Source organism: Perna viridis, chromosome 7 (genome assembly GCF_037379345.1).
Source record: "Perna viridis isolate PV_CMFRI_1.1 ecotype Kerala chromosome 7, ASM3737934v1, whole genome shotgun sequence".
NCBI lineage: Eukaryota > Metazoa > Mollusca > Bivalvia > Mytilida > Mytilidae > Perna > Perna viridis.
In genome coordinates, this window is record NC_142451.1 from 14,998,502 (window position 1) to 15,070,590 (window position 72,089).

Consider the following 72,089-nt stretch of genomic DNA (forward strand, 5'->3'; position numbering starts at 1 on the left):
ATATTGTTCGCAGCATAAACAAATAACAAAAAAAAGAATAAAATTAGTACTAAATAACAATTAAATAAACCACTCAATGCAAAATTCTTATATGGCGATTCGGTTAAGAGTTTACCTGTCCTCACACACTTTTTAAACAATCCCTTTCAGTAGTTACTTCAACTCTTTGTATATCTTATAGGCAATGCTAAGCAGTAAGGGTGATTAGCAGTACCCCATAAAAACTAGGTATTTGCCTGTACTTCTACATTATCTCTTAAAGAAATATATTTAAGGAATGAAAAACAAAACCAAAACAAAAAACAAAAAAAAACCCAAGCACATGCTTCAAAGGTATTGTGGTTCGATGATCGTAGAAAGGCTTATCGAGGTTCTTGAGAAAGGTAAAATGGCATATAGTACCCATCAACAAACATCAACAGCATAAAAATAAATATGTTACCAAAATGCACTTGGAGAGCCACTATTAAATTCAGTTTGGCCGTGTTACTTAACTAACCCCTTTTTTTACAAGCAGAAAGATCCATGTCGTATTGTATTGCACACTCACAAACTATTTTGATCGGTATGACTCAGTCATTTAAAACACATTGCTTTAGATATACTTTTTTAACAGGGGCAAATCAATTTCACATCAGTATCAACGATTTCAAAGCTGATCTAATTTCTTATTCAATTGCACAGCTTCAAGTTCAAAAGGATAAATATTTTAGAAGCGTGGCGCTACGATCAGAAACGCAATATTAAAGCATAAAATTGACCGGCGCCGATAACAAACGTCACACACAGAGGATCTTAAGTAAACGGATCAAAAATCCATTTGAGGACAGAATTTTATTGGTGGGCGTTACAATGCGTATATATCCACAAACACGACCCACCAGGGATACTATCCATCATATTTTGTTGATAGTTACAATTCAAAGCATATTAAAATGTAATATTTCATGAAGATTTTTCCACTAAGGTCTTCATTTTTTTTTTTTTTTTTTTGGTTTAACAATTTGAAAGGAATCTAACATATCTTACATTGGTATACCAAATACAAATATATATTTATTGATCTAAGGATATACGTTTTTATCAATGGTATTGATTTTTTTATCCAAGCTTTGGGGAAATACTGATTTTGACTTAAACTAATGTTGTTGTCGTGGTCACTAATTTTTGTCTGTGCAAAATGATTGCAAACTGCCATTGACTAAACGTAATTATCTTACTACATATAAGAATAATCAAAAGAATCATGATTCGCGTAGTAATCAAAATAATGGTTTCCAAGGATGAAGACTAGACTAGAAAAAATACACACACGCACACACCAAGAACATGAAACAGCCGAAATAACACGTACATAGAAACCCGGACTCCACTTAACTCCAAGGGTATGGAACAGGTTCACCAGTAAGGTAGGCATCCTCTGCTCAATAGAAACCTATCCATTCGCCATGGTAATGTTTTATTTTAATTTCAAATAATATTTCAAAATTGAGTTACTCTTAAATAACTGCGTACTAACCACGTTTTTGACGTTAGAGACATAATAGACATTTTTTATTGTTGTTTATACTTTTGTAAGTCTAATTATCTTATGTGTAAAGAAAGGCATGAATATGTCATTAAAATAATTTTGTAGTTAGTCGAATTGGAGGATGTTATTTTAAGGAGGTAGGCCTAGGGTAAGGGACATGACTCTTGAAATGAGTGTTATGTTTGTATCATATTCAATTTCACCAAAGCCTATTAAGCTTTCATTTGGAGCAGAATGAAATCAATCCATGTTACTTTGATGCTTACATGAGGTTGATGTCAAATGCAGAATACAAACGTTCCTATGATATGTAAGATTTGTGTCCCTTACCTTAGGTCTACCTCCTTAAGTCCTATGTTTTCTTTGTTTTTTACGGTAGTTGTTGTATGTCTTGTTTTCGATTTTGCTTTTGATTCCTGTTAGAATCACCGATTTGTGATGTCTCTTTGACATTTTTAATTAATTATGGATTATTTAATCCTTCTTTAAAATAAACCATATCCTACAAGGTTGTTCCAAATATATTAATTGCCTTTTCGTGTCACTTTTTTCTTCTCATTTTAGAAATGGGATACAGAAAGCTGAAAGATAACAAAGACAAAAGTCTCGCATCCATATAACTTCAACAATGCTTCCTGTTGTTGATAAAGTAGTTAACAAGTCTGCATCAATTAAACAATGTCTTCTGAATAGATAATTTTTTCCAACAAGCACTGTGACGGAGAGGTATCTCAAACATACAACAGTTATCAATTTCATCAGGCTATAAACAAAACGTAAGACCAAGCAATAATTCAAATGTCGTAGCATTGAACAGTAGAAATAAATATCTAGACCAGACAATCAAAAACCCGTCCAACAGGGATACTAATGTGTCATCGGAATACGCATCATGAATAAATCAAACGCGCTCTAATCACGACTTGGACAGGAGGTTATAGGTCAGGCTCGAACGAGAGTGTAATATCAGTCAGATGAGTAGAGGTTACTGCTGTTCGTCCGATAAGTCAGACGATGTACGAGATGTTCCGAAATGCGACGAGATTGAGGTTTCAGACTTGGTGTCACATTTGAATTCTAGGATGAAAGTGTCTTTGGTAAGACGTCTCATAATGGCAAAAACAAATAGAACCAAATCAATTCCAGAAAGGATTACTACTCTCCTTTGAAATTCGACAAAAAAAAAAAACAGAGAAGAAGTACAAATAGTTCAAAATAGGCAAAAATTTATTTTTAAGTCCTTTGAATCCACAAAATTATATGTATACGGCATGCAACCAAAAAGTTTCCATTTGACATATACTTGAAGCTGACAATGCTTCATTACCTTAGTTTCGGAATGCCTTGGCCGTTGGTATGACAGCATAACTTTGCCTGACTGTGTCTCAATATGTCGCAGCTTTTTGTATTGCTTAATAAACAGTTGCTCGGTTTTTATACTTCTGAAATTTGTTCAAAGCCTAATTATAATGCTGATTTTTTGTATCATTTTTGGATTATCAAATTTTCATTCTTTCGTCTATTCTTTAGTTTGTTGATATCTCGATATCTTTCTCTATTCAACAATAATAAGGTTTTGAGTTCGTGGTTTGACCGTTTCGCAATAATCACGAACATGTGTAGGACAAGACCAATAGTTCTTCAGAAGTATATTATGTATTGGATGAGGTATATTATATTGTTATGTGTTTTAACCCGCAAGTTATCATTAATGACAAGACGGTTTTTTTTTATACAATACTTAGTATTTTACAATAACAAGTATCCTGAAGATAATAAAAATGTATATAAACTTTTATTTGTATTGATCTTCTAATCAATACATATTGTCGCTGTTCTCTTTTAAATTACTGTAAGAAAATTCAATACACATATACTACATGCCATATATTTAAAAATAACACATTGTTATATTTTAAATAAAGTTGCAGTATACAGTTTTGAAAATGGTGAAAGTCGAAAACTACTTTGAATGAGGTCAGTGTTTTGTTCTAATGTCAGTTAATTTATTATCAGCAGCAACATTTTGAAAATGTGTTTATACACATCCTGAAAATGCTGGAAAAAAGTTCAATGCTACAATTGTTAATATTTCGAGACTTGTTATGGCTAAACCTTTTAGGCAAGTATTTTGATATTACGCCAAGCAAATTGAAACTTTAGATTAGACAAGAAGACAATCAAAGCCATGCTTAATCGGACCAGTTTTTGTCGTTTTATTTTCATTTGCCGTAAAACTGCAACCAACTGACGAACAAAATGTTAAGATATTTAAGTACACAACTACCCTTACGTCCCTTAACAAGTTAAGGGTATTCGACTACGATTCGATGCAAGTGTTTGTAATAAAGCAAATCAGAAAAAAAATTCAAATTATAATATTCTAGTTTCACCAATTTGGAATGATCTGTGGAAAAGAAAAATCCTGAAAGTAAAAAACAAACTTTACAAACAATTCTGCTTAGTATTTAAATTAATACACAAGAATCGTTCACGCCGGAGTGCAACTTGTATAATTGGTCAAAGGCGAAGAATCATTGACATTTGTAACTCAACAAAATGAACTGCTTTTACATTGTAATGCAATCATTAAAATCACTAAGGTACAAAATGATCAAGTGAAAAGGGTCAAAATCGTATTATTATTTGTATTATTTTTTTATGTTTAGAAATGTTGTACGCACAGTCTAGATGGTTTTAATGGGTTTTTATTCAACACATTTCAAAAAGTTTGCCAGATATTTATGTGAGACTTCCAGTTCATCTTGAAATTAGAAAGTGCATAGAACCTTTACCAACTTACTGACTCGATTTGTTTAGTACCCAGTTACCCACTTCTAATGCTACTGTCATTATAATACGTTGTTATAATTCTCTATGAACAATAACTCATAAAACCAGGCAACAATAGCTTTTCAATGTTTTTCAATGAGCACAAAGCGGAAAATTCTCATTAAGACCAATATACTCGACATTACGTTCAATTGCATTACACCGTAATAATAACTCAAGCCAGGGGTTTTATTGTCCGTTTTGAAATTGTGTACTCTCTACTTTAATTATAAATCTTGGCAGGTTTAAGCTACGAAGTCATAAAAATAAATTTCAAGTTATCATTCAGTTTTCATTGACCAAGAAACGGAAATTTATTTCATTTCATTGCTTTGAGGAAAAACATTATTGGAGCTCTTCGCTGAAGTGAGCAATTTTTATCTCTAAATTTATGTACTGACATTTACGACTCGATCTGCATATAAATATGTCGCTTTTATTGTAAGTTTTTTTTCACCATTGCAATGAGGAGGAGGGACTTCCGCTTATCAGGCAATGGGCGGATAGTTCCATATCGTTAGAAAGACATATAAATGTCACTTCAGACTGCTGCCTAAAATTTACAATCATTAGGATCAAATAGAAATGGAGGAAAGCAAACATGTATTAATCTAAATCCAAAATGCAAACAAAAGAACTAAAAAGTATTTTGATACAAATATCTGTTACCTTACATGCAGGTTAGAGCGGTAGCTTTTTTTTGCAACAAAGTAGAAGGGTAAAACAATTTTCTTTTCTATTACTGAATGTATTACCGTTTCCTGCCTTTCTTCTATGAATAATTCTAGTAATATCGGTCAAACGCCATCACAGTTACGAATTTTGTCTATTTGTTTTCATGAAATGTATATATAGTATTTTTAACCATGTATACCCTGTATAAACGAGACGATGAGTTTTATATGATTATAAAATAAGGTTTTGTAATAACAGCTATATCAACATGATTAGAAAACTTGTATATATATTCATTAGTCATTATTTCTAAACTGTTATAACGATTTGTGTCCCCATAAGATGTGAAGTTCTTGCTACGTTTATATTTACTCTTAAGTAATATTTGCAGAGTAATCAAGGGAACCAAGGTTCTAGTGGAAATCAAAATCAAGGGACAAAGACCAGACACGGAAAACAGACATACACAACAAAGAACATTAAGTAACTAAAATCATACATACAAAGTAACAAAAGCAAATGAACTCGGACTCCACTAAAAACTGGGAGCATGGACCAGGGGCTCCGGTAGGGTAAGCGTCATTTGCTTTTCTAGAAACACCCGCCTAGTTGCTCATAAAAAAAGTCAAATCCGGGGTAGACGAAAGAGGAAAAGAATACTATGACACGATGAACAAATCAGTTTTGTGCATATAAGGAATGATTGTAATGTCTGTCTAATTTCATCAGATTTCCTGTCTGTTTAAGAAGCAGTCTTTAATAGGTGATTCATACATGTTAAAACCCACAGAATTCACTTTTAATTCTTATCCAGCAACTGTTACAAACTCCGTAACAAGTCTTAGTTACAGACAAACTATCGGTTCATTAACATATAACATATGTAGACTAAAAAGCATCCTTTGTTCGGTGGGTTTTTCTACCCCATGAATCACCTTTGCCATTAACAGTGTCTAAATGTTATTTGGATTGGTCCCTTAAACACACATTAAGCATACTACAGTCATTTCTGATACTTGTTAATACTTTTCTTAACATTCGACTCTCCAGTGAGTAACTGGATGATGTTACAGAGCAAGAGTAGTATTTAAGGTATGACTGTTTATGAAATTTAAACCTCAATCACGTGGTGCACACAAAATAACCTGCTACGCATTAAAATGTGCATCTCGGGCATTGAGATTATTTCAGATAGACAAAAAAATATAAAAGTCATTCCTTATGATTAAATTTAATTATCAGAAATCATCCAGTAAATCATTTAAAAGGTTTGATGACGTCACAGTCATTACAAAACCAGGTCTATAAGATGGAAGAATTTTTTTATCCAAACAGAATTCGTTTTAGTTCTGAAATTAAATTATTTTTATATACTTCAGACAAGTATTGAAAATACTATGTGAATTTGAAAATCCTCTGTAATATCACGCTAAGTATATTAGATTTTTTTAAAGCAAATTTGTATTGTAATATATTGATATAAACCTCGATAGATGAATTTCCTGAACCGGTACCATATATCAGTTAACATAAACTATTTATTTACAATTATTGGATATTATTGACCACAAAGTATACATCACAGTTAGTGTTAATATCAATTGTTTTATCTATTACTAAGGAAACAATAAAGGAATATCTTTCTAAAACATGTTTGTTCTTTTCAGTGGCTATTGATGTCATAGAAACATCCCAGTTCTAAGTTACTGCTATACAGCAGTATTAATATATGTAAGCAAACAATCCGAATTATGAGCAATTATTCCACATGGTACGTTTGTGTGGCGGCTATTGAAATTTTCATTCCGCTGGTTTGTTTATTTAGGTATAGTTTTTGTGTTTCTTTCGTTTTTTTTTAAATTTTGTTTTAATATGTGTGTTTGTTGTTGCAGTGTCATTGGTCTTTGGTGAATCTTTGTCATTTAACTCGACAGGGGTTGCTTTTATGACGAACAAGATGACATTATCTGAGGTCAATTGTGAATTTATAGCAAATTATGAAAGCTTAAGTTCTAAAGAGTGCCATTTTTTTTTATAGTAACGATAGTTCTAATAATACTCAAAACACAATTCCATGATTGCCCCAAAGGAACTGTTTTTCTGTTTTTCACTTATTACATATTATTTCATTCAGTAGGTAAAAAAAAATCCGCTGCTTGTTTTAGAGACCATTTTCGTGAATGATCGTGAATCAGAGATAAGGACCGAAAATGTCATTATACGCTCCCGAAAGGAGAGTAAATGGTTGTATTATAAACTGGGTTCAGTATATGTATGGCCAGAAAAACCATCAATATCCGGTTTGCGCATGTAAAAAATAGGAGCTTAAAAACAGCATCAGTGCAGCTTCATTCTCGTATACTTGGTAAATGTAATTGGTAATCATTCCAGTCTAGGAAATAGAAGCTAGCTTCGATGATTAAATACAAACGAAATCTTAGGTTTTTCCAAGATAGGGCTGGTAAAAACATGGCAACGTATTGTTTACGAAAATGACGTTATCGGCTTATCGATACTGGACATTTCCACCTAAAGACATTCCGGACCATAACATCCCACAGTTCCTTACCAAAGCCAGACATTTTGGTTCATACATATTCCAAACCATGACAATAAGAGAATGCGTAAGGACATTAAAAACCGTATATCATAACAAATGTTATCATTTTGGAAATTAATACTAACAGGATTATAATTAAAGGATTTATGTGTTTCTTCGGCGTTTAAAGTTCGTCATTTTACTGTTTGTATAATGAAAAGTTTATTATTAGAGTATCTGGAAGAATTGTCATTCAGTAGAAAAAAGGGGTATACAGGCTGATTACATGTTACTCTACAAATGGGATAATGATTGAGATAAAACCAGAAATACATTTTTACGGTATATTTCCTCTTGAATACTCAGATTTATGAAACATTCTACATCCTTTAATCCAGGTTCCATATTTCTCCGTAAGCACATGTAAACTGACGCATAAAAACAATTATTTGATTCTGTATATAACCGACCAGGGTTTGAATATATTCATTAAAAAACAGCTATGAAAACTGCATTATATTAGCTTCTTCCACAATATCATTGGTTTATCTGATATCATCAAGCGACGCGTATCCACACACTACTTATAAAGCAAAATTCACCGCTTGTGCACTTACATTCATACTGCTTTACTTCAATAAACAGGCTGACGATTCAAACATTTTTCCGACGCTTTTTATCCTTTAACTTTAGGGACGCTCTTCTATGGAAACGCAAGTCACCTGATCGCAATTCTGTTTCCCGATCGGCCAAATACTGATAACTGGGTGGCGTTCGAAAAAACTGTATCGAACCCATGTGCTATTTTTCTTGAATGAAATGTAGAAACTTATTAGTAAAAAGAACAAAATTTTACTGCGTCAGCTATCTTTTTTTTAAAGATAGTACTTGTTTTCTATATGACGAGTACCTGTTATAAATCGAGAAGATGACGAAGCTATGAAAACTAAACAAATCCTCGAACAACACATGCACATAGGAGCGTGAAGGAAATACATGACATGGGAAACTAAAGTAATTTTGTGACCTACCTTGCCACCAATATTTGGAGGCACAGACTGCTGGATACAGATGAAGCGTGTCCTTGTTTGTTGTTATTGTTTTTATTTAACGAATTGCTCATTCTATGTTATGTCTAGGCTTTATACGGACTGTTAGTAGATGGCTTATACAGTGTTAATATAATTTACAGCTATGTAAATGATAATTAGGCTAACTCGGAAAATAAATACCAAACGGAGAGATCGGAAAAAAATGTTTGACTGAAATGAGAAATGAAACAGTCAGCCATGCCAATATTTTTTTTAAATTTATATAAAGTACACTTCATTGTCAAAAAGATCAGATGAAGTGAAAAACAAACAAACAAAAAATTTAAAAAAATAAAACCAAAAATATTCTTATGTAAATTCTTATCCTTTTCAATTGCAGTATCATAATCGTCAACAATTATTTTACTTGACTTATTATCTTAAGATTTATAACAATGGCGCTGTGTCATATTTTTCTACCAACAGTTCAAAAGGGAAGCAACTCCATTTTATTCATGACGTCTGGTAAGCCAAACGTAAATTTCTGTTGATATTATCATTGTCGAAATAAATAAGATAATTTAGTCGACAATATTTAATCATTCGCTAATTTTAACATAAAGAATATGGTTGTGTATATTCAAATAAATTTATTCCCTTTTTTATATTCATTTATATGTTGTATCTAATATAAATTAGATTTTGCATTATTTATCATATTAGTTATGTGTCTTTTTTTCTATGTAATATCTAATCAATGTAACGAAAGAGAAGCATTCTTTATTTATCAAGTTCAGAATTATAATAAATAGCGAATAATATATGTAATTTATATTTATAATTTATAATTATAATTAAAACAAATACCGTTACTATTATGTATGACTACACAATTATTTTCTGATTGTCGAGTGGACAAAGCTATTTATCAAAATGCTTGTTTATCCAGAAAAGAATTTGGACAACGGAGTGCGCTCCTGGTATTAGTTAATGCGTAAATGTTCTACTATTACGAGGGGACATTATCATTAATTATCGGCCATTAATTTCACCCCTAAGAACACGTGAGTTGTCGATTGCGCAAGTTATGGGTTTCAGACCAATCCCCGGAAAGAGGACTCTACAATTATAAAGAATACATAAATTCTTATCACAAACAAGAACTGACACAAGGATTTGTAAAAGGGGAGGTGTGCTCGATTGTTTAGAGGACATTAAACTTACACCTTAGGAGTTTTGTAATGTCATCAAAGACTAGAAACTAAAACATGTAAATTGTTTAGGAAAGATGATAAAACACCGATATCTGATATAAAACAGGCGAAAATCTCACCAAAAGCCTTTTTCCCCTTTTGTGGACGTGTCATTTTATTTTGTCCTTTTATCGCAAATATGCAGTAGAGCTTTGTTATTTCGAAGCTTATCACTGTTGGGCGATAGTCAGAAAAAAATTCTCTTTTGACTTCTGTTTCTTTTTTTTCAATTCACTTATATATCTATTTTTGTATACAAAAATGTATTAAATTTGGTCTTAATACAATGCTATGGTAATAAGAAATATATAATTCTATAATGCTGGCGTTTTGAGAATACTGAATTTAATATTTCTTATCGCCTCACAATTTGGTTTTTTTTTTCTGCTTATATTTCTTTTATATCACACAATTACATGCACCAAGTCTAAACATTAACTATAAAACATGTTTACAAAAAACCTATAGTATATTCATACTACCAAAAATGATACGATTGTTCAATAACAATGAGCATGCAATTAATATGAACATTAGTGATGCTCACATTATTTTTTTCTATAATTAACGTGTGTTATTGCTGTACAGTATTTATCTTGTGAAAAACTCCCGAGGTTACTAAGGGTTAAACACAAGGTCACAGAACTGAAAATTAGGCCATAATATTGTTAGGAGGTTACTTAGTAAAAACAAATTTATCTAATTTGACTTGAATATCCTTTAGAAGTTCTCTCTCTCCTGCTGAATTTCTATAGGCAAACAATTTTTATGTTTAATATTCATAAAAGTAATATGTTTGATGGTATCTATGTTTTTTGAACCAGGTGCGAAATACCGATACGCTTAGACGCCTCTGTGATTTCATTTTCTTTAAACTTCAGTGTTCACTCAAACGTATAAAAGCTGAAAATAAAAATGACACTAAATATTTCGTTACATGCGATAAATTTTGATTTATGAATTAAACTTTTGTCTTTTCAAGTTTTTTGAAATGCGAGTTCTGAAACATGGCTTCTTTATTTAAAGATAAAATACGACTATTTTAACGAAAACATTATGATGTGTGGGAGAAGTCTTAAACTTTGACTAAAAAGAATATAAATCTGAAGAAAATAAAAGTTGGATTTCTCGACATTACTTTCCATCAGATACGAAAGATTGAATTTTTATCGCACTGTAAACAAATCGCTAGGTAGTGTAAATTGGTTCATGATTTACGGGTCTTTCCAGTCCGATGTTCGTTCCGGGTTTTATATCATCACAAGAAATAAATGGGATATTTCATACAATCAGAGCTTTGATCATACCGAAGGAAGTGCTGGAATACAGATGAAAGAAATATTGTGTGAGATAATGTCATCAAGAGAAAAAAATCTATATCAACTTCCAGGGCCCTATGCAAATATATTTTTATCACGGGTTTGATTTGTGCGACTCCAGATGACCGGCACGAATTGTTATGTTAACGGCTTAATTAAATAGACAAATTACTGCAGATGGAAATTGGGTGTGTATTTAACGAAAATGCGAAAAAAAATTCATGATTTTTTTTAAAGATTAAAACTGTGATAAGATATGTTTCGTGATGGTATCTTTGATGATTTCTTATATAATGAAATTTTGTTAATGGACGAATAGTTATAGTCGAAATCCTGACATAAATAAGACGGATCAAAACGTGATAACATGGTATTTTGGAATTTGGGTCGAAATTTCTTCGACGCAGCATTCTAAAACGTATCATAGTGGTTCTCTCAGCTGTTATTAAAAACAATAACAGTTAACTCTCTTTTTGATTAGGTTATTATATATCATCGAGGTATAAATAATTTCAAGCTAAGTTCACAATTTGCTATCAGCAGCTGTTTTCTTTCTTTCCTTCTGAAAACATTCGAAACATCTTAGAGATAAATTCTACGCTTTTCAGTTGAATCAAAGAATAAATTGAAATAATTCAATAACGTTGCTTCTGACGCAAATTATTACATCTTATGTAATGGACACAAATTGAATGTTCAAGCTGAAAAAAAGATATGTAAGAAATTATCACATAACTAAATAATTTATCAGTTATCATAGCGAATGATTGATGGATATTTCGTTTTTCCAGGTGTACAGAAATAAAGCTGTTCACTTGGTCTTTTACCATAACAGCTGCTTTGTAAAGCCTCTAGGCACTTAACTTACCCAATTATATTTTAAAATAATTTCGTAAGATCACAAAATATCATTCATCTTAACAACATCTTTTGAAATTTAAGAAATTCTATAGAAATAAGTACTGAGAGGGCAATCTTGGTCGTGTACTGAATTAACCCCCGGTCCAAATGACCATAGAATATTTTTTTTAATCATCTGTTTGTCATTATGATCCAAATTACAATTTGGTGTCATGTAGGATAAAAAAACGAAGTTATGTTTGTTCAACTTACAGGGAGTCTGAAAATAATACACAAAAAGATCCATTTGTTAATGATAACTTCACCAATGCAACATGTCATTAATACATATTCTAATAGTAAACAAGTAAAATTAAGTTGCAGAAAAATAAATGTTAAAATAATTTACTTAGTCAACACAAAACTTGAATTTTAAAAGTTTTTCTCTAAAAGTTCAATTTTATCGGGCACATTTTTAAATCTGCTCCGGCATGGACACTCAAATGTCTATGATACACTCTCGAATTCACTAAATACAGACAGCCTTCTGTTTCAAATATTAATAATACCTTAAATATAACAATGAATTCCTATTGTATTTCAGAAAATACCCCCCTAATTTTCTTGTCTCATACTATAGTTGATTCACATCATTAAATATCTAAATAAGTGTAAAATACACAACTATCTTGTAATGATAAATTATATGTTTTCTGGAATTTTATGTTGACAAGAATGTGTCTTAAACAAGATAGTTTGTAGTAATTAAAACCACAGGTGAAACTTGTAAATATTTATTATCGCCTGTCATCCCATTATTGAAAGTGTTAAATTGTTACATATAAATTATGAAAAAACAAGGTCGTATTTAAATAAAAATTAAATCCTGGTCTATTACATTGCTTGTCAGGTTTAACGTTCCTATAATTCAAGTTAACTCTCTTTCCTATTGACTACGTTATTAAACGGACATAAAATCAAGCAATATTTTGCTGAAATAGCTAGATAAAAATGCTATAAACGCGCTTTTACAACCGTATAGTCAATAACTCAATTTGTTTAGAGGGTTATACTTAGCAAGTAGCAGCACGAGTAAATTTATGTGAAACAATAACATTTTCATTATCTGTATTGTCTCCCTTTCGGCGAATATAAAGATTATAGCGATTAATATAAATAGCTGATTTACAAATGCAAATTAGCATAAACATATGTAAAAAGTCGGTGATAATATGAATGAAAATTGACGACAAAATATTCCCCAGACACATTATTGCTGTAAAATGTCTTAATGTAAATTTTATAGGCCATATAGAGTGTTATTCACATTGCTTAATGTCCAAGTCGCGAGAACGGCCGTAGCTAGTGCTGGGTGCTTTACGAGTGTTTGGTGAGTATATCTAACGAAATATTTTGGTAAAATTAATTTGTAGGTTTATCCTTTGACATGTTGTAGTAAATGGGAAACCTAAGCTACTAGGTGAGTTTTGATTTGCAACTTAAAAAAAACCGTAATTTTGTGTTTCTCAATTTTAGTGATTGTTGTTTTAGTTTCTGATGAATTGTCGTGTTTGTCACTTGACACGACCTGAAACCTTCTCCCTTTCAGGAGTTAGGATCTATGGCATGCGATATTTGCTAACTTTTTTCCTTGATTGAAATGACTTATTATATCATGGAACGCATATATTTATTATAATATGAGAAATGTACAATAGTCAATATATTCCACTGTCTTAAAATTTATGCTATTTTTCATACTTGATTTTCGAATTACTAGTCACTGCAATATTTAGAATAATGCCGAATTCTTTTAATATATTTTAAAACATTTTTATATCTATAAAGTATTTATATATCATGAATTTAGTGAAGTGCTACTGACATTCATTTTGGGCCTTGTATGGTTTTGCATTTTAAACACAATTGTATGACTTTGCATATTTAATGTTTTCATTGGTCCACGTGTCCTTTTCGTACTAAATACAATTTTAGTTTCAAAAGGGGGCAATATATTTATCATTCTTATGTTTATTTTATCATTGATGCATATATTGACATTAATTTGGGGCAACGTTCTAAAAGGGAAACTCCTTAATATTATACTGTTGTCAATGTGCTCAAAGACTGAACCAAACTAATGAATCCTCGAGGTAAAGATCAGCGCCAGCACTTCAATTGTTGTAATAAAAGTTATGCGTAATAACAAACTGAAGCATTTTCATTAATTTTATTTCTATTCTCTAAACATATTAGTTATAATAAGCAACAGCCTTCGCCGAGAATAATCTCTGTCAAGGTGTTAAATTGTTGTTTTATTCAAACCTAAAATATGTGGTAACCTAAGGGTCAATGTTGCATCATAGAAAGATATGTGGGTACATGGGATTTTTTCAACTTATTCGTCTATAATGTCGGTTTCAACTGGACACTCAGAATAAAAGAATAATATTATTTTTCATAAAAGCGGTATTGTTTTGAATACATTTTAAAGATTGTATTATTTTTATTAAATTGAGTTAATCACAGCATTGTATACAACTATGTCAAGACCTAAACAACCACTAAGATATATATAAATATTCATTAATCATGCAAGTGGGGCCATTAAAGGTTTTAAACTTTTGATTGTAAATGTTTCAAATTTAAATGAGTTATAATTATCCTCTTTACGTTACAAAACACATTATCAAGAAAATTAATGAGTAGAAAAAAAAATGTGATAGATTAACATTTTATTAAGAGATGGACTGATGTCTAACATAATATAAAAATCACATTTTCTATTCAAGCCACTGATTATAAAACATTAAACAAGTGTTCTAGTCTAACCTGTGAATATTTGGTAATTTGTTAACAATCAATATCAATTAGTATAAGAGTAATTATATAACGGTTCGGAACATTTATAAAATGCAGTTTAAAGATAAAAACAAAATAAAAATATATTTGTTGAAGACAAAAACAAAATTAAAAACGTGATTGAAACAAAAAGTAGAACAATTTAAAATAACAAACTTTTGTAATTAAGTAATATATATTTTATTTATTTCATTCGAGATTTTAAAATTTTGCTTCTCTTGATTTCATATATTCCCATAAACTCAGAATAAATTTCTATATGCACTAATCATTTTGTTTTTGTTTTTTTTTCAACTTCTTACTTTCTTTCTCGTCTGTCTTACTAGTGTGAATTACCATCACCATAAAAAAATCTTTGATTTCCTATTTAGTAAGGTTCAAATAATCGTTGAAAAACAACCATAATGTCAATCTTATTCAAAATATATATATAAATATTTTTTGAGTATTCTTTAAACTTAAATTTTACAGAAATCTCCTTAGAGATATAGAAAATTCTTTTTCTAATTTTCAAACAACTGACAAGGTGATGCTGACTTATCTACATGGATAATTAGATACAAGAGAAATTGACGATGTAATGTAATATAAATATTAATAACACCTACCTCTGTGCATATAGCAAATCGTACAATAAGTTTGGTTACAATGGAACACTTTAGTCTAAGAATGATTCATCTTGAAGACAGAGACTTCTTTAAGGTCAATTGGGTTCAAGTAACGTTTTATTTACCTTATTTTACTCGGAATAATCCAACAGTGAACATTAGATTTGAATATTCAAACAGTACAAAATAAATCATCGTCTACGTTTTATCGTTATATAAAAGGTTACTTATTATTGAATTTAATGTAGTAATATACAATTCATACATTTTAGAACATAATGATGATACAATACCAGTTTTTTTAATGATATTATTATACTAAAATGTAAATAGAGGTTAACGTTGCATAGGGGAATCCTGTTTGTGGTATGACGGTGTTATAAAAATATCTGCTGTTGTGTTTTCTGAAGTAAGTCGCACCCAAAAGTGACCATTAGAAGTTTTTTTAAATATGTTTTAGTATGAAGGAAATGACTCACTTTATTTCTAGTTTTATAGTCAGATAGATAAGTTACTAATTATTCAAATAAATGTATACAGCACGTACTAAAGTGAACATGATAATGGTACACTTTTTTTTAAATATATAACTAAAACGTGAAGGAAATTAACGTTGTATAGGAAAGTCCTGTTTGGGAGACCCTGGTGATTAAAAAAATCACTACTGTTGTAATTTCAAAAGTAGTTTGCATCAAAAATATGAGCAAATTCAAACGAGGAAGAAGCTATAAAAACGAAAAAAAAAATACCTAGAAACAATTGAGTCAATAAGGGTTTACCCTGGCTTAATGTTTCTCCCTGTGTAGGTGTTTTAAGAGCTCGTTTATTAAATTCGTTAAAGCTTAATGTACAAACTTTAAAATATATCCGCCATACAAAGTCAAAACCCAGCATGAAAATATGATGCAATAGGTGACATTTAAAAAAATAAATATTAAATTGTGTACATGATATGATCTAATTCGTTATTGAAAACGAAATCTGCATGTATTTAAAAAAGATAAAGTAATTCTAATTGTTTCGTTTGCTTTAAATAATATATTAACAATTGTGCAATCTAATAAAAAAAATAATCAGATAAACCAGTGGGAGAAAAATCAAGGAAATCATGATCCGAGCAGAAATCAAAAGAATATCTCCCAATCCAAAAATATATAATGTAGACAGGGAAAATAGACACACACCAGAAAGAACATTGCATAACAAAACATAAAACAAGTACAAAAACAAAAGTAAATGAGCAAACCAGACTCCACTAAAACCAATGAGCATACATAGGAAAAAGAATGGACATGTTATCAAATGAAGGGTAAAAACAAATACAAACGTCTACAATAACTATGATGGCAGAGTTCTTAGTTTAATGATCAAGATGGTTATATACCATGAATCCCATGTAAAGAACGCTTGCAAATAACAATCAACAAGTCACATTTTAGGATTTATATCTTCCTTTATATTTGAATCTAATGCTGCTGATGAGAGGCTACTTATTAAAACACGTGTACATCATATCGAAATGTGCACTATATATGACTTGTATTTATGTATTTGTGAATCCTGTGATTTGTTGTGATACATGTCTCTCTAGACGATAGTTCCAATCTGTTTCGTCAATAAAAAGGTTAAATTAACTAAGAATTTAAGGATATGTATTTATCTTTATTTATTTATTTATTCAAGTCTTAAAAATAACATTGCCTATAAGCACTTGTAGAATGACAGAACGAAACGGAACAATTAATTGATTATCTGTGTAAACTTTAAAAAAAAAAATCGATGTCAGTAACAACTACATGTAGAATTGTAGTCATTAAAGTTATCACACTAAAGAGGCTTGAAATACAAAAAATAATAATACAAAATAATATGTTAAAATATTAACCGTTTAAAAATATCAAACTTGATATACTTCTATGGTGCAGTTTGAAAAAAGTAGCTACCAAATAAAAACGTAAAGGAACGTTCAGTTTTAAATATGTAACTAGTTTTTATTTTTACTTCGTAATTATGACAGTTCAAATTATATGCACTAGTGATGGTTTTCTAATTCAGTTCATAATATCATATAATTTAGCCTCATATAAGACACAGTTATCGTTAATTGTTTTTCTTCGGTCAAGCTTAATCAATAGTTCAAATAAGGTCTTGTGCTGGCATGTCAAAAACATGACAAAAACTGATAGTAGTCCCATGTTTATTGAAAAATTGATTTGTTTTGTTTCTAAGATTTGTGTTTTTACATTGAACTCTGAATCCTTTGAATTTGGATTTATCGAGTATTTCGTGTATATTTTTGTCTGCATGTGCCTTGGGTGTTGGTCTCTTACTAACTATAGCAACATCATTCACACATATCCAAAGTTAGGCTCCTCTTTAATTAATCTTTCTTTTTCTTTACGTTTAGTATATTGTGCTATGTCAATTTCACTTAATTGTTCTAGGGGCCAATCTAAGGCTCCGGGTGTTTTCGTCGTTTTTTTTAATGGTCTTTTCACTTCCGGTTGCTGTTTTACAGACTGATAGAATTGTTGTCTATTTTGTCTGCATTACATAGTTAATACAATATTTCCACCTAATTGCTTTTCATATGCTATTGTTTACCATGCAGTTTACAATTATTTTTTTATCACCATATTAGTACAGACGCTCAATACATGTTGTCTTTGGCATGCATTTATTTCCTTCTTAGTATCTTGATTGATCTGGACATACATTTGTTCTCTCTCATCGAAGTACATTGTTTTTTTTATCTTTTCTTCATTAAAGTGCATATGTATTTTAACCTGTCTTTAACGTTTAATTAAAATACATTATCAAAAAATATCAGTAAAACTTTGCTTCCATCTAAGTACAAAGAACATTGTGTTCATTGGAATAGTTCCGTAAGTTCGATGATATACATTGTACCTGAGGAGACATGTCATGTATCAGAACGTCCGAGCGTTCTAGAATCTCAGAAATCATTATTATTATTTATAGTTGATTGTGCTAAACATAATAATTTTTATATCCTTGAAATTGGTAACCGCGCTTTTCAGTATTTAGTCTCGTATACTCCCATAAGACGCTGATGGTAAATAGAAATCAGAGATAGTGACAAGTCGAAAGGGTCGCCATTATATTATTAGATGGGAATATTTAAATCCCCTTTATAAATTTTGAACATTCATTTTATTCAACTAATAAATCGTCTATTGTTTTGTTGTAGAATAAAGAGTTTAAAGTACCCTGAACCCAATTTAATAACAAAACTGTAAAATGCAAATAACTCATTGAAACACGTGTACATCATATCGAAATTTACAATATTCATATGATTCGTATTGATTTTTACAATTAGGTATGTCTATTTATACAACAAGTATACTAAATGCTTACCCAATTTTTGTGTTTTAAACTCTGCTTTATCTATTAACAGATATGGGATACTAGATCCAGTATTCAAATAGTTTACTCATTTATTATCTTAAAAGTCAACCTATTGTCCAACTTGCTACCCAAGAATTTCTTAATTGATGTTAGCATGACAGGATGGTGCTTTCAGACAAGCAAGCAGTCACAATAGCTTGAAAACACCTAAAATAGAACCAGGACTCAATTAATTAAAGTTACGCAATACAGTATGTTACAACTTCTCCTCTACTTTTCGTAAAAAAAGTGATATGGCTTAATGTTTTCTTACTGTTTCTTGCATGTACGTAGAAAAAGTTCTTTGATGTCCTTCATGATAATAATTGGTGATATGCATCAGGCAAGTTCAGCAAAATATGGTAATAAAACAATTTATCTTACTCTAAAAGGTCTAGTATTGACATAGCTGACTTTGGACCAAACATTGATGATATATATTATTAACGACATTTGCAATATCAAAATGAATATAACCGTATGACAGGACTATATTATTATTACGTGGGCTGGTCATACTTAACCTTTGGCATTGCCTCAGGCCGTTATGGCGAGCCGAGGACCTATAATCCAGGCAATATGAAAACCAATACGTAATGATACCTTAATTATTTAACTACATGATTTAATTATTATTTTATGAAATCTAAACTGCCTAAGTCATTTTGGAAGAAGAAAATGCACACTTTATAAGACTACCTTAACATGACCTATACTTTTTTGTCTTTAAATTGGGAGTTAAGTTCCAATATCGTCTTTCTTTTCTTTTACTTCATTCGCCTTAGTTCTAAACTGACACATCCAAATAATTCTTCTAGAAAATTCGGGTGTTTACATTTCCACAAATCTTCTGCAACTCTTTAATAATTTGTTTTATGTAAAGCCCTTATACATGTATATCCTAACTTTTCAAATTACGTTGAAGTCACGTCAAACCCGGCCAATATTGAAAACATCCATCTTGGCTTAAGTTTTTGATATTGGTCAGGTTGACGCTTTTATATCATAAGGCCAGTTCAGGTTGTATTAAATACAATTCTATAGAGTTAGTTAATTGACTAACCAGTCCAATACGTCATATTGGCCACGTCAAAATGACGTATTGGACGAGTAAAAGTCGTATTTGACGGATAAATCCCATATTGGAGGCTAAATCCCATATTGGACAGCTGAATCCCGTATTGGCGTACTTTTGTATTTTATATGGTATTGGTAGTTTTATCATATCTAGGATAATATTCGAACGTTAGTCAATAATATAGTATTATTTCGGAAGGTTTTCCATATTGGCTTAGTTATTGCATGGTCCGAGGCTAGTCACATTAGACGTAGGCGTACATTAGGCGTAGCCGAAGTCCAATATTGCTAACAGAGGACCAATAACTCAGCCAATATGGAAAACCTTACGCAATTATACCTCTACTTACTAACTAGTCCAAAATGTAATATTGGCCTGATTTTAATCCATACTGTCCTATGCAAGTATGACGAATTGGACTAGTTAGTCAGTATAATTGCGTATTGTACAATAAGGCCAATATGGAAAACCGTACGCAATAATACTATAGTATTGAATGATGTTCAAACTCTTGTTTAATTTAATTAAAAAAACATTCGTAATAGTCAAAATTTATAGAAGTACAATGCAACATCAAACATGGAGCTCGAGAAGTGCATGGACACTTCTTTCTTTTTTCTGCTACCTCCTTTTCGGTGTATTGCTAAATATAAGAGTTGACCGAGTACTATGAAAAAGCCAGGAAGCACTGCTGTCAAGGGACAATTTGTCTTAATTGCTCTGTACTGTAAGCCGCCATCAAAATAAACAAACATCTACCGAGATAGACAAGCCGTCTTGTTCATACTGGCGTGCCATTATGTTTGAGTAAGCTGTGAAAATTATTGATGTTGTTAGTTTTTTATTCCAAGTCAAATGTACTGTGAACTGATTACATGAAATTTAACAACAGAAGACTGCCTTCCGTTTGATATAGGAAACTTTAATATCCCAATGTATCACTTCTGTCGAGAAAACAGTAGGTGTAAAATCCGAGGTCTTTATTCTCTCGGAATCTAATTGAGCGGAAATCACGGTGATGCTAGCGATACTTATAATCGTTTTTCCATATAACTGTACTGGCATGTCCTCGTGGTTTGACTGTTTGTATTAGATGATATACTGTACAGTAAACGGGTAATACCATTCATACCCTTGTTTTTGTTTGTTCGGATGTTTAAAAAATAATAATTAAGTTGTTTTAGTGTAAAGTCCATAAACAGACTGTTTTCTTCGAGTTATGCGATATTTTTCTTAGCACTTAAAAATAAAGAAAATGGAGCTAGAAAAAATTTGCATTGTAAAGCTTGAAGAATACTCATCACTGTAAATCGGCTATGTCTGAATAACGATGCCTATATTTGTATGATACCCAGTATACTTCTATCAGTCCATCAATGGTTCTAATAGAAGTTCAAAAAAAGTCTAAAATGAATGCCTGAGAAGTGACTTGACTTTTTGTTGAATTGCCTACTTTTCAATATCAAAGCAAAGCTTGTAGATATGAAGATGTCAAAAATGGTATAACTGGTAGTGATGAAAAGGATTCTGCTAGTAACGTGATCAGGCGTACAACTATAAAAACCTCATGCAGTTATTCTCGATGGTCCAATAACGAAAGTTGGACCCACTTCATTATGACCTATACAAATTTGAGAGAGTGTCATTTTTATATGTTGTCGTTTGATACATGAGACTATGTATGTATTCAACAACACTGGTTTATTTCTTAAGATTGTGAAATTATTTAATACTATTGGTTACAACCCTTTACAGTGGAAAAGGGTTTCGCGACTATTGATTTAAAAATAACAATTGCAGAAATCCGTTTCAAACTTGAAGGATGCAATGTCGACAATATTTCAGTGGAACATTCTTACACTTGAACATGCATAAGTTTTATACACCATGTAAATAGTGTACAGTTCTCCATGTAAATAAGAGATTTTTTTTGGAAGTATTTACCGTGCACGCAGACTAAAGTATTTTTAGTCGATTGAACGACTATGAAAAATAAAGATAGTGTTTTACTTTGTGTGTGACATTAATTTTTTATTTCGTACTGATAAAACTTTTATCTGTAGATTGTATATCAGTTTGTGTCTTGCCATTTTTGTATTTTTTACTGTATTAAGATTTTTCTGATAATTTATATATATTTTCGCGGACACGGCTATTTGTCACCTGTTCAGGTATTTGTCCAAGAACAATATGACAAGTAGCCTACTAGGGAATAAATATTCACATTCAAACGCATTTTAAAATATTATAAACAAATTAAGAGCTACTAATATCTTTAACCGCGTGGTACACAGATTTTGTTAATGTGTGTTTGGCATTGATTGTTTGTTATCTTATTTCGTAAACATCTACTGTGTGATATCCCGACATTGAATAAAGTCATAATTTATATTCATCATTTTTTATGAAACCTCACATTTACATCAAATATTGAATAAATTTTCCTTTTCTTACCAAGAGTTATCCCCTCCTATTACGATCTTTCTAGTTGTCATGGTTTAATATGGGAATCTGTGATCTATAAAAACGCAACAAAGATGCAATCTTAAAAACGCTTTATTAGCATTACTTTAAATGCATTAAAGTCACATCTGTCTTTATATTCGTTTGCACAAAGCCCATATATTTTTTTTCTCTTTCGATTTATTATTTTATTTGTTGTATTGTTGTTATATTTCTGAAGCAGCAACAATCTGTATATTTACTTCACGCAATCTTGTTAGTTAGTTTTTTTATTTATTTTTTTTTAAACAGTAACGTCGAAAATAATTTGTCACATTGTTTTATTTTTTTCAATACATGATATAAATCTACAAAAATTGTCCTGCAAAATTAATAGATTGATTTGTTTTTTGTTACTTGAGAATCGGTTCGTGAGTTTTTCTCTATTTGCATTTGTTGTTTGAATTGATTCATTCAGCGGTACTTACCCGATTATATATGAAAAGTTTGTCTGCTAGACGTTAGATGTTTACATCAAATGTATAATGAAATTGTAGACTTTTCGTGTGTTTTACAAACCTTTCTTAAAACAAAACAAAAAATGGCACAGAGTATCGTTAAATAAGAGGGGAGGGAACTTTTCTCAAAAATTGAAACAAAGGTAGCAGTCACATTTGTAGTGAAACAAAAATTCCGTGGATAGTAATGATTTTGTAGAATCTGCATCATAACAACATTTCATTTTTTAACAAGTAAAGCGGTTTTATTCTAAAAACAGCACATGCCAAAGTAATGTGACATCTGATTAACATTATACACGATGGCGTCGTCTTTAAATATAGGGGTGATAGAAGAAGCAAATGATAAAAATCTACTAAGAAGGTCGTTTTCCTCATTGATGGGAAATTCAGTATGGTACCCGTATATTATGGTCACTTAATTATAGCATATGCATTATTCTAAGTATTACGCTTAGCATAAAAAAATAAACTGTGATGGCGCACAGGTACTACAAATTTTCCTCTTAATATCATTGAAGAACATCTCTGGTAGTAAATTTACATAAGACTTCGCAATTTTTCTCATTTTTTACTGCACTGTTACTCAGATTAATGATGAATACAACTTTTAGTTATCTGAATAGACATTTGCCTGGTAGCTTATGTTTCCTATTTTTTTTCTTCTTGAATTCAAACAAGGCTGAAAATGGAGTCCATTTCCCAAATTTCCACGTAGAATTACCTTGTACTATACCATAACGCATAAACCCCGTATGCATGTACTTGCAATTTTGTTTTAAAGTTGCTTATTAAAGTAATTTGTTCCGCGAACACATACATTCATATGAAGAATTTGACAGGATACTTTAAGTACTTTCAGATTTAAATAATTTTGAATACAAAAGCCGGTTATGGACATTAATTAGTGACTGTGCTCGTACCTAATGGTTTCAAAATTCGTATTCCATGGAAAATCGCTTTATGTCACAGCTTGAAACGGATTGTAACGCTTAAACTATTGTTTCTGTATAAACATCGTGTTACACTTGCATACAGATTGGCGGAACAATACACTAAGCCGGACATTAAACTGAACTGTACCCAAATACCACGACAAGTGCTCTTTGAAGTGTTTAAGTATTGGAATCAAAAATGGAAATTTTGGCCGTAAAATTCTTTTTTATCACTCGTTGATTGCTGATGATATATTAAACAAATGTAATCAAATTTTAGAAGACAATAAAGTAATTCTTTTAAGAGGAAGACAACTTGCATGTGGCGAAATATCTGAAATTCTTTGAAGTTAAAATTTGAATCGTTTTGCATTCCAATACCTTTGTCTCTATGCACTAGGTATAAACATTAGATTACGGTTGAATATAACAATTTGTTTTAAGCTTAATCTCAACCAGAAATTAAAGGGGAAAGGCTTGTATAAATAATGTAAAAAGTTTCAACGAAATTCAATTTGTCGTCAAAGGTTTACCATTAGTATTTATGTATTTATATCTCTGTCATGGTTTTCAAGAATAAAATTAGCACCATTAATTAACTCTTAAAGTTTTCCAGTAAAAGTAATGAATTAAAATTTTGTGTGTTCTCTTTGCTTCTGTTTTTTTTCTATTTTTGTTTGAATAATTTGTTTGTTTGTTTTTTTGTTTTTGTTAAAATAGAAAAACATTCATCATTTATTTCCGTTTTCTTTGCATGTTTGTACAGAACAATTTCAGTTTGAAATCCAGTATTTAGTTTTGTAGTTTTGTATTTTTTTTTTTTCGAATAATCATTTGATACCTCTAATTTATCCAAAGCTAATCTAGTTTTACTCTGTGTCCTTTCCTCTGAGTCTATATTTCTCTATGGGCTTTATGTTCTAATAGTATATAAGTAACTTGTTGGTCTTTTTTTTTTCTTTGCTTTTTATTTTGCTGGATCCTCCTAAACGCTACATAACAAAAGCAGAATGTATATTTGATATTTCACAAATAGAACTGTTGCTAAAAAACATTAATAACAGTAAGTATATGTATTAACATATCTGGTCGCATCACGTGACTTCTCCAGTTACTGATTAGTTGTATATGTTTCATTTTCTTTCATGACTTTACTGCTTTTACACTTAAATTTCGGCGTTTTCCCTATCTGTCATCGAGGTCTCCCACTGTTCCTACAATGTGGTTATTTGTATGACAAATAATGATATTGTCGTTTGGAACTACCGCCTTTGGTCAGAGTTTTAGTGGTAACAGAAATAAAAGTAACAAAATTTAATCCCCAACTTTGCAATTATTAGAAACACCATACTGTGAAGTAACAATTTTGTACTATTTCAAAACACAAAAATTTCCATTTGAATCAGTTCTCATACGATGAGATTACAAATTATCGTGTGATTTCATATTTAGTGGTATTTGGTCCCGTTACACCTCGAGCTCTTATTGTATGCAGAGAAATGCTTCTGACAAAAATTGAGATGTTATATTCATATGAACCATATTAAAATATCGTATAAGAAAATCCGGGTTTTACCAAATCTGTGATTAATGTCGAAATACTTCTTCAATTCAGAGTTCAAAATATTTAAGTTAACTTCGTAATCTCCATAGTAGATTGTTATTTCGAGTGTTTTTCGGGGTGAAAAGGTTGAAAATAGATAACGGACTCTCAAGTTTAGTATGTATTGTATAGACTTTAGAGCCTGTAAGTGATATTCCTCTTCTAGGGGTTTTGTGGTACATCTTTCACATGATGTCAAAAGAGGGGAGAAGAACGGAAAAAATGTGAAGGAAACCCCCACCTTCAATTGAAAACGCAATAAAAATGATGTGCATTTTGATGCTTATAATTATTCGTGTTTCCCTGGCAACCTTATGACAATACCGTACAGGGTTCAAACTTAGATTTAGTTATGCATGTGCTTAAAATATTTCCAACTTTAAACACGTTTATGCGTTATTATAAAAACATTAATTTTTATTGACAGATGACTGAATGAGTACAAGCTTAGGACTTGCACTCGATGACGGAGACCCAAACAAGGACTTCGGATCGTAAAACGGAAATATATCGGCAATAAATATCGAACGTACTTAACTGGCCTCCAAATTCGACATTTTGTTGTCTCGAGGAAAATATGAATCCGTTTGTTCACCAAAGACTGTTACACGAGAAATTGATCAGTGACATAAGATATCTATGTTTCACGTTTGAAAATGAATTTAGTTCCGACATCACCTGGCGCTGTTCATGTTTTTGATGTTTCATGTTGCAGTGCATGATTAGCAAGTTTGATGATGAGCTGACTCGCCAAATATTCATAAAACATCATATTCTTGACTTATATATATTACAGGTAAAATTCTTTTCTTTTAGCTTGACTTTTTGTTATTGCTTCGACAATAAAAACACATGTATCTTGTTTGAAGCTTACCATGTATATTTGACGCTTGCAGACAACGAGCATTTTAAGCTTTCTCGCTACTTTTCTATATGCAGGAAGTTAGCAATAGTCAACTATAGTTATGATTTATCCTATGAGAACATTCTTAGCTTTCGTATAAAACACTATCGATTGTCTTTAACCAAAAAGTGTTTTAAAGTCCCAATTTCGCTGAAAGTTTTCTTCTTCTTAACAAAAGCTGAAATGTCAGTTTTCTTACTCTGTTTGTTGGGCTATATCTTTTTTTTTTAAATCCTGGATTATTCTCAGAATTGGAGAAAACGTGACACAAAAATGGAGCGCACTGAAGTCACACAGATATAGTAACAGTTTTAGATGAACAAAGATATAACATTTTATGACTGAACAAGATGCTATGTGTGTATGTCGGCGTATCGTATTTCATACCCTGATCGATGATAGTCTTTATTCGTTTTGCAAATATGACCTACGATCATATGTTTCCTTCCTTACTGTTTTATCAAACATCTCAAATTAACAATTAAACACGTTTTTCTTTCCTATCTGAAGCAGACTTTGAATTACGTTGTTGTAGTAATTATAGAAAAGCTCAATTATAGTTTTCAGCCACCCGCATAACTGGTAAAATTGAAGCAAAACAGTATTTCTAATGTTATACAAAGGGAATATATTAAATATACTTGTAGGGTTTTGTTGGTTTTGTAGGTGTAAATTGATTGTGTTTACGATGTTAACTGTTAACATACAACCACAACTGTTGCATTAAAGATCTAGTACTTTTTCAAGGATTTTCGGAATTTTATTAAATTCTTTTATTTTGTGTTCTTCTTTCCCATACATTTTGTATGTTTTGCATCACCGTTTGTCTCTTTTTCCATGATAGCTGTAGTTGTTTACATTTCTTCAAGTAATCGTTGGTATCATTAATCAGCCAAATTAATCGACATACATACACATAGGGATGAGGTAATTGTAGTTGTAATCGTTAATCAGCTGTAGTTGTTTACATTTCTTCAAGTAATCGTTGGTATCATTAATCAGCCAAATTTCTGATTACATGTAATTTAATTTAATCAAATACTTTTCGAAATACCCAGTACTTCTGATTATTTTATGATTACATTATTACAATGGAAATATTAAAGCGTCAAATGGTATCTATGGATAATGCATTATGTTAACACCAAATAAAAAAGAGAAAAATGATTGTTAATCATTCAATGCTTCTTTGGGTAAATTTTTCATTTGTGTTTTTTTTTCTTTTTTTTTTTAAGATATTACAAAATGTTAATTCAATAACAAACAAGTAAAACAAATATAATTATTCTAATGAAAAAATGTTTGTAAGAGCTATCAAAAGATCCTGTACAATTGTTTTAATGAATTTGATATGAAGTACAAAGTAAAACACAAGGGTATATAAAATTTTATCATCTCATTGCAAATGCCCTTGGCTAAAAACTGATCAACTGCATGCCAAAATGCAAAGTGGGTTCATTTTATGATTTTAAGCTAGATTTGTGTAAAGTGAATGTTTAATGTTATTGTGGAAAATTCCGTTATTTGTGAATTCATTGTAATCGGATGTAATCATGATTACTAGCCAGTGTAATCATTCATCTAATCAATTACTTTCAGAAATGCTATAATCATTAATTTAATTTAATCATACATTTAACAAAGTAATTTTGATTTAATCAATTACAGTAAAGGTAATCGAATCCATCTCTACATACATGTTTGGTAAGCTATATACATGTATGTGATGCAAATAATATCAAAGTGAATATATTATCTGACATCCATCCGTCCCTCCATCCATATATCTATTCTCAGATCAAAATTTGCGTTGCATTGTAATGAAACTTGGTGAACTTGTTGAAAGTTAATGACATGAGTCCCGTATCTATATACCTTCTTTTTTCTGTTATTTAAGTAATGATACATGCAGTTCATGGTAATATTTGGAAACAATATTCAACATCAAATTGCAAATGTGGTTGACAGAATTTAGAATGGCATTGCTTTGATTTAGTTGGTGGATATAATTATTCTTAACACTATGTCCACATCAACTCCCGGGAGGATGTATTTTTGTAATTTCTAAAAGGTCTAAGGTAATGGCTTCGGTAGAATTACACATTTTAAATAAAACCTGACCATTTTCGGATGAGAGTTAAGACATTCAAAAAGTAATATGCATATAATATGGGTGGTTTGATATTGTTCTTGTCAACGGAAACCTTTTTAACCTTTTCTCTTCAATACTTATGTATATTTCTATCAGTTGTTAACGTACGAACTCTCGTTACAATGTAAAAGAAAAGAATATTCTGCTGACAAATACTCCACATGTTTGAGTGGTACAACTCTCTTCCTAAACCACCACATATTTTCAGGGTATTATCGGCCAATACAGTTATTTAATTTTGCATCTATGGACAGAGTTACAGTTGTGTTCGCGCATGCAGTGAATATGTGTGCTTCAGTATTCATGATTTGGGTGAAACATTTCTGATTTTCACTGAGTGAAAGTTGAAATGAATGCTGTTAATATTGTGAATCGAAATCATTTTGAATTTCCTTTGATGTTGTTTCAATAGTTCATTAATCGTTTAAAAAGGGGAAAAAGTCGGACAGCAATAAGTAGTCGATTGATACATATTCAATAGTTGTTTTAAGCGAGAAAAATATAACTCTGTGATTATTGATCCCTAGAATGTTGAGATGATGAATAGATTTTATTTTGAATTAACCTACCAGATATTCATATCAATAATTTTTTTAAATACTGTTTCACATGCATTCTTTCCCATTTATCTTTTCGAAATACATATTCAGTTTGCGATCAGAAATCGATTACATCATTGAGAAAAAAACACAGTGTTTGTAGTACAGAAAAATTTCTCGATTCAAATAGATAAATCATAAAGCAACAAATAAAAACAAACACCAGTGATCAGTATTGGAATCAACCACGGTACATGCGTCAAAACGCCGTCATCAATATCAACACATTCGCTGACATGTTTTCAAAATATATTTGTAGGTTAACGGAATCAATTAAACTGTTCAATTATTTATTTCATTAAAAAGCCTTATCTGTGATAATTTATCATTTTATTTACTAAAGAAGTTCAAATGAAAATTGTCCATTACAATTGTGTACTACTTTAACTTTATCTCTTTGATCAAGAAGGTCCTTTAGTCCTCCGATATCGACATACGCTCGTATAATGCATAGCGTCATTTTTCATCGAAAGTTTCGGATCATAATATGGGCTGGGCATCAACTGTAACTGTCTGTTGTTGATTTTGAATTCGTTTTTATTTTTCACTAAAGACCATCCACTTGCTGTATTTTAAGTGGGTTTATAATGTTCGTGCTGACTTACGGGCAATTTCATTTAATAAATAAATGACATCATATTCTGTATATCATATGTCTAAATATCTAGCAAATGGGGACGTCTTATGCCTTTATACATAAAGCGACAATACTGGTACTTTGTTTGAGTAAGAGTGGTAAAAGTACTGTTGATATAAGATCTCACGAGAACTGCTCTATCGATACGTTATTGTAACTGACAAACGTCTTTAAAGCTTTGATATTAGCTCCTTGCTAGTCGTGTCTTTTAGTTTTGTCTGAAACTTATATTTTTTTTCTTTAAGACTGCCTATGTGGTCTGTTACCAAAAACTGTTTCCGAATTAGGGATTAAAAGGGATTTTGTGGGTTTTGAAATGCATAAATCATCTCCTGAAATTTATAAAGACAGCTACTTTTAAAATAGTTCCTTAAAAGTCCTTAATAATATGCAGAAAAAAAGCCTATATATATACATGTATTTGAACACCGAACTCAGGTCTAGTTTATTCAATGCAATTCGATTTTCTGTGTAACATATTGTTGATCAAGCCCTGGTTACAGACTCTCGTATATATGGGCATGTACTAAGTCACCTTCTAAAGTGCATTAGTGGGGGTCACAAGACGCGACATCTTCAAAAGATGAAAATAGATGCTACCATTAATCATAATTTATAGATATAAATCTATACCAGTTGACCACAAGCCTTTCGATTTGATAGTTTTCATGTCACCGTGAAACATGACGAAAATTATATATCAACGGCGATTATACTTCAAGATTTTTTTCTCAAAAATTCAATTTACGCATGCCAAGTATATTTTTCATATTTAGACAACATTGCGGTTTCACATAATTCCATTTATCTGCAATCGTAGGTTTAGGACGAACAACAAGTTATAATATCCATTTTCATGTCGTTGGAATCGTTGAAAAAAAGCACACCACATATTCGGACTAGATGTTCAGGACTGTCTGTCTAGATTAATTCGTGGTTATGTAATATACTATATAGGTATGTTTTGTTCTTCTTTCTCTGTTGATCTTTGAACGTTTGGTTAACTGCTTAAGTAAAATGTTGACGATGCGACCCCCCTGAAAACGGTTATATGTACTTAGAATTGACTTGCGTTTTTTAAGTTAAAGTTGCGGATTTGAGGGGGTGGTCATGTGGGCTTGAACCCCTCCTCAAGCCTTATTATTTTTGTGCGAACTTGAGACAAAAATGATCAACTAATATCCTAGAAACCCTACCTCTTCCATTTTTTCCTTATATTTTTTTTATCTCATTTCCTCTTTCTATAAATATCTGGATCTGCCTCTGAATTTTCTAATCTTTTTGGTTTTTTTTGTTTTTTTAGTACCAAATCACCGTTTGATATAAATGTGTATTCATATTCATACGATTAACAATGTCCTTGATAACAACTTTTTTTCAATCTCTCTATTCCAATTTTAATTTTGTTTAACGGATCTAAACCTTAAAACATTCGAGAAGGATATTGTGAATTACACAATTTAATCATACTTTTTACATGTTATACTATGATAAAAACAAATTTCACAGAATATCTTTCAGAAATTACAGAAATTATGTATATATTATAAAAATTAATGTTCATTTATTATAAAAATTAATGTTCATTTATTATTTATTTATTTTAGTATTTATTGATGTAAATAGGCTTCCTTTACAATGATTTTTTCTTGTTTTGTTAGGTCAAATATTTCATTCTTCAAGGCTTATTTGAAGAAAAGACATACTGTACCAGTTACATAGAAATATAATCCGAGAGATTTTACAAATTTGTATGGAATCAAAACTTGAATAATAAGTGACAAAGATGTTGCGTAATAAAATTCACAAGAAAATGAATAGGAAAAACATTTACTTTCCTTCCGACAACTTTTTTTTTGGCCTAACTGGAGTGGCAATACACGTTTTATATTTATTTATTTAATAATCAAACTCACCACGTGTGTTCAGACCAATTCTTTGATCTCATAAAAAACGATTTGGAGCCCAAATTGTTTTCTAAAAGGTGACTATCTGTTGCAGAGGATGAAATGGGGCATAAAATCGAAAAACTTATATTTTCCACCATGTTGCAAGCTCTTTTAGTTTTTTTTTAGATTCTATATAACACAAAACACGGTCATTGAAGAGTCTCAGATTAATTTCAAATGATATGTATTAATTTCTATTTTGTTGTAACAGGCGAAACGGCAGATCGTGAAATTTTGTTAAAAAATTGTGCTATTTTAATTGAGCGGAATAATGACAATCAACTAAGCCTCCATCAACGAGAAAGATCAAAAGCTTGCCTATAAACGGCAATAAACTGTTTTTCAATAGGTATACAATTCGTGAAGTCGATAATGTGAAAAAGATTTTTTCGCCAGAAGAAATTTTCACACAGTCGTTGAGAATGTGGTCACTTTATAACAAGAAAACTATACCCCATAGCAATTCAATACTTATATGATCATTCGATGGTCTCTTTCATTGCTATTGTAAGTCCATTTTTGCAGGCGGAGATGTGTTGTGCAATCTTGTTTGAAGCAACGCGAGGCTTGCTGTTTGTCTCCCGCCCCCAGTCTGGCGTTCTCTTGGTGGTCAATGTGATGCTACATTCCTTTGAAGATTTTCCACGATCATCTTATTACTCAAAAGAATCTTATACCGAGATACTATGGGACATCGGCTAGAATTCAAACGAAAAATTCGTCCACAATTCATTCTGATTCGCCTCTTTGATTTCTATCAATTTGTCATATGGTCCCCAAACGTGGTGGTCATATCGCATACCTATCTATTAAATAATTTAGACAAAGCCTAACCTGCTAAAACTTTCGGTCACTTCAAAAGAAAGCCGAAGATTGCCTCTATACATTGAACTAAGGAAATGATCTTTTAAAAGTGATGAAGATTTAAAATGATGACTAAGGAAATGTAATGAGTAAAATGTTTGCGACACAATAGAAATAAATAAATAACAATTTATCTCTGTAGTTTCCATGTGATGTATGACTTGCGTTTCACGATATAGCACTAGTCTCTGCTTTTCGGTGCCGCTTTCGTGCTATTAAATCGTACACGCGAAAATCATTATGGGTTTTCCAATCGCTTCTTGTGTCATTGATTTATTCCTCGTATCATAATGTAATGAACATGGTCCAGATGCGCGGACTGCACCTGTACCAAAACGATACATCGGAACATAATTATTGTTTAATGTTTAGTTTTCTGTATCCCTACAGTACTCTCTGTAGTATGGTCTTTACTATTTCGCATTTTCACAAAAGTTATACTGGTACCCAATGAAAAAAAAAACATATATAATTAACGTGGGCGTAATAAATATTAACATTCGTTTTACAAGGAGAACTAAAAAGTATATTGTACATTCACTTACACATGTAGCTATTCATTTATTTGAAATTCACATCGTTGTCATGTAGTAAACAAAACCACAATCAATGTTCACAGCCCAAAAGAGGAAAATAATTTTGACAAGAAGTCATGTCAAAATACTCATGATAAGTTGACATTTGGCGTAAACCACAAGACAATGCCTTTTGAATTAGAATATGATAAATGAACCATGTTTAGGCATGTAAGTATCACTACCTATGTATTTAGGTTTTTTTCTGTTTGTTTTAACTTATAAAGCCTCTGGTTCATTTTCTCGACTGTTTTGTAAAGCTTTATAAAAATCAAAACAATTTAGCAGGAAACAATGTGATTGTGTACCGGGTAATAATTCTAGAGTTTCTGAATATAACATATGCTTCTATGGTAATTATAATTGGGCATTGTTTTAAGTAAAATTTCCAAATAGGTATGTTCGTTTGTTTTGTTTGTATACTAAGATTTATTTGGTGTTTTATCAAGAGAGCTACACCATTTGCAAAGGCGAATCCAATGGGTGGGGCCCTCCTTAAACTCGAAAAGTTTTTGGAGCCTCCCCCCGTCACCCCCCTCCCACCCCCTCTTTAGGCCAGTCAGCGATTCTACCTTTTCGAAATTTCTGGATTCGCCACAGACTACTATAAGCTTTTCAGACCATTACGTGTGTTTGCACTTCAAATCCTTTTTTTTTTTTAATTTATGTGTACCTTTAAAAAGTAAATACATGTGCATGTACCATTGACATCATCTATTGTTTCGTGGTTTCCCTTACCATATATGATTTTGCCAGATCGGTAAGAGGTTGTCATCAAGTACAAGTTTTACCTACTGTGGAAATCTTAACGATGCATTCCTGTTTTTTCTTCGGTTGCATGAGGTCCAACTAAACTGAATATAAACGTCCCCCCCCCCATTTTTCACTGCTTCATTAATAATACATTTAACGTAAATGTTTCTGTTATTCTATTCACTTGAAAGGGAAACTTTAAAATATTTTCGATTCATTAAAGATGTTATATTATTTATAATCCATTTTTGTTTATTTTTATGGTAATAATGTTGAATAGATAAATCCAGTACAAGCGGCAAATGAGAAACAAATTAAAAAAACAAAAGTGTGAGAAAATGTCGCTTTTTGTCTTTTGATGCTTGAAGTTTATATGACCACATTATTATCATTATCATTATTACTATTGGCAGTAGTTGTTCACAACGGAAATGCAATAGAAGTACTGAGTGTATGCAAAAATAATATTTTCCCGTCTAGTCCCTAAATTATTCAATATCTTAGCGCTGTTCGTTGAGGCTGAAAAAAAACGTTTTACGAAGAATCTCAGAATTTTATTTATTCTCGCTTATGATGATCTATATAATTCATATGACCCGTGTGTCATAACCTTACGTAACACCCAAATAACTCAATGTTTCTTGATAAATGGGGACTTCGTCAGTTGGATGAAATAATAGATATTTAATAACGGAGAGAGACACACAGTAGCAATTATGGCTAAACATTAGCTACTAAGATAAAATTATTTTAAACAAATCGAGTAGATTATTATGGAAAGATCTACACATTAGATAAATTAGTACAAATTGATGGACGTGATTTGTTTATCTGTCTTCAAAGGGTAACCCTCTCTTAGAGACAATATAAGCTACGATATGAAAGCATATATCAATTTTATTCAAAACTTGTGGTTCAAACGAAATAAAGGCACCTGTATGTTTAGATGTATTAATGGGCATTTAGATCAATCCTCGTTTTAACTTGCTGATTTCAATTTGCAATAGTCAGTAAATATTGGTAATAACGCTGATTTCTATCAAAATCAGATTATGTAGAAGTATTCTGCAAATCAGTAAATATTTCAGAACTGCAGGTTTTCAAAATTAGCAATCCATTAAAGAAGCATCTGTGATGAATGAGATATCTGTCACAAATCGTGCCAATAGAGAAGCAAAGGGAACATTATAACAATATTCTCTAGCATAAATGTTAAATGAAGAAAACTATTTTGAAAATACTTTAAAACTTACATAAAAATACGATTTGCAATGTGAACAGAGTTAAACAATTACGCAATTTGAAAAATAGATATCCTTCATTAGACGCTGTGTAGTAAGATTTTTGAAATGTAGAAGAAATTTCATTAAAAAAATGTCTTCTCAATTTAAAAAAAAACAAATTCATATATCAATGAAGAATGACGTTTTATAATTCCAAGATATAATTTTACATATCCATGCATGTAGGGACCAAGGTTGTCCAATTTTACATATCCATGCATGTAGGGACCAAGGTTGTCAAATTTTACATATCCATACATATAGGGACCAAGGTTGTCCAATTCAGGCGGGGTATTTTGATTAATTTATTATACTTTCAATGAGTTTCCTGTCACTTTCATAGTTACATAATCTGAATCTGTAAAATGAACTAAATTTAAGATGTAAATTCAGTGCATCTTGGGATTGTTATCTCTCTTTTCAATCTACCAGTCTGACACTTGCTTCTTAAATTTTAGCACCGAACTTTGCATATGACGAAGGACTAGTCAGTTGAAAAACACGAGGTGGTCATAAAATCTTTAAAAAATTAAGGCACCGACCATTTTATTAGCGGAGGTGGTGTGATCTTTTTGGTAAAAATATAAATACACAATTTATTCTAAATTTTGGAGAATGAAAAAAGTTTTTACTCATCCATTGACAAAAAAAAAATGATTCTATATACTCCCCATTTCTTAACAAGGCAGATTTTCCAGTAAAAATACTGATTTCGGTTGCCTGAGAATATTGAGCGAAAACAAATTATTATCCGGCATAAAATCATTATTTCCTTTTCATGATAAAAATGGTAGGTGCCTAAACCAACTCTTTCTCGGAACATCGCACGTCTTGTTTTCGGTTAGATCAAGTCCTACAACAGCGGACGTTCATTTCCTCCCTAATGTTTGGCTGCAGACAGACCTATGAAATTATTGGACATCAATTGCATAACTTCGCACAAAATCGTTCACTTTTCCTGACACTGCAGGGGTCTTTTAATATTTCTGGAAGGGTTTTTTTTTATGTTAGACGCTGTTGGGATTTATTCGCCAGCTTTACTGTCTTTTTTACTAGATTTTACTAATGTGAGTTGGAACATCCGAGTCTTGCAAGTCCTTAATTATACGAGTCCATAGAGTCATGTACTTGTTGCAAAATGAAAATTACTTTCTTTAGTTTCTATAGAATGTATGAAGTCACATACCCTCTTTATAAATATATTTTTGTAGAATAGGTCGCTCATTTGTGTCTTATTCTAATGTTCATCCCATTTGCAGCTAACCTCTTACTTTATAGTGATTAGAGCCACTGTTTCCTTGCTGGTATATGACTTTCAATTCAAATATTTAAAAGCTTTTCACTTTCAATACACGTACAAGATCATTGTGTTGTGTGTGTGTGTGTGTTGTGTGTGTGTGTTTTACCGTGCTAGCGAACTGAATGCTCAGTCTTGTAACGGTATTTTGATTAATTGTTTACATAACTATTAATAAGTACCTCAACAGTAAACGCCAATCACAAATGGAAATGAAAACTTCAAAATTATTAGTACAGTATTGCAGTTGAATGACAACTGTAGAAGATACCGACCAAATCAAGAAAGTGTTTGTTTTATGTCGACAACCTTTTATTTTATTGTTGATATCCGCGAATGGACAAGTTGCACAAAACTGAAAACTTGACCGACAAAGAGAACTACTGGACAGAACATATGTACAATTATGATTTACGGGTTTTTGTGGACGTGTCCTTGTCCGACCATAGACTTGTTGGTTCCGGACTTTATATATTGATTGACGTGATGACATGCATTTTGCGCATGTAACTAATGCCATTCAACCTGCCTCGCGACTGGCGCGTGTATGTTTCAATTAACCTTAATTGTAAATGGTCATTCCTTTGTTTCTAATTATTTGAGGCCATTGTTACGGGCATTAGAACTAAAAAAATTTCATATTGCAAAATATTAACAAATTTTAAGAAATTGAAATTTTATTGTTGTTTTTACACGATATGCATCAAGCAATAACTTGTATTTTCTAGTCCTTAGGGCATTTGAAATAGATATGTAAAGTATGTTCTAATAATAGAATCCCCTTTGTTTCCCCAATATACGACAGTCAATAAATTAATATGAAGTTAATTTGAATTCTAAGTTTACTATGTGCAACATTTATGTTCGGTGTTACAAGAGCGGTGTCGCATTGACTTACGAATGTTCATCATAACTTCATCAGCGACACTATAGAAAGCCTGTTAATGTCTTCGCGATGATTTACATATAAGAAGGGGACATAAATTTAATACACATTATGATATAGTGAAATACGTATATGTATGGCAAAAGGGTGAATTAATTATAGCACAGGTGTAATACTTTCTGTACACATAAATTTTAAGATGCCGTTAAAGGAATGTCTTACACGATTATCTGTCTTGTCATCGTAAACGTTTGAATTTGTTTATTTACGGTTATGACTACAACATGTGAATTACAGCAAAAGCCACAGATTTCATTAAATCTTTCAACATTTCTATAGAATGAAAGAGAAATGTTTGTAATTATATTTGAAAAAAATTATACTTTATTGGTACTGATTACACACTTAAATATTGCATGTCATGGGTTTTCAATTTTTTAATTGTAAAATTGTTATTAGGCTTTGACTAATATGTACAATGAATCTGTACGCCTGTGCACTTTATTTTATTTTTTTTAATTCCGGAAATATTACCGTCAACTTATGTTAACATTTTAACCATTGACTTTAATCGTCTTTTTTTCCAATTGGAACTTAACTGGTAAATGGTTTACCCACTTTTAAAAACAATTCAGTAATAGTGATGGTTTGTCTAGCAAAGATGAGTTTTTAAGCTGATTTGACTTATTCATTCCCTGTAAGACAGACAGAGGATGGCAAAAAAAACCCACTTATTTGAACTGTGTAGTTTTACTATTTCTGGTGTCACATGTACTTGTCATGTCTGTTTGGTAAAATGAATTGTAATTTCATTGAAATGTACTCCGCATGTGAACATTGCAGAGGTACATATAGTTCTGTCATAATGCATAAATTCACACAATTTTCTTCAGATCGGTAAAGACCAAGTGGTGGTCAATGTTTAGTTCAGGAGACCATTGTGAGAGTGAATATTTGTATGCAACTTGAACCACGGATTGACATGCTTGTCTCAGATACTACCAATGTTTACCATTGTACTTTACTCTCATGGAAAATAGTATCAATAAAAAATCAAATACACGTCATGGAATAGTATATATTTGTAAAACAACACCAGTTCTGGCAAATAATCCTTAACATACGATACAGGTAGCTTACATGCCATGGAAAAAAAGTTTTATCAAAATTGTGTACACTAAGTAGATTTTTGCTTTACGGTGTAAGATTTCAGTACATGCAAGGCACTACTACAGCGGCATGGACAATTGGGTAAATCTTAAAGGATCCACAGAGACGTTTTTAGGAACGCAAGAAATTGATATTAAGGCGCAGACTAAACATAAAATACGGGAGAATATGCGACAAGAAAAAAGTTTGTTGTGCATGTAACTTGACGTTCACGAAACAAGCTAAACATGCCGATACAAATGTGTTATATTAAAGTTCAGTTTCGTCAACTGACACATTTTTATAACAAAAATATTTGAATAAGAATTCAAACTTTAATACTGACATTGTTTTGCACGTGCTTTTGGTCATAGTTGTAAAAATAAAAGATTTTTAAATACATACCGTCAAAGATATACTCACAGTTTAGACAGTACTGAATTGGTAATGAATTAGATTCGAATTTTGTTCAGAATCGTCCATCGCGTTCATAAGAGACATCATACTTGTAAGTAGACAGACTAAAGGGATAAAGTATTACGGCGCAAAATTGATTGTTCATTTTCAAATTTGGAATGTTCTCAGTTGTCCATCCAATGCGCTCTAACGACTTGAACCCCAAAAAATATAAGGTATATAATGCTTATCAAAGCTTTGAACTGATAGAAAATAAAATTTCTCCACACTAACCAACCAACATTTAATATTTAAATGCTGATAATATAGCATGGTATGATAAAAATATTTCTTTTTCTTTTTTCAAGTTGCCTGGTTCCAAAATTTACATAGAATCGACGACATTACCACCTAAAAGAACTATATAATGCTATGATAATGCTAAACTTTTGATGAACAAAACATCTAAATATTTCGAATACGATTAATTTGACGAACGATAACATGCATTCACTTTTGAAATAAGGATCAAATATCACCTCCATTCATATCACACCGCCTTTCCCACCGGCAGCTTTCTTCCACCATTACAGATTGCAAGAGACAAAGAAACAGTGGACCATCTTTAACAACGTGCATATTTTCTAACATTCATTATTATTATCATGCAAATGTTGACCAACAAAAAAATTCAAACATCAGTATTTCCCATATTGCTTTATAGTTCTATAAAGATGTTACCATTTTGAAAGATATGTATCTTCTTTACATCGTCTCAGTTCATAAAAATCACATCTGTTCCAAAAGGTAGTAAAATAATGTTAAACTGTTGATGAAACAGTATTGATAACCGTAATAAAAATCTGAAATTTTTAAAGTTTATGACGAAACCGAACTCTACGAGGTAACACTTCTGTTGTATTTGTAGTGTGACACTTCAATTGCTGTTTTAATAATTTTGTTTTGTTTTGTTTTGTTTTTGTTTTTTTGTTTTTTGTTATTGTTGTTTTTGTATTTATACAATACAAGAAATGAAAGTTAACAAAGTAATATCTTTCGTTGTTTTGGTACTTTGTCCCATGTACATGTATCTTTCCATGGGCTGGTGAATTTACGGATCTATTCACTATAGATCTATCGAGTTTGATACCACTTATACTGAAGTGGAATAACAGAAACTATTAGTTATATATTCAAGCTGTAGTAGTTATTCAGCAATACAGCAATTGTATCCATTTTGTTAAAGTTATTAAAGGGTACCTGACTGCTTAAATGACGGTGACAATTTTTAACTTCTAAACGTATACACTTGCATTAGATTAATTTTGTCATGGTTATTGACTGATGGAAAAAATAATTTCAATTCGTGTACATGTACATGCACTTTTATGATAGGCTCTTGTAGCTTTTGTCTCACAGCGGTATTTTTTTTTTGACAACCCCTTTTAGCTTATGAAATGCTAAATTCTTCTTAACAATAAGGCAGTAACAGCATAATGTTCAGATTGTTTGACTGTGTTGGTCATATCTTTTACTGTTAACTAAAGTCTTATTAAAACTTCCGACTGTTCATTTTTTGAAAAAATACATTGTCTGAAAGAAATGGTGTCACATATATATCTGTGAAACGCGACACGTGAAATCTTATTGATATCTGACTTGAATTCTGAGTGCGATAATTGTTGATAGTAAGCTGCTTTTGTCCTCGATTTGCCTTTTTTCTGTTATCTTGATTGATAGTAATAATTTGTACCCAATACACAAAGATCGTGAACACTCTATGTGCTTCTAGTACCTGTAATTTGAACAACACCCTCTCTACCTGCTCTTTCATGCCATTGCCAAAGTTCTAAGGTGATTGCTTATGTTATTTAGAAGTCACCTCGCACCTGGTTGTACCTAGAATCTACGTAGCCTTAAAATGTGAAGGACCAACGATTTTCTTTTATCGAAATGTGCTCTGATAGCGAACTATTTAAGAAAAGACATTTATCTACCGCCCAGAATACATTATAAGCCAACATTTGGAGGTAATGCTTTAGATATTTACTGATGAAAAGCATCTTGCAGAGCAAGAATATGTTTTTTCGATGGGGTAAAAAGCTAAGTTTGGATGATATTTGTACTTGGTAGCACTGATGTAGATTATTGACTTGGTAAGTTTCTGAAAGTCTAACCTCTTACTATTATTGTTAGAATGTTAATTAATTCTTACATATCAGAGTATAATCTGATTTTGTTCAACAGAAAGCTTACAGATAACAATAAAAGCATGTCAGGAGGCATAATTAATGTATTTTGACTTGAAATTTTCATATGCATTAATTTAAGTTTTCAGCCGTGTAAACAATAGGCGAATTGCAATCGAATCAATTGAAACATGCCAATCAACTGAAATGAATAGATAGTGAATGCAATATAAATTGTCTCTGTCATGCATTCGGTGTTCTATAGAAATGTTACTTGGTTGTTTGAAAGCTTTTCTCAATTCAGAACGCATTTTTCACGAAAATACATATTTCAACGACGTCAGAATCAGACTTTGGATTAAAATCTACCGCTGATAACTTGACCAATTCAATGAAGAAAAACACATTTATCTTCTTCCGTCCCTTAGCTTGATCTTCCAGATGTTCTATTTCAAAGAACAAACTACGGACTGCTCTTGGTTTCCGGATTATTTCTCACGTGAAACTTAAGAAATACTTGAAAATAATTAAAATTTGGACACAGTTAAATTTATTGTCTATTGATTATCAATTCAGCTATTCGTCCCTTCAAGAATGAAATCAAATATAAATGCACATTTTCACATTTTCTGAAAAGAGAAAACGAAACGCAAGATTTTGTATTTTCCAGTTTGTAAATACAGTTCGGACTTCGAACAAACTCATAAATTCAGTTAATAATTTTTTATAATGCATTGATATAGTTGAATCAAAATCAAGTATCAAATCAATACATGACGTTCGGCATATACAAATTTACATGCAATTAGAAAGGCAGAAAAAAGTTTTAAAACACTCAGTTTTTCAATTATCTGTCTGTGGTATGGAAATCGATACCCATTTTGGTGTGAGTTATAGGGAGTAAATGGCTGTCCTCCCCTTTGATGAAAATTTTAGGTTTCAAATATCAATAAAACGTTTTATAATTCCTTATTTGACTATTATAATTTGAAGCACATAAAACCGTTTGACCAATGTCTGTTTTTAATAGCCGAGGAGACTGTAGATTAGCCAGTAGAATGTAATTTTTTCTTCATCCTGTAAATGATGATTGAAATGGGTTCCAATCAGTATTAATCATTCTAAATACTATGACGATTCTCGTGGGATTTTACGGTCCGGATTAGATCTGCCTTGGTCGCCGAGATTACTAACTTACAAGGTATATATATATATATATATATATATATATATATATATATATATATATATATATATATATATATATATATTTATTAAAAATATATTGATATTATTTACCATTATCATTATTACTATCAAAATTATCATATTTATTATTCCAATTATTAAATATTATATAGCACTTATTTTTTATTGTAGTAATCTTTCAATTTCTATTTTTCGGACAGAGTTTAGTAATTGTTTATATTTCGTTCAACATTTTAACATTTTGTTTCATTTCTATTTATTTTCCAACTTTTAAAGTTTTCGCCATTATATATTTTTAATCTTTTATTTAATCAATTTATTGCTGATGTTAGCGTTTATTGTTCGTAAATTTGAATTTAATTTGTCTTAGAGTAAAAATTAGTTTTCTGTTACATATTGACTTTTTTGATTTTTTAACAATAAGAAATCAAATTCGTCTTTTCCTTTTTGTGAAAATTAGGAAAATTTAGTCTGTCTACTTGCAAATGAAATTATGTCCAAACCTGTTCCTCTCTATTTTAGTTTTTAATTATTTCAATTAATCTAAAAAGACAACTTCTTATTTACTTAACGGGAATGTTTACATATATGTAAACATCAAACGGAGGGGTGATAATCCCTTTCTTCTGGGAGGTATCGAGCCGCTAAAACATCACAAAATTCTATTCAATAACTATATTATACAAGCCTGATGACAAAATGATTGGATTCTTAAAAAATAGCCGTAGGGGGTTAAGGACCGATTATCCAAATCTTCAATCTTATTTTCTTGTTGTTCAAGTTTCACTTACGCCTTTTACCACAGAAAGAGAAAACTTGTTGTGAACTACTTGTATCTCTGTATAGGGTCCTTGTAACTCCATTGTTAAATTTGGCAGAGATAAGATTAGATAATCATATTATCATGGAATCTCATTGTAAATGTGTTATTTCTTTTGATTAAGGAGTGAATTTAGACGCCTTTCGGAAGTCTTAACCTTTTAATTTGGGAGGATTTTGTTATTCAATATTTAGAAAATTGATAAATTACTAGAGTAAATATTTAAAATCGGTGAGAAGTAATTGTTTACGAACGTGTGGAAATATTGCACCTTTCTAAAGAAAACAAGCATTATAATTCTGAATAGAAATGATTTATAATTATAACATGCAAATGAAAATGGAAATTAACGGAAAATGAGAAAACTAGCAAAAACGCAATTGGAACAAAATAGAACTGGAAAATTTGCAAATTAAAATTACTTAAAACTCTATACAATAAATTCATGCAATTTACTTACTGTATGAATCCTTCGTTGAACGAATTCAAACGTATTCACTGCTGAACAGAGCAATTTACACTAAACTTAACCTTATATTGTTTCACATCAATGTAAATATAATGCATTATTAATATGTGCATTATCTACACCTTCTGGGCGCATAATACCTATCTATTTTAGTTTCCTATTAAGTCATAAAATAGTATGTGGTAATAAATAAATCAAATCTCTATTAAGGGCAATAAAAATTACATATAACCAGTTGTGGCGTGGAAGACAAGTGTTATTTTCAATTAAAGGAATTAATGTAGCAAATTTACTGTCCTAATAACGGTTTAGAGATTTATGACACAAAAACAATGTTGACTTTTGTGTATTGGTTATAATTGACGAAGCATGCGGATTATCCACTATGTGGATATTTGATGAAAGGATTTTCTTTATAATTTGGGCACATGATCTTTTTATTTTGAAAAGTGTCCAAATTAATTTTGTTGCTGAATTTGTTAGTAAACGGTGGCTTTTTCAAAGTGAATATTTTCTTGTTAACCAGAAAAATTGTAAATGCAAAGAACATTAATTGAGACAGCAGTATATGTGCAATAATTTTTTCAATATCGTTGAGAAAATTAATTTTATTTCAAAACATTTAGATTGTGTGCTGTAAATGCGATTAAAGTGGTTAACTTCATAGATTAAATGAACTTTCTTTGGCATTTCCTATACAATATACCGACATACTATGTGTCGATACGGTATTCCTTTAGTGGTGATCACTTCAAAGTCAAAAATCTCTATAATTGATGAGAAAAGATGTTCTTTCCACGTGTTGTTTTGGGTAGCACGGATGGATACAACTTAATACAGATACGTACATAGTGTGTCCATACGTGTACATTTCACTTCAAAGGCTTTCAATAATAGATGCATATTTTGAAATATTGTGTTAAAATTCCTATACATATTCAATAAATACCAATTTAATTAATGCATGCCTTCTTTACAATATATATCAGAATATGGAAAATCATTAAACAAGCTGAAAATGTATTTCTTTGATTTCTTAAATGTACCATTTAGAATGACATAAATTTTAAATATATAATATATTTGGCTTCAATTTAGTTTTTTTTATTGTATCAATGAAAATCGATTGTCAAAGGAATTGAAAGATATAAGGTGCATGTCGGATGTACCATATGCTGGAGCGATGCATTCGGAACAGGACTGACTGGATCAAACCTGTACCAGTTCTGTCTATCCTATTTACTCATGTTATTTATAATTAAGAATCATCTCCTAAATGTGCATCTTAATTATTGATAATAAATGATTTGTGTCACCCAATGTGGTAGGGTCTTCATTTTCTCTGAACTCCCAATCAATTTAATCTGTGAATTGCGATATGAGATGAAAATAGAGTTATGAATCACAAAAAGTGACCTTTGACATTATGCAGAGAAAGTCTTGCAATGCACTGTCTCAGGAAAATATCTTGCAGATCTTTTAGCTATTTATATATATAAAGACTACGATGTTTGTAAATTTTACTTGTGAAATAAGCGAGACTTTAAAGAAAATGCATAAAATAGCATGAAAAAAAATTATTTTCAATATCTGAAAAATGCATAGAGGGTAACTTAAAATTATATTAGAGTCAATTAAATTCTCTTAAAATAAAGTATTTATTACAATCGCGGATATATTTATAGTAAATGAGCAAATTATGTATAAAGCGGGAATTTGACGGAAAATCAGTATGAATATTAATTTGAAAATAAAAACCTCGAGACTACAAACAATTTCACCAAAATATACGTTTATTGGGAAGACGAAAAATGTTCTTATTTTACTAAAAAACTTTGCTACTCTTTTTTTCTATAATAGACTAACAGACAATGCATCCCATATAAAAACATTTTTATATATACTTGCTAGTATATTTTGTGTGAGATAAAAACGAAATATTTATTTTTTTAATTTTACCTGCATATTAATATATTTCCCTGTAAAATTCATAGTAGTATCTTGAATACCGACACGCTTGAGTGATGCCCAGAAACCATAAACATAATGAGATCTGCCTTCTGGCTAAAGTTATGAATATATAAATATTATTTGCGGTTAAATCTTCATTTAAAACGCATTTGTTGCTGTCGACTCTACGGTATTAAAGCGTATGTAAGTAAAAAACAAATACAGAAGACTTTTTTGGAGGAATGTTAGGGAGGATATTCCTGAAATTCATTGATTTTGATTTTTATTTACAGAAAAAAAAGCAATTTGACAGAATAGCAGAAGACATTTATCACGTGCGAAAAGGAATTAATTCGATTGGTTGGAGCAAGAAGTCACATGTATCATTCTGAATAGAGAAATTCGTTTGACGTCTAGTGGGGGTGGCTAGCAGAAAAATATTAGAAAGTCATAGATTGCCTTAATGTTCAAACACAAATCATTAAGAAGATAAAATAGACTATATACATATGAGTTCATACTATAATAACATTCTACCAGCTCACGTTCCGGGTAACTCCGGACCTACGGATATGTTCTACCACCGACCGGAAAAAGCTTTGGACACTGGAACTTTTCATACTGGTTCGTATAACAATATGTGTTACGAAAATGAAAATCCGTCCTATGGAGTTGGGAATTATCAGTGTTATCCATCTATGTACGACAGACTTCACGAAACTTCCCCACCAGGACAACCTATGAATTTAGCGAAAGCACAAAATTTTCAGTCAGGAGGCAACAGTAATGTGTTTCCGTATCAATCTTCAAATACTTTCAACCATTTAAGCCATCTACAAAATTTACAAAATTTATCATATCCGGACGATAGACCTAATTGTATAAAAAGTGAGGACAGTAGCATTCCGACGCCTCCTCCTACCTACCCTCTACTAGACACTCACGCCGGACATCAACCTCATCAACTCCCTGTTTCGGGACACCATGACATTTCACATCACCCTCATTTTAATTCTAATTCTGTGCAAATGAATGGACTTTCTTCACAAGGCATGTCGTCTGTGTATCCATGGATGAGAGCGGCTATGAATGGAGGTAAAGTATTAATATTATATTTTTCCCTTGAAGTTTCCATGTTTTTCATAAAAACATTGACTATGAGTATCGTGTTTTTACGATGGTTTCAGTCACCCTTTCAATTTTGCATCTTTTAATGTGTATAATCGTCTTGTTCTCCAGCACCAGCAGATTTTCGATTTCTTGATTAATCTCTTATGTCAATTTTCAAAGACTTAGACGAAAGCAGTAAATCAAATTAATGTTTCATTTTAATGGCTTACGAATTGTTTCCGCAGCGTTAATACTTCGATAAACTAGTGAGAAACAGGGCCTCTCCGTTCACGATTCGGTATTTACCCATCATTCAATCTTTCACCATCATCTATGAGGAAATGAATTCTTGCTTTTGATTCCTTAATTTTTTTCTACATTGTATATAAGTTTGCACCTTCTGATACCAAAATACTTTCTTTTGATGTTGCTTGAATGAATTATTTTTTGTTATGTTTTATATACGGATCGTTTAGGCTGAAGCTCTTATAAACACGACTTGAACACTAAAATAACCATAAAATTTATTTATTACGCACTAAAACAGACAAATAAAACTGATAAATATAATATACTGTTACCTCAATGTATAAATTCATCACAATTTAATTCGTTTTTTTTTCTCTCTCACAATAAACCTTCAATTTAATTACAAAACAGCATTCAAAAATTAATTGTTTGCATATTAAATTGGCATCCACATTGTTTTTATTATTTTATACATAAATATTCTGAAATAACTATGAGTTGAATTAAAAATTTTCAACTAATATGCTTTATTATTATATTTTCTTTTCAATACATTTAAATAATTTGTAATGAAATATTTCAATGACTTTCAGGAAATAATTGGTGAATTTAAAGGGAATTAAAAATAAGCATTTATAATGTGTGTTTTATATATGTTTTTTATATTAATATTATTCAGTACCCCGTACGTTGCAACCTCGGGAGTTTAAAAAATATCTCATGCAGTTTTGAAATTAATGAGTGTTTATTTTTACCGTTTAAACACCAATAAGCAACACACTGAACTGAAGAAGAGACAAATTAATAAATATCTGAAAAGATGCCTATTAATTCAATCTTGCTGATGTATTCTGCTTATTGGTTATGCATTGTTTGCTATGTAATAAATGAACAATTTCTCAAATTTTCACTTAAAGCGTTGGTTAGATCCCGTGTGACCCTGTGTTGCTTTGATTGTATAATAATTTACAAAATTCTCACAGATCAAAAACACATATTTATACATCAAAACAAATATTTATGTACTTGTCGACACCCTATAGGTGGTGGTTTATGGTGTGCAAAATAGGAACAAATGCTTCCTAATAACGGCATTGGCCAAATGTCCAGCTTGGGCTATTTACGACATAAAATAATCATAAACAAGACGGATTTATGACCTTTACCTTTTGTACTATTACAGCTTGAGTACAGGTTCCAAAATGATCATACTATTTATGTGTTTAAGCAATGGTATAACTTTACTCTTTCTTTTATGGTTTTCGTCCCATATGATGCGATTACACAAGTGAACACAAAACGATTTGATTGAATTTTATGGTTAAATAAGTATTGAATGCATTAGAGATAAAGAAATTTGTATATTTAGTATTGGAGAGTTATTTAGATTCAGTAAGTGATTACTGTGTTGAAAACAATGTTTAGTTTCCCCAAGTAGAACTAAAAGAAGAAAGAATAAAATAAAAAAGAGATCCCTAAAAAATGAATTAAAATGTATAGTTGATCAAATAAAAGTAAATAAAATTCTCAATATCAAAAGGACCCTGTATCTTTATTACCAATCGAACAAAAGACATTAAATTTATAAAATGTTTGTAATTCTGCCAATCGTTTTTAAACGAATACCAAACAGGATTTCCACAGATCTGGATTGTATGCATCTTAATTCTTTCCGCGAAGACGATTCATTTCATATATAAAGTATGAATATCTTTGGTAATTCGATAAATTTCAGACTTATATAACTTCATAACGCTCAATCTTAAGGTGAAAATTTGACTAGAAATCTTTATTGAATACAGAAAAGGAACGGGAAATCTGTGACCATTTTTTCTGAAAGCAGGATATTTCTGTAAACTGCATTAAAATGCCATGTTCTGACTCATCAAATCAAAATCACTCCATTCTTAGTATTTAAATCTAGAAATACTGTGCTTCCATAGCGTTCTATTGTAAAACTTACAATGCTAGTTTACATAAAAATCAGATTATGTAAAATTCGAATTTAATGTGTTAACTTATGAAAACGAAATCGAGAATAAGCCAAGTGGCTAGAAGAACTACAATTGTAGTTAATAATATGCATATGAATGTTAACATATACAATTTGCGTTGCTTGGAAACAATGGTAAAATAATTTAGATGTTTTTTTAACTTTGTTGCCTTTGCAAGTGTAAAGAAGGTCGTTGAATCAAACTTGAAGTGCGCAATTTTACTATTCTTCCAGTGAATCTGACATAATTGTGCTGGATCAGGGGAAATTAAAAAAAATATGCTTATTATTTTTATCTTTTTGCAAATCTTGAATTTCGAGAATCTCTTCTATATTCCTTTAATTTAGCATTAATTTACTTCACACACAAATAATAAATATTGATTTCTTACTACAGTGCGTTTCTATTATCAATGCTTATTTTTTTCAAACTGTTCATGTTTTTTCACTATTTTTAGAATATTGTTATGACTTTTTGATTTATCAAATTTGAATAAAATAATCATTAATTTTAATTTCAGTTTACACTTGTAATTTACAACTTGAATTAGACGATGAAGGACATTGTTGAAAGTGACAATGTCAAAATATCATTTTTAAAGAAAGAATATTTTGCTCTTAAATCGAAATAGACTTATTTAACCTTTCTCACTCAGTTTTCACATTTAGTGTACTGATTTTATGATAAATTTGTTAAGCATGTGTAATGAACACGAACCTTACACAAATAAATATTCTTTTTGATGTTGCAGGACGCTTTTTATCCAAAATCCATTTTAAACACATTATTTGGTACTAATCCTTGTATCTCAAGCTCATTAATTTCAAATTAATTACTGATCTGTTGAAAAAAGACCTAAAACCCTCGGTCAGTATTTTGTTTCCTTACGAGAAATGACAAGACAAAATTAAGGCCATAATAAACGAGATGAAAAATACATTTATCTTTGTGAAACTTACACCTATTATTAAATATGAATTTATGATAATAATGTAAACAAAGAACGTGTAAGAATATATTGTGAAACGTGATATATTGGATTAAACTCCACGACCACGATGAAGCTATTAGTCCTGTTTTATCATTCACATTAGAACTGATATTTATAGAAGTCACAAATGCATTTTCTATGGAAATGGAACTATGAAAGTGGTGATGCGGTTTCCGATTATTGCGTTAGATAGTGATTTCGACATTGAACAATTCAGACTATCGTATAATAAGATCACTTTGTTCTTCCATTCCAATATTTTCAAGGTTCTTTAGTCCAACTAGACTGGTTCTATTAGGTTTGTCATTGATCAAAGCTTTATTACGTATTAATGGTAATTTTATTTTCAAACTTGTAAATCTTTTAACTGAAATATGAAATAATACGAATAATTTTCAGCAACCAAGGGCACTTGTTTGAAAAAACTTATTTTTTTTCTTGAAACCGGACCCTTGCGACCTGGTTTTAAAAATTATTCTGGTAAAATTTGACTGAGCATGGAAATTTACCTAACTAAATGCGCGCGAAATTAGGGTGTCAGAAAGTATAGTATCCTTTGCAGATACGTATGAATTCCGTATTCTATTTAAATCAAATGAAACATTGTAGACCTTGAAACCGGTACATGTTTAAACTGATTCACAAAAGAATAAACTTATGTACACCTTGTACAAAGCATGCATAGAAAGATGCTAAAATAGTGTAAGAATTTGATTCAAGTGAATTAAAGCCAAAATGTCTTCTAAATCATGTCATGGCCGGCAAGGTTGACAGTGAGTTATATCTAGGGTACTATGTCACAGGATAGTTAGCTTACTAAACGGTTTTGTCACGTTGTTACTTATAAATTTGTCGCTATGACCCATACTAACATGCCAAAAACTGATGTGGTTAAATATTTATTTTTCCTGTTATGTTGTCCAGACACAATTGTTCAGATTATAAGAAAGAAAACAATGAAAAATGGCATATTTTTGTTTATCGTTTCCTCGTCACGTTTTTTTTTCTCTGGTATCAAATGAATGTCATGACATGGCTTTATACATGATTTTTTTTAAGGTGGTTAAAATCAGCTACATTTTTTAGTCAACGTCTCTGTTCCAACCAGTTTTGTTGTGTGCTAAAATAACATAATATGTATCGCTATACAAACCAGGCATCTTTTATGCTTCATGAATTAATTGTTTAAATATACCTGTGTAGTTCTGACATGAGAAAGGCCATGAAAAATGACCCTTCACCTCCAAAATATTACTTTTCGTTTCATTTGATGGTACCTTAGCTTAACACCTTACTGTACGCAAGATATCGCGTGAACACTTAATTCCACCAGAATAAATCATACTCCATAATTTACAACATTTCCGGTACATGTAGTGTTGCCCGCTGCAATAAAGACACTGCGTACGACAACGCACAAAAACAAACAAACAAACAGAAACAAAAAAAAAAAACAAAAAACTTCAAGATAGTCTAGCTTCCCATACTAATTTAATAATAGGCTTCCATCGATTTATAAACTGGGCTGATGAAATTGCTTCATGCGGAAAGATCATATTTGCTTACGAAACTACGTCAATGTTTGCCCCGTCAATGAAGAAATGATATAAAGTAATGGCACCACAGGGAAATGTTCAAACGGTCGGCTGACATTTTACAAAACACAGAGCATACATTAATGATTCAACTTTTTCTATATGAATGGTGTTTGCTTTTAGTGATCTCAGTGAAGGCATAGGAGCTGCATTCACCAGAACAGTCTCTTTTTAAACAAATACAGTGTTTGTAATAATCAAAGAGCAAAAGTATGAGTTTCTTGTACCAGTAAAAACCACACGGCACTATTCTATAGATATTACGAGGAAAGTCTTGTTGTTTTTTCTTTGGCAATGCGTAAAAAACTGAAATTACTACAAAAGATTTTGTGATTACAAGTCCAAGTCTTAAGTGTGCTGATCGTTGCTATTTTTTTCGCATACATGAAAACAAACCGTCGTTTATATTTTGATCAAGGATATTTTATCAAAGTTTACGTTAAAATGATAGTAATACTTATCGATTTAGTTGCTTTTGTTCTTAATGATGTATTGAACATCTTAACAGCTGCCTCCGAAACTATTTCCTATCACCAAATTTAGCCTTTGATATCAGAGGGAAGTTTTAAAATGAAAACAAAAGCAGAGACTTTTTTTCAAGATGCAAATTAATGTTAGCAATTTGCAGTGAACTTATGATGCCGATCTATATCAAACTTAATTTTGCCTTGTCATTTAGTGCTACAAGGTCAATGCATTTTGCTCTTGCATTATTTGTTTATTTGTAGAGTGACTAAACGACAATAAAATGTATACTATTATGATTGTAACAAGATAAATTATTTATTATAAATTTCTCCATAAATAAACGAATTTAAGAGAAAATTAAATTGTATATCAAATAACAAATAATTATAAAAGATGAATTAAATAAATTAATGGACACTGGAATTGTATAATGTTCACAAAAAAATTCCGACATGTTATTTAGCTTTGTTCACAAAACAAAGCATTGAATTTTAATGGAATAGGGGGGAAAATAAAACAAAGTCGCAGTAGTTCACTAAGATAAAATTTTTAACAGCATACAATTGAACATTTGATGATGGATAATAGTTTTCTCCAGGTAATCATAATTACCTTATACATAATAATTATGTTTCTGCAGTATTAACTGCAAGCTAAAAAATCATATTTGTGTTGCGTAAAAGGTCAATTTCATGCTTGTTTAATATGAATTGTGATTTTTTTTGTTCTTGCAGATGTGACGTACGAACAAAAGAGAACGAGACAAACTTATACACGACATCAGACTTTGGAGCTAGAGAAAGAATTTCACTTCAATCGATATTTAACGAGAAGGCGACGGATTGAAATAGCACATATGCTTGGACTGACTGAGAGACAAATAAAAATCTGGTTCCAGAACAGGAGAATGAAATGGAAAAAAGAGAACAATATCCCAAAATTAACAGGACCAGATAGGTCAAAACCTGAAAATGACTCTGAACGAAGAATAGCTGCAAGTCCCAGTTCTGACGAAGCCAGCTTTTCAAGCTGATTTGTATAAATCCTCGCTCGTATTTATACTCAGGGTAAAAACAAACAAGTTCGCTGAAAATATCTGCTGCTCATTTGTGCATGGTGTAAGTCTCTTTTAAGGGGTAGTAGACTAATGTGCTGGTCGTAATATGTGTGGAGACGACAAACTGTGGAGCACTGTGGAGCACTGTTGATCATTGTGATGTGTAGAATACCAAGTTAAATCCAAATGTCCGTGTTTTATATAGCATAATTTATTGTGGAATATCTGATGACTGAAAAATAAAAAAAACATGTTGATAGTTCGTCCTTGTTTCTATTTCCTGGTAAAATATAAACGATTATAAAAACACATGCGCATGTTGAAATTTGCAGTTTATACTATTAGTTTATACTATGTCTATTTTATTTGATAAAGTCTCTTTTATCAGTAGATCTTTCAAAGCTCTTGATTTTTTATCATTCTTATTACCCATGATGTGCTTTAGTGTAAACAAAAAACAAGTAAACGACATATAAATGGAACAAACAATTTTAAAGAATAAGATATGACCGCACGACATTGTTGGTCCATTTTGACCTAAAAGGACCTAAAAAGTCAGAGCTATAGTGACCACTTATGTTTTGCAGTTCACTGAAAAAAAAAAACACCAAAAGCACGGGTGTACCTAGTTTCAATATTTTAGCCCACCTCCATAGGTATAAAAACTAAGTCGGAATCTAAATCTAATTATGAGGAATCGTAGGCGGACGCACACGCACGTAAACTTAATATATGATTTTATGGATATGATATAATAACAAAAACAATAGCCCAATACGGAGTTCTCTTCGTGTGCACTATTTTGTTTAACCAGAACAAATAATATAATTAAAATTAAATTTTAACTCTATTTAATGTGCACGATACAGGGTTACTATTAAGCCTTAACTGTTGCCAAAACTCAAGGTACTTCTACGTTATCGTCGAGAATATAGGCGATATTTAGCGGTTAACCCTCTCTATAAATGATATTTAATCGGCAGAGTCCAATCAGGAATTTTGCAAATCTGATACTTTAAGACAGCATAATATTGATATATTTGCACCAAAGCCAATATTTGTGAGTCTGTTTTGTATTTTATGATCAATTAGAGATGTTCAATTTATCAAAGTACCGATCAAAAGTAATGTCCGCACCGAAGTTTGATCCATATCACCCACTTTATCAATAAGGGTTTCCCCTAAAGGTCAGTTGCTTCACAGGAATTGTGCTTGCAATAGACGGGGTTGCTTCAAAGGGGTTGTTCACTGCTAAAACATGGAAAGTATTTTGTTTATCGGTTTGCATTTTCTTTGAAATCGTGGTTGTCTTTGGAAGTAATATCAATGTTATTTTACACCCATAATATTACAAACATTTATGCTACAAAATACCAAACGCACAATCAAATAAAAAAAATAGTTTTGGAGAGCGCAGTATGTTGACTTCGGTCAAGTGTGGTCACAATATTAGTTTTTGACACACTGAAGCATATTGACTTAAAGTTTATTATGGACACAACAACTTGTTTGGGCACCAAATATGAATATTCAATTGGAGGTGAAACAAGTTCTGTTTTAAAAAAGGGGGCTAATCAAAGACCTTTTCATAAGGAATCCAATAAAAAAGTTATTTCTTTGGGGGGGGGGAGGTTGGGACCCTCCTGGCCCTTATAACTCGAAAACCGTAAGAGATATCTTAAATCTGATTGAGAAAAAATAGGAAGGGCTTTTCTTAAGGAAGTTAAATAAAAGAAAATCAAAATCGGGCCAAAAGTAAAAAGAAGTTTTTATGGGCGTGGTCCAACTTCGTTATCATTTAACTTCAAAATCTATCCTTTACTAAAACGTTTACAAACGGAACACATTGACACATCTGAAGTATCAGATTTGGGTTTGCAAAAAAACTTTATATCAACTCTACAATGATAACAAATGTTTCCTCTTTAAATCCCTGAATTTCAAAAGGGGTGAGGCAATAACTTCAGGACACCGTGATGGGTCCCTAGGAAAGATGTGTTAATACCAGGTTCATACCATTATATGACCAAACCAAATTGTCTACGGTTGTATAGAAACCACTGAACTGTCACCGGGTATCGTATTGGGTTATTTCCCTTTTGTTTGATTTTGCTGTTAATTAACCTAGAGATCCCCATATTGTTTGAAACAGAGAAAAACAACATATATTTTTGAAACTTTGGTGTTTATTTTTTCATTGTATTGGTGTTTTTTTTTCTTTTTCTTTTCATTTATTTTTCATTGTACTGTTGTTTTTCCTTTTTCTTTTCTTTTTCTTCATTGTCTTGTAAAATCTAATTCAGAATTGTCTTTATCAATATTCTTAATGATTTTATGCGTGCCCTCAATGTTCCAGTGTTCCAATTTTCTTATATATGCATTGTATATTATTGATGGGAGAAGGCTTCATAAGTTGGTAAAATTTGTGTCCTATCCCTTTGGTAGAATTAACAAATAAAATTGTTGTAAACTAAACAACTGAGCACCATCTAGGAATAAAAAAGAAATTAGAAAGACCCTATTAAATCCTCTAAGCTAATTAAGGATTAAGTTGTGGATATTCTGTCATTGCGTTTTTTGCTTTGAACAAAAATTTCGATACATCAATTACAAAAATTTTGTTTTATCTAGATAGAAAAATACGTGCAATTAAATTCAAAATTGAGGATTCGAAAATTGTGTTACATGGTATCATAAATATAAGGATTGTGTTACATAAGAGAATATAGGATTTCTTTACACGGGTTAAAAATAACATCAATCAGTTGTTAGAACAAAGGACGACAACACAAAAGAAACATGCACATTCGTTATCAGTGGAATACACTAGAGAAAAGAGGTTATATATTTATATGTCTCTTAGCAACAGTAAATTTATGTCAATGTTAAAAAGGCAAGTCAAGGTGTAGAAATTGTTATAAATAAAATTCCGCCATCTTTCCTTGTACAAGTAGTCGATTGATTAGAGTATTGCATGACAAATAAGCATTTTGTGCAATGTCATTTTTATAGCTATGAGATCAAAGACCTAAACATTGTTGTAATCTCGTCAACTCATTCAAAACATAACATTTAATTGGGACATATTAAACCATGTATGAATCATATTTTACTATTTTACAAAATTTTAGTGAATAAATGTCTTCACAGCTAGTGCGACAGATTGGTAACTTTAATGACTTTATCGTAAATAGTCAGCGTCCTGAAATCTTTTGGCTGTTAGATACGTATGTTTCATCAACATGAAAAATATAATTTTGTGTATAAACACTACATGTCAATAATAACAAAAAAAAGGAAAAAAAAACGATGGGCGGATTCTAGTCTAGTTCCATGCCAATTTTGCCCATAGACATAATTATCTAATCAATCTCATGACTAGCATGTCATCATGTTTCAGAGTAAAATTTGCTTTTCTTTATAGAATCCTATGCTTATAACTGAAAAGTCTGGAGAATGGAAATCATACGTACAGTTAATAGATCAACAAAAATTCGGTTTGGTAAGGAAGAATTACTACGTGAGAAAAGGGAGCGCCTTTAAATCACTGCATGCCAATCTCCCTTTTGAAAATTTCTGTGCCTAGTCCCATGATACACCTGCTTCCTGCTTGTAAGATATTTATATACATGTATATTTTATTTCTTTTTTATTGCTATATTGCTATACCGTGTACATGATATCTTGTTTACAGTACATGCAGATATCGATAATAAAAAAAAGTTTCATGCGTTTAACGATGCTCACATTTTTGTGGATTTCTGGTAATTCAATTTCCTCAAAGTTTCTACGTTTTTATTATTTGTCTCTGCTCGGTATTTGACCATTTACATTTTATTTAGGATATCGCGTGGACAGATTTTTAAATTTTTTTGGTTGGTCTTTAAGGGAGGGACCAACTTTAATCTAACTTAAACCTCATTCTAGACGAGCCTAAACCTTTTTTCCCTTGTTTATTCAACTGATAACGGATGCTACATGTTTATATAAACCAAAGATGAGACAAATATGATGATATACATTTGAGCTGAGCCTGATTTGTTTCTAATTCGTTACCCACATCAACTGACATACATGTTGTATCTGAAACTTAGTGCACATAAACATATCTGTTCGGAATAATGATTATTGATAAGGAAGACGGAAGTACTAAATATATGCGAGGATTGTTAGAATCTGCCCATCCTTAGTCAAGAAAAAACAGCAACCGACCTTGATCTGTTAACCAAATAAGGAAATGAACTGCACTGTAGCCTTGCCAGCAAATCAAAATGATGATAACTATGCGTTTATTTTCCCGTCTGGAACTTAAAAAGCTACGATCATTCTTTAGTTATCACAAATTGAAAATGAAGTTTCTGATAATAGCTGGAATCTCATTCGGATAAGATCTTGTACAGCGCCAATGGAGGTCTTCAGAGGACTCAATCTACTCCGGTATCGATTCCTTAGTATCAGACAAATTCATTCTCAAATTGATGTCGGTATTTCAAATCTTGTTAAAAGCTTTCTTCTGTAAGAACGTAGAATATCTCATTTAGCTGTATTTATGGGACAGGGTTCGATAAGAGCAGATCTCTCGAGCACTGCCTTACTCTTTACTAAGAAACTCCTCTGTGGTTAGAACTGCATTTTACGAGGGAAGTAGACCGTTTTTGAAAACAATATATAAATATATGAATAAACTCTATGTGGTTGGTTAAGCATTAAGGTTAAGAATAAAATATGTAATTCAATTAAATTTTAAATAAATCTTTATAGGTTAAAATATCGCATCCTATTTCAATTTCTTTTAAACTTATTCTATTCTAGAACACCTTATTGCAATTAAACGTCATAGATGACCCCCTAGAAATTCACAACAATTAAACTATAAAGAGATTGTAAACAAGGATAAATAAGGACAAACTAAGTTATCATGCCTGTCTGTTTTCTTGAAGCAAGACATAATTTTAAAATTTGACGTTAATGTTTTACCAATGAAAGCTTATGACGGCCGCTAATTAATGTGACTTATTGTGTTAAATTTGTAATATTGCCTCGCGTGGACATTAAGATCTATATCGAATCTATAATTGATATGTACAATTGAAGGCTTCAAATCGGCCCTATGGCACCAAAAAATCATGTTATAAAATATACTAGTTATTCTTGATACACATGTATGCAGTATTGTACATCTACTTGTACACCCTAAGGTTATTTTCGTCACCTTCATCAATTTCATAAAAACCGCCATGACGAGTTAATTGATTGTTTCTATGTATCGCAGTTTTCGGTACATTCTCAGTAGATTGATGAACAATGGGGGGAGTTTCAATCAACAAATATGAATGTATTCTCTGGATTATTATTAATTGTTATCCACGATACTGAATAAAACTAAGAATAACACAGGTAAAACATCGTGATGCACATTTCTCACTTTAAGAGACGGTTTCTTCCACGATTAGAGTTTCTATCTGGGCATAACACTATCAGTATGCACCATAAATGTATCTTTTTATTGAGGCAGATCAAACTGCAAGATTTGCTTTTCTCTGCAATTGAACAAGGAAGCTACACAAAAGCTAGATGATGCAGATTAACCATATTGCATAACATGTATTGCATGCTTCAGTTTTACATAGAACAGTACCATTATTACAAAATAAAGATATCCGATTTATTCAAATTTGTTAATGGATACGGACGTAATCAATTAGTTTAATGGAAAAAAAAGTGCAATATATTCAGGAGATGGAAAATTCGTATTGGGGGCACAAAGTTAATTCCCTATTTTTGCCACCTACTAGTATTTTTTCGAAATAGAGTAAGGATGAAAACGGAAAAGGCTATGTTCAAAACTGAGCACCAGACATGACAAAAGAAAATCAACTCGTCAAGTGTTTCTAGGGAATACTTTTGTCTTCTGTCCTTTGATTTATCTTATAAATGATACATTAAACCCACATGTATTTATGAGTGTTGAATCTTTACAATGTCTTGAATTATTTACAAAAAAGGTATACTAGCACTACATTTGGTTTTTATGTATAGTGGCTATTTACGCCAATAGTTATCAGAGTGTATACATAGACAAGTTTTACGGTCAATTTACACAATTCTCTTTCATTAGGTGGTTGGAGAAATTAAAAAAAAATAAAAGACAAATAGATGGAAGTAATGGAAGGAACGAAAGCAAATATATTCAAATTAAATCAACGAGGCAGTAAATATATTTTTAAATATAGGATATCTTTTGCTAAGAATGGGGCGCAGGCCCTTGTGTTCAGAGATAATATAAAGATCGTCGGGTAATAGCAGTTCTCCTGGGGATTTCGTCTCCATTTCGAAACCGAAATAACTGTTGCACCTATTAAAAACGTAATAACATTGATGTTTCTAACGGATAAAGATTTTGTGAACGTTCGAAAGTATGGCAATTTGCTTATATTATTAACATGAATTGTAAATGATTTTAATTGTCATGTGGTTCACCGGATTAGTCATCAAATTTACACATTTTCTTTTGCGTATTGTTGCTTTGTTACAAATCATGTTATCAATAATACCAACGAAACAAAATAATAATAATAATAATAATAATAATAATAATCACAACTGATTTTATACACCTCATTTGGTCTATATATTAATACATGTGAACAGATGTAAAATTTACAGCGACGTAGAGGTAAATAATCATATTAATGAACACCTACATATCAAACATGTTTGCTGATAATTAGAATTTTCTCTTCTTCCTGAAAAAAGGCAAGATATTTATAAAAAAATACATAGAAATATAACGAAATCGAAATGCTTAGTTGTAATTTCACAGTTATCTCGCTTTGACTGTAGAGAAAAGAAACAACGTTACAACTTCTATAAATACATGTACTTGAATTAAAAAAAAAGAAATGAATGAACTACTTCTTATAAGTGTTTGCTTGATGACTGTTCAATGACATATCTTCACAAATGTTTTACTGCATGTGCATAATGTACGTCCTTTACTTCAGATGGTGATATATTTCAAAGTTCAAAGTTCGAAGTATATTGTTTTATCAATATTGGGCCAACGGGGCCTATGACAAATCAATATTTATAATTAAAATACACCGATACATGTATTAAGACAACTTAAGACGCACAATAATAGTTTTTTGTACAATCATGTACATTCATGTACAATTTTATCAACAACATAAGCATTTAAAATACTATTGTTCGGTAAACATTAATAATAAATAAACAAACTGGTATAATTTCTACAGCAGAAATACTTTAAGTAGTAGTCTTTGTAAGAATCATGCAAATACTATAGTATGTGATACACCCCCCCCCCAAAAAAAAAAAAAAAAAAAAAAAAAAAGCTACACATTTTTATTTTTGTCATTATGTTGCGTTATAGGTCCGTATGAAAAATGTATAATTATTCATTCAAATATATCTGCTATTAGAAGATAGTCCACGTTGAAAGTCCAACAGGTTCTATTGTATTTTTGTTTCGTTTACAGAGTTATCTCCCTTATATTTTAATTCTACAGTGCATTCTATATAATTTTCATCTCCTATGAACAGGGGTTATGTAAAAAGCCACATGTTAATTTCTGTTTACTATAACATTTTATTAATCATTATATCAAAAATTGAAATATGTAGGCTTTCCAACCAGGACTCACATTTTGCATGATTCTTAGCTTTTGCAGTAGTACTTAATTACAATGTACTTTTAAGAAACGCTAATTACAGTATTATTTGAATAAGTATGAATAATTCAAATTCCCAATAGTTGGGTAAAAATAAAATTCATACTGACATCAGAAGTCTCAGATGAGTCAACCAAGTCAATAGCCGCATGGTTACATTGGAATAAAACATAGAAAGACAAAGTAGATCACACTGTCATATTACTCCATTTTGTATTTAAATATTTAAAACTTTTAAAATACGTTCGCCACCTCCACAAACAAAAGTTTATTCCATAACCATGCTCTATTTTTCAGCGTGTAAAGATACACATACACTCGCACTGAAGTCCTCCACATTTATTGTACCATTTAAGGTACCATACAGGAAAGCTGAAATCTGCTTTAATCAACTCATTGAATTTAAAACGAGAGCATGCCACACAGCTTGGGCCGTGTTCTATGTTGAAGGCTGTTTAATGTCTCTTTGATTTAGGTTTTGGAAGGTGATTTATAGTATGAATAAAGAGATGTAAAAAGTTAGACAAAACAAGGCAATAACTACCTTTTCTACTGTGAGGAACGTAGAGAAAAGAGGACACACGTATACCTATGATTTTTCGTTCATTACGTTCATGTTAAGCATAGCATTGGAATATTATGAAGATAGTTTGATACAAATGAAGGTTATTTGAATAGGGCATCGAAAGTATCACGGAAAAAAGCGTGACTCTGAAGAGTAATACTGAGGCAAACATCAAGAAACCAAAACATAACACACAGAAGACTTAAACAACGCATACATCACTAAATAATTGGTTCTTTCGTTAGCTGCAGCGTTCTCTGTTACAATGGAATCACCTGTGATTGGCTTTAAGGGTCAAGTCCAGCAAAAAATACTGTGTCACGAATATAAGAAAATAAATCTTGTCATAGGAGCACCTGATCAGTCAAATACTCAGCTTGTTTTTAGTATATAACATCTATAGCTGTAACTTATTTCTTTTGTTTACGCATCATATAAAGTCTGGAAATTATTGTTTGAGCATCAATGCCACGCTGACACAAAATCCTTATAATATTCGTTTAAGAAAATGAAACCGAGTTCTTTGGTCCGAGATAACTTTTGCTAATGTATATAGTTGGAATCGCCTGATACGTAAATTGATTTATCTGCGATAGGTGTTGAAAATTGATTAAAAATGTTTTTATATGGAAAAATATTTTGACACAGATCTTTAATTTATTCTGGTTGTTATTGTTTATCTAGATTCCCCTGCAATGATTAGTTCTTGTCGTCAAAATTAATGGTTTTTCTTTAAAAAAAATCTGCAGATCAATACCGTTTTGCAAGTACAAGGAGTACAAACAATAATATCACTGATAAAAAGCAAAATAATTAATGTTCCGGTTAAGACCTGTTATGCAATAAATCTGCATCAAAGGAGTCATCGATCAGATCCATGTACCAGGAAATGTTTATGATTAGTATAAATGTCAAAAGGATAACTTCAAAGATGTTAGTATTAATGATATCGATAGCAATAGTCAAAAACAAATGTGGGAATTTATCGGTGAGAATCAAGATAAAAACATCGAAAATTTCAGATTATGGTTTGGATGATATCCAAAGTAATGGAATTTTCAAATAAACATGGTAATGATGCAAGATTGCATTTACGAAACGAAAATCTTACAGTTACTTCCCTTTGGCTGGAAAGAAATATTCTTCCACAACAGGCTATCCAATATTCGAAATTCAGAAATGATTAGACACTACCTAACAAAAAATATTTCCCATATAGCTAAAATTTTAACAAAAATTTATACACCCCAGCCACCCCACATAAACCAACCAACAAACAAACGAAAACAAATGAAAACAAATGAACAAAAACAAAAATAAAACAAAAATAAAATAACAAAATAAAAAAATAAAAAAAAAACACAACAAAATAAAATAAACAAAAACAAAAACAAAAGACAAAAAAATCCCGAAAACACCCGAGTACATTGCGTCCAGCTTTTCGATGATATCATAACACGGTTAAGATCAGGTCAACGAAGGTTACATATATATTTGGTTTACATCGGAACCAACTTCGAATGAAACTAAATTGTCGGATATGCATTTTCATTATACAATACAATAATACATTATTAGATATACAAGTCCTATATATGTTGGTTACCGTCATGTTCCCGCAGGTTGAAAAGAGCGGATACACGTTTTCTATATTTTATTACTGTTTCGGCTAACAACAGACCAAATAAAAAAGCCTTTAATCAATCTATAAAAAAAAACGTTTTTCTGTTTAAAAATATTTCAAATTATTTAAAAGTTGTTTTGAGTACATGCACAGTTGCAAATTGATATTCTGATTCATAAATAACATGTAAACCTTAAGTAAAGTGCTTTGAGATAGTTGAAATTTCTTTCACATGTTGTGTAAAAACTGGCTCGTGTTTATACATTTTAATTCAGTAAAGACTTTAATGCTATTATCTCAAGTACAAATGCCACTCAGATATACAGCTGTGACATTCTCCATGATTTTTTGAAGTCAAAGGGGGACTACTCTATGATGAATGTGTTTTTCAAGAACAGTAATCTGTACAAACGATATTGAATGACTGACATTCATTGAGCCATGTAATGTATTTACAAAAGGCTGAAGAATCTCATCGGTGTAAATGGTGGACAGACAGGAGACCACACAGCTCCCAAAAGGATTAAGCCAGGTTTGTAGTTCATAGTAAAATAAATCTGTTTGAAAAACACATTTATTACTTTTAACAAATGTTTATTGAATTGACATATATCTTCTTAGGTTTGCGGGGTTAGACAAAGATGTAGAATATTCGTCGCTGGGAAAGACTTTGAAAACACATTAATTTGTCTAACAGGCGATGTTCTCATCCGCAAATTTTATACAACACGATTTTACTGTTGATTTTATAAATGCAATAAATCTTCCTACTTGTAATACATCTTATTCCAAAGACAATAAATCAAAAGAGCAGAGAACGTGTAAAAGTCACCCTTTACTTAAATCCACGTGCGCGCGTGCAGATGTGACATAAGAGATACATCCAGATGTGTCTGTCACTATTGTGTGATTAGTATAATTATGAAAACAGAAAATAGGAAAAATATAGACTTCAAATCACCGTTCAATTTTGGTGCGCTTATTTTGTATTATAATTAGATCTCGTATCTACTTAATATTTCTCGACATTGGAATAATTGTTATTATATTGTGAATGTTTACATTCATACGAAACCACGGGAGGTGAAAAATTGTGAGACAAATATCATTTTTTAATGAATGTGCTTCTTTGTTCATATATGTATATTTCTGTTTATATATTATTTTAAATGTAGCCTACACAAATGTTTTGTAATAATGCATAGTTGTTAAATTTCAGTAACTAGGCTTCATGCTGTGTCATGTTGTTTCTATATTTATACTAAGAGTTGCCTTTCTTACCACACAAGTTGATATCTGTACCAGAAAGCTGTTTATACATTGTTTATGCAGCATCTTCGACTTTATGTCATGCCTTATAAAGGGTCAAAGTAATTTTAACTAAATACGTCATAATTATACGTCATAGGTGTACGTCATAAAACAAATTATAACTTTGTTTTGCTTAATGCATTCATTATAATTTTTCATATATTCCACCAGTCCAAAGTACTCAGTAGTTGGTTATATCACGTTTTCATTATTGTTCCTATGATTGATTCTCTTTATGTTTATACGAACCTAATGCAATGGTAAGTGCTGTACGAAACCAACGTCACTGAAGGCCGTACGAAACCAACTTCTCGAAAAATCACCATTTAAATTAAATGACAGAGTGGTACTTATTTTTGACCACGTAATTTTCCATTGATTTGATAAAATGCGGTTTCCGATTTTTAATAAACTTTCCACAAAATTATAACTATTTTTTTCTATGCTGTAGTTTGAACATTGAAAATATGTAGACTTAAAAACTATAATTATTACCTTCTTTGACAACATACATACATATAGGGTCAATGATGCATATGACCTTCACCTGATAGTGACGAGTCGGTCAAACAACAAGGAACCGAAACTTGAAATGACGAAATAATCATGAAAACGTCAGTTTATATTCACGTTTTTCGTGATGGATTGAGGGCACGACGTGTATAGCGACATCTAGGACAGGTTTACGACATCCCGTCAGTAGGTTTCACATCTGAATTTTGTATTATTTCGACAGTTATGTCGAAACCTATTACCATTGGAAATAAATAGCTTCGGTTACCGGAATAATTTATGGTATATTCAATTCCACCATTTATCATATACAAGTTTTAACTTCAACAAAGTTCTACATTATTTGTTCGACATGATTATACGGAAAGCTAGGGCAGAAGAATTTAATAGATGCATTAGTTCTGATCGCGAAATTCGACTTTAAACGACTCAATTTTAAAACAAAACCAAATACGTGTAGTTTTGATAGTATATATTTTTTTTAAATTCTTTTTCTACAGAAAGTTTTCTGAACTTACGAAGTAAACACGATATTCAGGGAAACAGCAATCCTAGTGTCGTACTGCGCTGTATGTGAAATGGATACATATACTTTGTTTTTAGAACTTGTTGTAAGAGAATAATCAAGGGAACCGAGATTCTGGCAAAAATCAAAAGAATGCAATTCTGGGAAAAAGACCAAACATGTAAAACAGGCAATCACAACAAAGGACATAAAGTAAATAAAATAATACATACAAAATAACAAAACTAAATGAGTAACTCGTACTCCACTAAAAACTGCATGGGAGCTTGGACCAGGTGCACCAGTAGGGTAAGCATCCTCTGCATTTCTAGTTACACCCACCGAGTTGCTTATAAAAAGTCAAGTCCCGGGTAGACGAAAGAGGAAAGGAAAACCATGACACGTTGAAACATGCAACATAACCCTGTTCAGGAAGCCTAATTGTAAGAAGTCTAGCGGGATACAAAAAGTGCGTAGTTACGGTAAGCTCTGGCATAACGTAGAGTTGTGATATGAAAACTCCATACGCAGGTGCTGAAGGGATGTTGTCACAGATGAGAGGAAAGTTGACAATTCTGAATGAAAAGTCATCACGTTTGTCGTTAATTTTGGTCAATAGTTTTCCTTTACCTTCGATCTCTAAGTGTAGGTCAAGATGTGATGCTGACTTCACAGTGTCTGTAGTATCCTTTATCCCAAGTTCTTTTGGGTAGACGCGACATATCAAATCCCCGAAACTAGGATTGTTTACGTCATCTGTATAGCGGAAACTGATATTAAAGGATCTAGCTAAATGATAGTCTTTCTTTAGGATCTGATCAGCTACAGCAACTAGAGGAGCACAATTTGTTCCCACTGGAATGCCGACCGTGTTGAAAAACGCGTCCACCGCACTGGACGGAAATGTTTTCGATAAAAAAATTCCAGCATTTTGAAAACATCCTCTCCTGTTACAAAGTATGAAGAATCTCTACCAAGAACTACATATTTATATCTAGGTATACCATCTTCTTTGGAGAAACAACGATATATAATGTTTTAAGTCGGGATTTCAACTGAGTATGGAGAATAGAAGTATACAGTGTTGAAAAATCATAGGTTTTAATGCTATTATATTTTAATAATAATCTTGAATTGAGGGTCTCCGGAAGATTTTTCGAATTTTTCAGGATCCACATTTAATTGATACCACTACGGTAGTAAAAAGTGTTATGGTGGGACTGCAGACCCTCTTTGACAACCGTGAGTATAGAAGAGGCTTGATGGTACATTCTGCAGATCCAGCTATGTAACTGAAGAACTGAAATCAAGACAATATGAAACTAGTATCGTCAATCTAATGTATAACAGTATTCTGAACTCACAAATTCATGATAAGGAAGTGATTTATGGTGTAGAAAAACCCAACGAACAAACGTTGTTCTCTGTGTATATATGCTTTATTTTTATGTACTGGTATCCCTCTCTGTATTCAGATCTGTATTATTGAGAAAACCATACATTCATATCTCACTAAAATTTACCAAATCGAATAAAACGATGAACGATAATTCTTGTAATATGCCAATTTCATACACAATCTATGTTATTTTTATCCAGAAACTGCAACAACCGAATGACTAACAAAGACTGGTTATGTGGTCTGTAACAGAACGACTAACTAAGACTGGTTATGTGGTCTGTAACAGAACGGCAAACTAAGACTGGTTATGTGGTCTTAACAGTTTCTGCATAAGACATAAAAGTGAATGGGACATATATACATGAATCGCCTCCTGTCTGATTTTTATAAAGACTTATACTTAATAAAAAAATTCTGAAGAGTTAAGTATGTATTGAAAAGTACATGTAACTACGACAAAGTCTTGAGTAACAATTAGGCACGAAAAACTTATAGAGAGTATCACCGCAAATATAAGGAAAATTGACAATTCGAAATAAAAAGTAAAATAAATGTTCCTTCAATGAATTCTAAAAGTAACTGTAATATTTTTTCCATGAGATTAACAAGTATATTAATTGTTTCTTTTTTTTGGGAGGGGGGTTCTTTATTTTCTCTTTGAAAAACAGCAATATACATGTAAAATGACTTAGATTTCAAATGCGTGGAATTGTACAGAACCTTAATTGTTGTATGTTGAAAAAAGTCCTTAGTTAAGAGTTCGAAAAACTAATGATTCAGTAGGAGGCTCAGTTCTTATGATATATTTGAAAATAATGATAGTTTTTTTTATCTTCTTTTGCCATATTTCTACGTAACTATGGTTCTTTGTGTATACAGATCTGTATGTGGAGAAAACTATACATTCATCTCCCACATAAATCACCCAAATAAAGAACGACAACTAACGCAAAGTACCAATTTCATGCACAATCATATGTATTTTTATCTCCAAACTGCAAATATCGAATGGCAAACGAATACTGGTTATATGGTCTTTAACAGTTTCCCGAATAAGAAATTAAAGTGGACTTCGTGGGTTTTTTAGACACATGAATCACCTCCTGTTTGATTAAGAGACTGGTTAACCCAGCTTTATTTTACGACCTTGTTGACTGTTTGGCATGGTTCCCTATACTGCATTTTATTACTAACAAGAAACTTTGGCATTCTTGGTAGCGGCAACATTTTGGAAACTTGTGATGCAGCTTTAAAATTTTTGTGTAACTTAAGTCAGCACTTACACCTGAAGGTCGAGTGTTGCCCTAATTATTCGATAAATACGCATTTCCCCCCTTATTACACAACATCGAGTTTTAATAGCTTTTTTAACAAAAATATGGAATGGGTTTCATTCGGTTCGAATGTTTTGAACTTCTATTACATGTAACACAGAAAATTAAAAATCAGCTATATCAGGGACAACATATCTCTTTAAACATGTATACTAAAAAAAAATTAAAGTTACGGTCAGTGTACTGAAATGGATATCATACTTGGGTACAGATTACTTATTTTTTGTCGATCCATTAGTACTGATGTGTTAGAAAAACATTTAGTTTCTCTTCTCACTGATTTTTCTAATACAGAATTGGAAAACTGTACATAAAAAGTTAGTTCGTTCGGTTTTGGGTTTTCAGTGCGTTAAAATCTTGTAATGCGTCCCTAGTTCACACGTGTAGCTTTACAACGCATAGAAAATTTTTCGGCTTCTAAAAATGGAGGACCGACTGTAACTATAAAGATTCGTCTTCTCGCTAAAAAACTTTCAGGACAATACCAAAATGTAAAAATGAAATATATATGAATAGAAATTGTATATATAATTAAATATATTTTTGTTTTACAAAGGATTTTGCTATTTCACTTCATTTTATCCACAGTTCTTATTCTAAACTTGCCGAATTTATTTTGAAATATCAGGGTTCGATCATGTATTAAGATGCAATTTCAAAGTACAGATTAGCAGATACCGCTGCAATGGAACTGTATATCTGATAGAATATAACCACAGCCAATACATCATATTTGCATTGTAACTATAACGCTAGAAAAAAAAAATTGTTTTGTATTTCTGATTCCTGATTTATACATAAATAATCTGGACACAAGTAATTACGTACAGCACAGAGCGTGAAATAATACAATATTTCAAGCGAATTGTCGTCAATATTCATATAATTTTGTCATACCTAGAATTAAACGGATTTATTATTCCGCTTTGCTGAACATGCGCGATAGATTCGCGCCAATTAAAGTGATCTTCTGCCAAAAATGACAGGTCCGCAGATAATACGCGGGAAATATTTCATCATTATTGTACAGTTTCGGCATACGTGGGATTCAGATTTTCTAGATACTGGAAGTAATTTGGTTAAAAGAATCAAAATTCAAACAACCGTAATAAATTATTTGTGCTCTATTGTTAATTAGCTTTCTTCAAATAAATAAATCACACCAATTAGACGTCGTTACTGTTCTCAAATCTTAATGAAAACAAGATCACATCGATATTGTGGACTAAAGTGTTACTTTAAAGCATTGCGTGGACGTTGGATTTTGCAATATCAAACCTCACGCATAATATACTTTCTGCTGATATACAACTTAATCTTTTGACTTGCTTATTATATTTCCCAGATGTATTATTTTTCTCGTGTGCTTAGATAATGTCGTATTTCTGGTTTTCTATGGGGCAACGACTCTCAATTGATAGAAACAAATTTCACTAATTTTTCATGAAGGGCCAAAGAACTCGTAAAAGGAAACGTGATGATAGCAAAACAATAACATATTTACATGTAACTCGTTACATGTATAGGTATGGATATATTTTTAAATGTAGGTTAAGTGGTTAGATGGACCATTAGCAAACCTGTCGAATAAGTAACAGAATACATTTAGGAGTAACCGTTGAAAATTGAAATCTTTTTTTCAAAGAGAGATACTTGTATTTCATAATTCTCATCATGAAATTTTATTTTCTATTGAACAAAAACCAAATGTTCATTAAAAGTTTTCCTTTGTTACCTACAGACTGTGACAAACTAAATTTTGATGTATCGCTTTCTCCAATGATGGTTACAGAAGTTCTGTTTTATATTTAAAAATATTTGTAGTGTATTGAACGATATCCCAAGTTTTTGTTCTAAGTTTTTGATGCTTTTTCGTTTTGTATTTTATCAATCATTTGACTCTATGAGAATAATAAGTATACTTAAGGACGATATACTAAGTTGACCAAATATAATGATGCTATTGAGACATAAATCAAACCGCCTCCAATACATTAAGTGTCTTATTCTCTATCCCAAACGATATGATTAAAGATTTTTTAGAATATATTATACATTTGTTTTCAAAATCAATTTTTCTGACACCTTTTACAAACTTTGTTTGAAGTACAATTTTCAGATAATTTATGGACGATAGTATCTAAAAGACGGTTGTTTGAGGTGATTTATGTGAAATTTAGCTTTTTAAAAAATTCTCAAGTTATGCCATTAATCAAATCAATGAACTGAAACAGGGAAAAATATTTAATTTGATGCACTTAAAAGTGATACAAGAGCTGTACACATTTTGACATATGCTGTTAAAAGCAATTTTTAGTAATTCAAGATGGCCGCCACTCAATGCCATGTAATTGTATAGCTTTTGACCAAAAAGTATGTAACTACTATCTCAATTGTTACCTAATTTAAAGTGTCTTAATTAAAGAATCGGTGACAGGTTTAGGTTCAATTGATTAATTTAGCAAAAATGTGATAGGCTAAATGACGTGGTCAGGTGACTACCCTGTTCTTCATAAAGGAGGTGATTTTATCAAACGTGTCATGTGGCGTGAATCCGCATGCTCACTTCAGTTTTAGAAATTGACATGAGTCTATCATACGAAACTATTGCTAAATTATAAAAATGATCCCTTAGGAGACAATGGGATGAACCAGACGACCCGGTTATAAAAACAACGGAAGTTATCTGCTAACGTAATCCAGCACGCAATGCATTTAAGCACCTGTACAATTTCTTATGGCCTTTTCTTGACAGAATATATTAAAACATAACAGAGATGTCACAGAAGAATAAACGATATCTTATATCCTGTGAAAATTACTCATCCATTTATTTACAGTTTGTAATTCCTTTTTAGTTTTGTCTGTCAAGAAACCGAACACGCTTGATCAAGATCCGAAAATTACACCAAGAACAACTAGTGCATTCATTTGTAACAACACAATCAATTTGATATTTGTAAATAAATAAGATATTTGATTACCATATTAATTGTCTTTCATAATAATTTATACAGTTATATGGAACAAGACGACAAAAACTGCTTTATCATATGGCGGTCAAATTTTGTATATATGCTTAGTTACAACTATCTTAGAATATGATGTTTAATTATTGTGCTAGAGAAAATCATAAAAAAATTAAAATGCAAAGGGTGAAATACGTCATTGTTTTGAAAGTAGAAATTACAATATGAATAAAAGAAACAACGCGAGTGACAATATAGCAAATATATTACTATAGTAGTCAATTCATTTTAAGTCCGACTGGAAGAAAATACTTCGGAGGGATCAGAAAGTTCTATTGCTCAAGAGTAAATAAACTATATTAATTATGAAAAGTAATATGATAACACGTATTTGAAAAAAGCATCAAAAACTGAAAAAAAACATGAAAAAACCCAATAAAAAGCGAACAAACAAGCAGAATAAAATAGAGGCAAACAAGATAAAAAGAAATATACAAAATTCAAAACAAAATAAAACAAAAACAAAGACAATTCCCCCAAAAAAGGATTTTTCTTAGTAGCAACTCTGAATATATTGTGAAACATGCAGCTCACTGTATTCGATCTTCTGTATCCCGCTGAAAAGAAAAATCATTTTTTACTTCTCTATTGATTTAAATTTGTATTCATTTATAGACGTTACTATAAGGTTGAACAAGAAACGACTGTAAGTTTTTGGTGACTAAAACGATTAGAGGTATGAAAATGTAAGGTTACAACCTCGAGTTTTTGTTTCAGCCCTCAACGTTATATGTAGCTATTATAACATATTTGTTTTCTTGTTGACAAGAATATAAAGAGCGGTTAAATGTGGCGTAAAAAAATGGATAAATTTATTAATTTCATGTGTTTTTTTATATAACATATTGTGTCTAGACTCAGATTTCTGAATACTTAATTTTGCAATATTTTTTTTAATTCTCAACCCTAATGACATTTTTACATGTATGAACTGATCTTTACTAGGTTGTTATTGTTTGCACACTCGTGTACGAGACGTGTCACAATATCTGATATGCATGTTCTGCTGTGACAATAGTTATCTATCATACACCGTCTTCATTAAATAGTTATGATTGAGGTATCAATGAGTAATCAAGGGAACCAAGAT

General features: G+C 31.3%; 1 protein-coding gene and 1 long non-coding RNA gene across 3 annotated transcripts in view; both read left to right on the top strand.

Moving 5' to 3' along the window:
* The window catches only part of LOC148611490 (uncharacterized), an 18,266-nt gene extending 14,937 nt beyond the window's left edge, over positions 1 to 3,329 (top strand). Inside the window, exon 2 of the long non-coding RNA XR_015924134.1 lies at positions 2,096 to 3,329. This is a non-coding gene — a long non-coding RNA (uncharacterized LOC148611490). The remainder of the gene's footprint in view (positions 1 to 2,095) is intronic.
* A 22,638-nt stretch (positions 3,330 to 25,967) lies between these two features.
* Positions 25,968 to 53,284, top strand: LOC148611492 (uncharacterized). Of its 2 annotated transcripts, none has more exons than XM_088592088.1 (3): positions 25,968 to 26,273; positions 45,852 to 46,653; positions 52,700 to 53,284. In XM_088592088.1, exons 2-3 carry the CDS (start codon positions 46,068 to 46,070, stop codon positions 52,996 to 52,998), a joined length of 885 nt encoding a protein of 294 aa, XP_088448214.1. In that variant the 5' UTR covers positions 25,968 to 26,273; positions 45,852 to 46,067; the 3' UTR covers positions 52,999 to 53,284. The 2 variants fall into 2 exon arrangements, with proteins under 2 accessions (XP_088448214.1, XP_088448215.1); XM_088592089.1 differs by lacking the exon at positions 25,968 to 26,273 and adding an exon at positions 40,969 to 41,077.
* The last annotated feature ends 18,805 nt before the right edge of the window (positions 53,285 to 72,089 follow it).

Coding starts and splice junctions, on each gene's coding strand:
- LOC148611492 (XM_088592088.1), top strand. CDS start 46,068: ATGAGTTCATACTATAATAACATTCTACCAGCTCACGTTCCGGGTAAC. Junction 46,654..52,699: donor GAGAGCGGCTATGAATGGAG/GTAAAGTATTAA, acceptor TTGTTCTTGCAG/ATGTGACGTACGAACAAAAG.